The 56,088-nt window shown below is 35.9% G+C and overlaps 1 protein-coding gene across 1 annotated transcript; it reads left to right on the top strand.

Moving 5' to 3' along the window:
* The first annotated feature begins 17,108 nt into the window (after positions 1-17,108).
* On the top strand, positions 17,109-50,098 carry LOC141558612 (cytochrome P450 2C23-like). Its single transcript, XM_074296061.1, has 9 exons — positions 17,109-17,387; positions 23,129-23,291; positions 28,785-28,934; positions 30,286-30,446; positions 31,150-31,326; positions 35,287-35,428; positions 46,368-46,555; positions 47,756-47,897; positions 49,539-50,098. Exons 1-9 carry the CDS (start codon positions 17,220-17,222, stop codon positions 49,718-49,720), a joined length of 1,473 nt encoding a protein of 490 aa, XP_074152162.1. The 5' UTR covers positions 17,109-17,219; the 3' UTR covers positions 49,721-50,098.
* Positions 50,099-56,088: the final 5,990 nt, after the last annotated feature.

The raw sequence follows: 56,088 nt of genomic DNA, 5'->3' as shown, positions 1-56,088 counted from the left end.
GATACACATATGTATGTACACAGTATATAGATGCACATATATACACAGCATAAAGATATACATGTATGTATATATACAGTATAAAGATATACATAAATGTATATGTATAGTATATAGATACATAGAAACACACAGATATGCATATTCTATAGATACATACATGTACACACAAATAGTATATAGGTACACTCATATGTATGTGTGCACAGTATATAACACGTGTGTTTATACAGCATATAGATGCACATGTGTGCATATATACACTGTATAAAGGTGCACATATGTGTATATATGCACAATATTGTATAAATGTAACTTTCCTATGCACAGGGAAACCAAAAAACTTATATCAATATTTGCTCTATTATAGTGGTTTGAACTGAATCTGCAGTATCTCTGACATATGCCTGTATTTCATTGCTGTAGAGATTTGTGCTATATATGTGCTATTATTGTTGTAATAATTATTATCATCATTTGTCAATGGTAACTTCAGCTCCAAATCACACACACAATATACTGAAAGCATACTGAACACAATTATAATCAATTAGCAAATATTTATTAAGTACCTCCTATGTGTCAAGCATTGTGCTGGGTGATAGAAAAATAACTTCATCCCTAAGTATGGATTGATAAAATTAGAGCTGAAACGGAGGAACCTAAAACCCAAAGAGAGAAAATTTGAAGAACTTAAAGTCTTTGTGCAATTAAATTTTATATAATCAAAGGTGTCCATTTTATCTTCTATGATTTTCTTTTTCTCTTGTTTAATCATGAGCTCTTCACTATTCACAGGTCCAAAAGGTAATTTTTTTTTCCCTTTGTTCCTCTAATTTGTTTTGACGTGACCATTTTTATCTAGATATGTGTCCATTAGGAGCTTATCTTGGTATGTGATGTAAAGTTTGGTCTATACAAATGGTGAGCCCTTATCCCAGTAGCTGGAGTCTTTTAAATCTATTTAATAGTAACAAAACACAGAATTCATTCATCACCTAAAGGCAATCATAGAAAGATTTGTACTTCCTAGTTTAAAAAAAAAAAAAGGTGGTTTGATTAGCATTCTTAAAGCAAATGATAAACAGAGTTAAAATTTACAAGAATACTTTTGATATAGATATCACTTCATAAAGCAATAGTTATGGCTGACAACAGATACAAGCCACTGGATTTGTCACATGTAACCAAAAATGGTTTAGATTTAGGTAGAGCCTATGAAATCACTGTGATTCAAAAATGAAATCAAAAGACTCTTGAGGAACTATATCCTCATGAATTCAACCATATGGGTTGTTGAAACATTGAGTCCTGTGGAGTTGTTTATAGAAACAAAATACCCATAGATATGGTGGGGGAATATCTCCTACTTCATGACAAATTGTAGTGTTCTGACCTTGGATGTCTCAGGTTGGGGGTAGAGTGGGATATATTCAAGTTATATTCAAGGATAAGCAAAAACCTATGTAATAGTGGATTGCAGTCTCCTTTAGGCTGAATCCTCAATCTTTGACCAGCGTGGTCGTCTTGATGATAATGGTCTTATGCCAAGAAACAGATTAGGATATGGTCATTTATCAGGATACACAGAGAAGGCAAAGACATAGGTGAAGGAAGGGATAGATTCAGTAAGCAAGCTAATAAGTATCTATAACAAATTAAAACTGTTTATACAGTTGAATGTCACTTATAGAAGATTTGGTTTTAATGGGCTAATAATTGACTAATAATAGTTTCCCCTCAAAACACTATCATGTGCACTTGTTTTTAGTTGAAACTGAATGTTCTAGTCCACATTTAGTTAATTAACATTAACTGTACTGCCTGTTTCCTTAGATTATCCATAAAAAGGCTCCTTTGGAGTTGGACACTACTACTTTTGGGATAAGGGATCTATTTTTTACTTTTAAATGTAAGTCTGAGTCTTTGTAATTATTGAACAGTGAGAACATTTTTAAACAATTTGGTTGTCAATAAAGTAGAAGAAGGAAGTTTTAAAGTTGAAAAAACAACTATATCACAAATTAGAGTTACCAAATGGACCTAGGAACAGGCTAATAAACATTTAAGGATCATAGAGAAAGCAGTACATATTTCCACTACCCCTGCATATATCTTTTTGTACGTAGTTGTTTGCATCTTATCTCCCTCATTATACTGTGAGTTTCTTGGGAGCAGAGACTACTTTTTCCCCTTTCTTTGTGTCCTCAAAGCTTGGCACAGTGCCTGACCTAATTGGTGCTTAGTGAATGCTAGTTGACCAACTAAGTGATTGAATTACTATGCCCAGAAAGGGTGTTGTATAGGGCTGATAGCAAAAGGCAAATTCTTTCTGCCTCCTAGGAAACCTTTCCCTATCTAATCCCATGCCATACATCCACTCAAAGAATACCAGGTATACTAATAATTTGATACCATTGTCTAGGAAGCTTCAAAAGATTTCTGAGGCATTTGAGATGTTCTCAAGTAATATAGCCAATCAGAGATATCCTATCCAAACATCTGGCTGTGATCAATGGTTCCCTTGGAGAATGATGGTTCCTCCTGTGAACCACTATCTGCCTCCAGTGATTCCTAGTTGATTGAGGATTGTTGATCTGTTGGCTTTCAGTTGACTAATTATCTACTAATCATACTAATCATAAAGAAAGTTGGTTCTCTTTGAGACTAGGATTTCTGGCCTGAGTTCCATGGATAGATTTCAGGACGTCCATGACCTTGGATGGAAAAAAAAAAGTTACATCCTTTTTTCCCACTAATCTCCATCTGAAAACTAAGAGGATATCCAATAATTGAGGAATGATTGGGTAAGTTAGGATATATATATGTGATGAAATACTATTAAGCTATAAGAAATGAGAAAGACATGGAAAGGCATATATACTGATGCAGAGTAAACTGAGCAGAATCATAAAAACAATTTATAATATATTACAAAAGTGATTGATCTTGAGGAGGATCTGAATTCAAATTTGACCTCAGGCACTTACTAGGCTACAAGCTTGAGCAAGACATTTAACTTGTTTTCCTTCGTTTCCTTAACTGTAAAACGGGGATAATAATGCCTACCTCCCAAGGTTGTTTTGAGAATGAAGTGAAATAATAATTGTAAAACTACTTAGACTAGAAAAAGAACTAGTGTATTTTGTATATATAATGTATGCCTGGTACATAGTAGGTATAGCATATAAATGATTATTCCCTTCCCTTCTGTTCCTTAAATAAAAATGAAATGAGTACAACCAGCAAAATAATTTCTATAATAACATTATATAAACACATATTTATTTAAAATATAAATATAATTTTATAATAATCCTATGTAAATATAAATAAATATAACATTATATAAGTATATAACTTGAGAAGATATAAACAATGATCAATGCAATCAGCGTCCCAGGGAACTGATAATGAAATAGGTTATCCATTACAAAGATGTGATAGATTTCTGGTGCAGAATGAGACATACATATTTTTTGCACATAGCCATTAAAGGGATTTGTTTTTTCTCTTTGCTTTTTTCTTTCTTTCTTTCTTTTTTTCTTATGAGGCAAGGCTGTTTACTGACTCATTTCATCCTTACAATACATTAGATAGGTACCATTTTACAAAGAGGTACAATGAGTTTCAGAGAGATAACTATGGTTATAGAATTCATTTATCACCTCTCTACTGTGACTCCAATGCAAGTGCTCTTTGCAATACCTTATCTCATCTCAGATTAGCCTAAATTTCCAGAATCATTTTCAGCCCTGAGAGTTAAGGCTCCTTTGGCAGGAATCCTGCTCAGCCTGTTGTTATTGCCTAGTCCCTTCCTATTGCCCTAAAGACACTGGGCACTGGGTAAATAGGTGTAGTTTTTCTTCCTGTTATTCCTCCAAGTTTCAGAGCATAGTGACCCTGTGCCTAGTTTCTCAGATGAGGTTGGGGCAAATTGTTCTATAGGCTTCTGATCTTTTGATGCTATTTTCTCAGAGTGAGATGAAATTTCCAAATAAGTGAACAAAACTAAACCTGAAACTACCCTCTTTCTTTCCAGTTGTTGCCACACATTTTCTCCTCCAATTGCTCACTTCAACATCCCTGGGGGCAAACAGTCATGTTTTTGCTATGATCATTCAAATGAAAAAAGAAAAGGAAGGAAGCAAATCTGTCAAAAGCTGATTTAAAAGTTTAAGGAAGTGAGAATGTATATGTCAGACCAGATAACACAATTTGATTTGTGTTTTGTTTTGTTTTGTTTTGTTTTTTCAGGAAGAAAGGGTAGTGAGAGTTGTCATTCTGGCATGACCCAGGAAAAGGAAGGATCTGATGCAAAATGTGAACTCTTTGCTGCAAAAAGAACTCATTGGATTCTGGGTTGGCTTCCATTATTGCTTTCCCAAGACAGTAAAGACAGCATAGCTTTGAGTGGGGTCCAGTAAATTGTTCTTTTTCCTTCCAATCCTAGCTCTGTTGCCTTAGAAAACAGCCAAGAGGCACCTATAAGTTTCACCAGGACTGAAACTATAAGAAAGATTGTTTTGTATTTCTGCCCAATGAGACTGTTGAAATCTATTCCATTAACCTTTAATTACAGAGCCTGCATATGATTCCTTGGAACTTTGTTCTCTAAATTAACTTCTACCTTAATTTCTAGGTCTCTTGGATTCATGGATCAAAGCATGTTAGAAGTACCCTCTGATATGCTTTTCCATCAAAGAAATTTCTAAATTGCTGCTCTGTTAAGTATTAGTCATTGGCAAGGGACACAGATATGTCAGTACTTTATTTCTGCAAAAACGACACCCTCCTTGGCTCAAAATCACTGCCTGCTACAAAGTAGCAAAGGTATTTCTGGTTTCCCTGACTTCCTTCAAATCTAAAAATTTTCCTAAAAATCTCACCTTCTGCAAGAAGCCTTTGCTGGTCTTCCTCAGTGCTAATGACTTCTTTCTGAGATAATCTTTAATATATTCCATATGTATTTGGTTTGTATGTAGTTATTTGTATGTTGTTCCTCCACTGTAAGCTCTCTGAGGATAGAAACTGATTTTACTTTTTATCCTCTGAATTTAGTACACTATGTAGCAGATGTCAAGTGATAAGAAGTGCTTAGTTTGCCTTAACTTGAATAGCAGTGCCTGTGGGTCCTGACATCCACAATTTAGAAATGCTATGAAATAACCACACTGGGATGAGAACAACAGTCTTCTGACTGCTAGGCCAATGCCCTTTCCTTTTAAGATTCCAAGAGTTCTTAATCTTTTTTTGCAATTATCAAAATATTTTTTTAAAGAAAACAAGTTCACAACTTACCCAGCCATTCTGAAGAATAATTTGGAACTATGCCCAAATTATGCCACAAACTGTGCAAACCCTTTAATCAAGCAATATTACTACTAGGTCTGTATCTCAAAGAGATCATAAAATTGGGAAAAATATGTACAAAAATGTAGCCACTCTCTATGTGGTAGCAAAGAATTGGAAATTGAGGAGATGATCATTAGTTGGCAAATGGCTGAACAAAATGCAGGCACATGAATGTAACAGAATGTTAGTGTTCTAAAGAAATGAGGAGACAAGAGTTCAGAAAAACCTGGGAAGACTTACATGAACTGATGTTGAATAAAGAGCAGAACCAGGAGAACATTGTACACAGTAATAGCAACATTGTGCCGTGATCAATTTTGATAGACTTTGCTCTTCTCAGCAATGCTATAATCTAAGACAATTCTAAAAGACACCTGATGGAAAATGCTATCCATATCCAGAGAAAGAACTATGGAGTCTGAATGCTATTTCCACTTTTTTTGGTTGTTTTTTTTCTTTCTCATGATTTTTTCCTTTTGTTCTGATTCTTCTTTCACAGCATGACTAATTTAGAAATGTTTAATACATTTAATACATTAATACAAAAAACATTTAATACATTGTACATGCATAGCCTACATCTGATTGCTTGCTGTCTTGGGGAGTGAGGAGAGAAGGGAAGGATGAAAAAAAATGGAAATCAAAATATTACAAAAGTAAGTGTTAAAAACTAATAAAAATATTTTAAAGTAAATTCACAGAGCAAAGGTGAAGTCCCTCTACAGATGGATGGTACAGAAAGAACATGGAGTCAACAGCACCTGAGTTCAAATTCATCCTCAGACATTTACTAGTTCTATGACGCTGAGCAAGTCATTTAATCTCTGCCTCCATTTCCTCAGCTATGAAATGGACATAAAATCAATGCCTATCTCACAGAGTTATTGTGAGAATCTAAATTTAGCTAAACTTTTAGTAAAAATCTTCCTAACTTAAGTATTTTCTTAATATACAGTGCTACCCTACAGTCTTTTATTCTTTACCATTTCTTTACATAGCTATAGCTTAGCCATGAGAGGTAACATACCAAATCTCATTTATATCAATGAATTTTAATCTTAATTTTCCTCTTGCAATAAACATGATAATTCTTCCTATTTATAAGCCAAAGTAAGTATATTTGTAAGTAGAAATCTGAGGCCAAGGATTTTGTTGGTAGGTTTCTTCTTGGATATGATGTCCTGTGGATAGCAGTTATCTTTTTGAATATTTTTTCTTGAATTAATGCTATTCTGTGACATATAATGAACACAAAAATACTCATCCCTCTCTGGATTGCTGCACAGTCCTCATTTCACTTGTCAGCTGTCTTGTTGGTGGCTCTTTGAGCTACATCCTTACTCCTGAAAATTGCCATGTTGTGTGCAGCACTGACAGCTCGTTTCCTGAAGTTTAATGTATTTGTGGTCAGCTTCCTCCTTCCTCCCTCTCCCCGCTTTTTTTCTGATATGACACTATTTGCTCAACTTCCTGTAACTGACAACTGTATGATTCCTACAAAGTCCTACCAATGAAGCCGCTCCTCAAATATTAATGCAATTATTGGCAAGGTCTATCTAATTAATCCTAATTATTCTCTTATTTTCTCCATTCTCTGTTGACTTCTAAATAATACTTTATACTTCCCTGGTCTCATTCTCATCTTTCACAGTTAGTAGGTGAGGATTAATTTATATATGGCCAACTCCCCTCCTTTTCTGAAAATAAGATGAGATTTATTTATTCAGCTACCTTAATTTTATTTTTATTTATAACTTTTGTTTCTGTACCTTTTTAATATTTAAATTTCTTCTTCCTCCTCTTCCCTTATGCAGAGTGCCATCCTTGTAACAAAGAATAAAAATAAAGATAGCTTAGCAAAAACAATGGAGTACATCAATCATGTCTGACAACATATATAATATATCTCTGTTGAGAAGGAAGAAAAATATACTTTTTCAATAATTATAAAGTATAATTCTATTATGTATAAATTACATAAACATAATATAACATATTATACAATATGTAATAGAAAAATAATATTATACTGTATTGTTTCATAATTATATAATGTCCTTTCCTCCCTTTTTTTTTTATTTCCATGCATTGTAGGAGTTTAGATTTTTTGATGGACTAGGTAAAAGAGGAAATTATTTGCATCAATTGCTACCTACCATTAATCACTGAATGGGTGTGGTCTCATCAAACAGAAACTTGAAGGATTTAGCTTTAAAAGACCAAGGTCTCCCATGGCATCCAAGGTCATCTCCCGTTGTCTTGATCTATATCTTGCTAAATGTCTCTGGTGGGGAAAGTGAGCCAGGTGACCTTGTACAGCCCTCCCTCACTTAAATCCAATTTACTTGCATGTCATAGAATCACCTCCCTGATGTCATAGTCCTCTTCAAGAATGAAGATCAAACAATAACAATTCAATTTTTCATGTTCAATGCTATTTTAGTATAGCAATAATGACAATGATAATTAACATTTATATAGAACTTCAAAGTTCTATATACAGGAAGAATTGGATTCAGAAGGTAAAAATAACCTGGGAAGAAAAACAAAAATGCAAGTAATCGACATTCATTTCCCAGTGTTCCTTCTCTGTCCATCATTGATCAAGTGAAACTGAGTTAGATCTTCTCTTTGTTAAAGATATCCACTTCCATTAGAATACATCCTCATACAGTATTGTTGTTGAAGTGTATAGTGATCTCCTGGTTCTGCTCATTTCACTTAGCATCAGTTCATGTAAGTCTCTTCAAGCCTCTCTGTATTCATCATTTCTTACAGAACAATAATATTCCATAGCACTCACATAAATAATATATTCATTTAGCCATTCTCCAATTGATGGGCATCTGTTCATTTTCCAGTTTTTAGTCACTACAAAAAGGGCTGCCACAAACATTTTGGCACATACCGGTCCTTTTCCCTTCTTTAATATCTCTTTGGGATATAAGCCCAATTGTAACACTGCTGGATCAAAAGGTATGCACAGTTTGATAACTTTTTGGACATAATTCCAGATTGCTCTCCAGAAAGGTTTGATTTGAAGAACAGAAGATTTTATAAGCGTGAATGCTGAAATCTATGCATGTTTTGAAAATAAAAAGCTTTTTAAAAAAGAAAACCATCTTTACATATATTTGAAAAAAATAAAATACTATTGAGAAGAAAAAATCAAAGAATTGTGAATAAGATGAGAAAACTGGTACTTCAAAGAAATATTTCTCTTGTCCCTTCTCCCAAGTGAATTATACCTTCTTGACATGGTTCTTAAGTATTCAGTGGGGTTGATAGGTATCATAATTGGGAGTCATAATTCCTATAATAAACCACTTTGGTCTGTAGATGGAGTTTGATCATAATTTAGCACAGTTTCTATATAGCATCAGTCCCACTAAGTTCAGGTCCAAAAACAGTATAACTGTCATATAAGTTCTTTCATTGGATTGATGTCCTGAAAGTCACTCCTGATGTCCCTTTCTCCTTGCTCCTTGGGTTTATGATGCTGTTCTGGCTGCAAAATCTGGCCTGGATTCTGACTCTCAGAGGGCTTGTTCTCTCAGGCCTTTACAACTCCCATAATTCATTACTTTATTCCCTAAACCTCGAAAAAAATGTCAAAAAGACCTCATATGGCTTCAGAGAGGGAAGGAACAAAGGTGCTTCCTTTTTAAGTATAGCCAAATATTGTGAGTAAAGCAATCACCTTGTTGCAAATGCAACAACAACATGGCCATGGCTGACTCAGGCTATTTTTAAAGATGCTGACAATTGTAGCTACTCAACCAATGGAAAAAGACTTTTTGAAATCAAGGAGAGATAGTCACAGAATGTCCATCCCTGCTGCAAGCTTTCCAAAACACTTTCCTCATATGTCATCATGACTCTATCAGAAACACCTCCCTATAATCCTTCACAGTAAAGCATTATCTTAACTAGTTGTTGAGGATCTTTAAAGATATTAGACATTCTCCTATTAAATTAACATATATGTCCTTAGGAAAAAGAATGGCATTGAACTAAGTCACATTCATTTGGGTTGGTAAGAAGGGCCGTGATTTGAACAGTCAAGTGAGGTTATCTGATGTCTCCATCATTGAGTTATATTGGAAGGGACATAAACATAAAGGGACAAGCAGAGGACCAAGACCTTAGATAATTCAGCTGGTTTAGTCAACTAATTAGCACAGATAGTTCTTTTGGGAAGACATAATGTTTATCATTATTTAAAAGGACATAGAGACAAAAAAAATTTTTAATTTTAAAATTTTTTTAAAAGTTTAAAAAAAGGTTAAAAAAAAAAAGGACATTGAGTAGAATATTTTAGAAAGTAACCCTAGATTTTGTGTAGGTCGCTTGAGAGCCAAGAGGCAGACCACAGCCAAGCAAAGAAGATGTTGGATCAAGGCATATCTTTTAGCTGTGTGAGTCATAACATAAGCCATTTCCAGTCATATGAAAAAAATACAATAGATCACTATTGATCAGAGAAATGCAAATTAAGACAACTCTGAGGTACCACTACACACCTGTCAGATTGGCTAAGATGACAGGAACAAATAATGATGAATGTTGGAGGGGATGTGGGAAAACTAGGACACTTGTTTGGTGGAGTTGTGAAAGAATCCAACCATTCTGGAGAGCAATCTGGAATTATGCCCAAAGGGTTATCAAACTGTGGGTACCCTTTGATCCAACAGTGTCTCTATTGGGCCTGTATTCCAAAGGGATTATAAAAAAAGGGGAAAGGACCCACATGAAGGAAAAAAATGTTTGTAGCCTTATTATGGTGACAAGGAATTGGAAACTGAGTGAATGCTCATTAGTTGAAGAATGGCTGAATAAGTTATAGTATATGTATATTATGGTATATCATTGTTCTATAAGAAACAATCCAATAAGTCTGGAGAGATTTACATGAACTGATGCTGAGTGAAGCAAGTACAACTAAGAAAGCATTGTACACAGCAACAGCAAGATTATGCAACAATCAATTCTGATGGACATGGTCCTTTTCAGCAATGAGATGATTCAGGTCATTTCCAATGGTCTTATGGTATAGAGAGCCATCTGCATTTAGAGAGGACTGGGGAGACTAAGTGTGAATCATGACATAATATTTTCACTTTTTAATTGTTGTTTGCTTGCATCTTTTTTTCTTTTTCAGCTTTTTCCTTTTTGATCCGATTTTTCTTGTGTAGCATGATGATTGTGGAAATATGTATAGAAGAATTTCACATGTTTAAATATATTGGATTACTTGCTGTGTAGGGGAGAGGGTGAGGGGAAGAGAGGGAGAACAAAATTGGAACACAAGGTTTTGCAAGGGTGAATGTTGAAAATTATTTATGTATATATTTTGAAAATAAAAAGCTTCATTAAGAAAAATTTCTTCCCTTCTTTAGGCATCAGTTTCTTTACCTCTTAAAATGAGCAGATTGAATCAAATGACTTCTCAAGTACTTTCACATCACTAGCTACACTATTGATAACCATTGATTACCAATATATGATTATAGTATTGATATACTATTGATAAGCTCTTAATTCTAGTCCCCAAAACATTCCCAATGCTGTCCTCCACCTTTCATGACATTAAAGAAATTTATTAACCTAGTTTGGTTTGACCTGGGGTGGGTACTTCCTGGATATGAGTAACTGCTAGATAAGAGATAACATTATGCTTTTATGCCCTAGAAATTTATGTAAGTATGTATTCATATCATCAAGATTTGCTTGTACTAAAGGTTGACCTTTACTAAATCAGGGGCCAAGTATAGCCAAATACTCAAAATTCTGAGAAGGGGAAACTCAGATGTCCTTCAGGTTTCTCTGGTTACCTGTCAGAAATCAGCATCTTGGAAGAAACAGGCAAAGAAATGCTAGTGGAATGACTGAATAAGTTATAGTATATGAAAGTAATGGAATAATATTGCTATATAAAAAATGATGAATAAACTGATTTTAGAAAGCCGGGAAAGATTTAATGAACTGATGCTAAGTGGAACAAGCAGAACCAAGAATACATTGTATACAGCAACAGGAAGATTGTGGAATGATCAACTATCACAGACTTGTTTCTTCTCAACAGTTCATTTATCCAAGGCAATCCCAATAAACTTTGAATGGAAAACATAATCCGCATCCAGAGAGAGAATGATAGAGAATGAATGTAAATCAATACTTTGTTTACTTTTTTTCCTTTTTTCTTCTGTTTATTTTTCCCTTATGGTTTTTCCCTTTTGTTTAGATTTTTCTTTTCCAATGTGATTCATAATGAAATGTATATATTTTTAAAAATGAATGTACATGTATAACTAATAAATAAATGGATAAGTTAATGAATGACTAAATAAATAAATAAATAAATGAGGAGAAATGTTTGTGTCAGGGAAGATACCTATGGATCCCAATATAGCTTTGTATGGTTTTCAGATGTCTTAGTGTTCCATCGTAGCAGTCATTCTATTAACTACCAGAAATGAACTGGTTTTTCTCTCTCTGCCCATCATCCTGATCCTGTAGCTCAGTAATAACAAAGTAATAACTCATCTGTTAGTAACTCAACACTCTCCTAGGTTCTAGGGTCAACCCGATCTGTTTTGATCCTCCTCCAGCCATAGTGATGACAATATCCCACTCTATATTCATTTCCTCTGATGAACTTGTTCTGAATTTCTCTGAATTCCTCTGATGAACTTTTGTACCCAGAGAGCTGCCAAGAATATCTTCATCTATAAGAGGTTCTTTGGACTTTCCACTTGGTCAAAAGTCCTCAACTTCTTTCAGTAATTCAAAATCTCACATACTTTATATTTGTTTTGCTAGCAGAGTAAAGTTGTGAGTTCAAATCTTGCATCAGACACTTATTAGTGATGTAACCTTAGGCAAATTAGATAACCCTTGTCTGTTTTAGTTTCCTTCTCCTTAAAATGATGATCTTTCTGCCAGGGTTAATATGAGAATGAAATAAAAAATTATATGTGCAGTTCTTTGTAAATCTTATGGTACAATACAAATGAAAGCTATTATTATTGTTATGCTATAGCAGCTAGATGGTACAGTGGATAGAGGGTCAGACCTGGAGCCAGAATCATCTTCCTGAGTTCAAATCTGGCCTCAGACACTAACTGTGTGACTCTGGGCAAGTCACTTAACCTTGTTTGGCTGAGCTTTCTCATTTATGAAATGAACTGGAGAAAGAAATGATAAAATTCAAGGATCTCTGCCAAGAAAACCCCCAACGGGGCCATGAGGAGTTAGACATGACAAAAAAACAACAATGTCTCACCTTGAGAAAACTTTATTTCCCAATGCACAGAGCTATAAACACATACATACTCTATTCAGAAACAGGGGGGTACATGGGATAATAAAATGAGTAGGAAAAGATCTGAAATGTCATCTGGTATAATACAACTTCAAGACCTGTGCAACTGATAAATTTTGCAGTGGGCATGAGAAAGAATACTAAGGTAAGGTATGAAATATTAAAGAATAGGTGAATTTTAGAGTATCAGTAGTCCTGTCTCATAAGCTACTCATGAACATTTATTAGCTAACATCTGTCAAGGCATACAGAGGTGCTGGTCAACTTGTATATTATCCAAGCACAATGTTTTGTTTTTTTGCTGTTAATGTATTTTAAATTATCAGTCATTGCATCTATAACTATCTTATTTCTGTATATTACCTTTTGCAATTAAATTCACATAAATCTTCTAATCTTTCTTTCTATTCTTTATGTTTATTGTGTCTTATAGTATCATAATAGTAGATTACTACTACTACTTCTTTGGCCATTCCCCAATTGATGGATATCTACTTTGCTGTCAGTTCTTCACTGAAACTCTGATTTGTGCTTCAGATCTCTACATCTGGACTGAAGTATGCTTAATATATGCATACCAGGTACAATTTGAAGGGATTGCAATTTATTTCTAACGGAGGAATGATGTAACAGGGAAGACTACAGAGTAAACACATATCCACCATCTTCAGGAAAACTATCTCTCCTTCTTACTAGCCCCACAAAAGACATCTGTTAGCAAGGTGTTATAGGTGGAATCTGATCAGGCTAATCAGGTACCTTTGCTTCAGAATTCATACGAAACAAGATACTTATAGCCCATATAACAGTTAACAAAATGAGTTTTCCTTAGCTATAAAAGGCAAAGACATTCAGAAAAAGGATACAATGGATCCAAATGAGTGCAACTTTCCTATATATCTGTTGATCATGCAGCTAGTCTGTGGTCTGAAGTTTAAGGGAAGAGCTCTGGCCCCTCATGTCTTGGCTAGGTTGTGCTCAGGTGACCAGAAAGCTCTGTCAGCATCCTGACCTTTAAACTCCTTTATTGTTGTTTCAGTTGTTTTTTCAGAAATGTCCAATTCTTCATGATTCTATTTGGGAGTCTCTTGGCAAAGATATTGGAGTGGCTTGCCATTTACTTCTCCAGCTCATTTTATAGATGAGAAAATTGAGACTAGCAGGGTTAAGTGACTTGCCCAGGAAAACACAGCTAATAAGTGTCTGAGATCAGATTTGAACTCAGGAAGATGAGTTTCTTTAACTCCAGCATCCTATTCATTGCTCCACCTAGCTGCTCTTTAAACCCCTAAACCAATTAAATTACAATAGTTTCAATACCTTTTAAGGATAAATCTAGTCTAAACTGGAATGGAGACTAAGATATTGCTTTTACCACACCACATCCCTTGGGTGATGAAGTCCTTTTGAAAGGATCTTCTGTAATGTTCTCTTCTCTAAAGTATAATTGTTCTCTGGGAGCAGGTTTCTTGGGGAGCTTCTGGAGGCAACCTTAGTTTCAGTTCAGTTCAATCATCCCAAATGCAGCCAGGAGTTAAAGTCCAAATTCTATCAGTCTATTCCAAAATCTTATTTCCTTCACTTGGGGCTCGGCTAGTTTTCTGGAGGCCTTCCGGTTCTTGCCTCTAGTCCTTTGTCTCTTCCAGCTTCAGCCTCTAGCTCCCTCTGAATCCAAAGCCTCCAGCCAGCACAAAGGTGGAAAATGGAATGAATCTGACCCCGCCTCCAAGAGAGTGGGCTCGTGGGCTTCTGACTTGTGAATCTCCGGAAGTCAATCCTAGTTGTGAATCTCCCGGAAATCCAAGAGTGGGCTTGTTCTTTAGTGGGCTTGTGAATTCCTCCTTATATATGCTCTCTAAAAGTGTGAATGTGTGAACTCCTTTAAAGGTGTGAACTAAGTGCATAAGCATTAGCGCCTTGTTTCAAGTTCTGGACCATAACAATCTTTTACTAATTAAATGATTTCAGAATTGTTACTAGATGCTCTTGATCCTAGGGATACAAGAAATCTGATAGGCAGAATAGGAGGAAAGAAAAATTAAAAATCAAAAAAACAAAACGAACAAAGCTAAATGAAGCAACAACAAAAACAAAACACACTAAAAGGATATGAACAGAAAATTTTCAGATAATGAAATAAAAGCCATCTATAGTCATATGAAAAGATCTTCTAAATCACTATTGATTAAAAAATGCAAATTAAAACAATTCTGTGGAATTGTCTCAGACTGACTAAAATAACAGGAAAAGATAATAACGAATGTTGGAGGAGATGTGAGAAAACTGAGACACTAATACATTGTTGGTGGAATTGTGAAATGATCTGATCATTCTGGAGAGCAATTTCTAACTATGCCCAAAGGGCCATCAAACTGTGCATACTTTTTGATCCAGCAGTGCCACTTGGATCCTAAAGAGGTCAGAAAGGAGGGAAAAGGACCCACATGTGCAAAAATGTTTGTGGCAGCCCTTTTTGTAGTGGCAAGGATTTAGAAAGTAAGTAGATGCCCATCAATTGGGAAATGGCTAAATAAGTTATGGTATATGAAAATAATGGAATATAATTATTCCATAAGAAATATGAGCAAGCTGATTTTAGAAAGGCCTGAAAGTTTTAAATGAAATGATGCTGAGTAAAACAGATAGAAACAGGAATACAGTCACACTAAGAATGTGTAATGATTAATTATGAAAGACTTGGTTCTCCTCAGCAATTCAGTGATCTAAGGCAATCTCAATAAAATTTGAATAGAAAATGCCATCTTTATGCAGAGAGGGAACTATAGAAAATGAATGTAAATCAACACATGCTATGTTTACTTTTTTTCTCTTTTTCTTTTCTTTTTTTTTTCTCTCTTAGGGGTTTTCCCCTGTTGTTCTAATTTTTCTCTCCCAACATAATTCATAAAGAAATGAATATTTGGGGGCAGCTAGATGATGCAGTGAATAGAGCATCAGCCCTGAAGTCAGGAGACCTGAGTTCAAATTTGGCCTCACACACTTAACACTTCCTAGCTGTGTGACCCTGGACAAGCCACTTAACCCCAATCACCCCAACCCAAAACTAACAAACTAATGTATGTGTATAACCAGAAAAAAAAAACAAACAATAAAAAATGAGAAAAATAACCAAAAGCGCACACACACACACAGAGGCCAAAAAATAGTGCAATAATTCCTTGAAGTGGAGAACAGTCGTGAAAGGACAAAGACCAGAAATCCCAAGCTTCTCTTAACCTCTTTGGGCTGAATCTTGGATTTGAGCATCTGGTCCATTTGGTGGGTGATACCAAATCTTTGTAAGTTATAATAGTTCTTCTAGTACAAAGTGGTGATGATGAATAGGAACAGCACCAGAAAACATTGGGGATTCAGATCAGATAAAGACATTCTCTACAAAAAAAAAAAAAGACAATAGCCACAAGGGCAAAGTTGGTAAGATCCATGTTAGCCAGAAGATTTAAAGAAATGCCAGACCACGACTGTAAAAATAGCAATGACTGATGACAAGTAAGAGATGGGACTAACCAACCAATGATCCTAAAATGAAATGGAATTTGGGCTTTGTTACTTTTGATTGCATCATGTGTGTACACAAAGAATAAATGCTGCTTCAGCGAGCTCCTTTGCTACTGTGGTCATTCTTTAATGAGAATAGTTAGCTTCAGAGTATGATTATTTATTAGGCACAACTGAGCCTCTTTCCCTTCTCTGACCTGTAGGTAAATGACTACATTTCTGCAAACTTCACAGTATACCTTTTAAGTCTATGAGGTTAGGAACTTTCTAGTAAGATGGCTAAGAGATCATTCTCTCCCTGGGTGCATTGTGCTACAAACTCAGGGTTAATACCAAGAATCTCCCTGTACCTTCTGCCAGCATGTGTTTCTTCCTTAAAGATACACTGAAGGAATACCCAATGTTTATCCTATTAGGACTCTTCTGAGGGACTGTCTCACTTCTCCTGTAGAAGAAGGGTAGACAATTTCACCCCTTCCATTTTATCAGAAATCAAGTCACTTCCCAACAACGCCTCCCCTTGCTAAAGGGGAAGTTTTGTCTTCCACCAGTAGGAATTGTACAATGACAGATTCCAGTAAGTAAAAGGCTGTACTGGATCTATCTTTGTCACTTTCCTTAGCAGTGAAATAGTCATTCCCCAAAACAAGAGAATAAATAAACTCTTAATTTGTTGCTCTTGTCTTGGGAAAAAGCAAATCTCTTCTCCTCATAGACTTAAAAGGTATGCTGTGAAGTTTGCATAAATGTAGTCATTTACCTACAGGTCAGAGAAGGGAAAGAGGCTCAGTTGTGCCTAATAAATAACCATACTCTGAAGCTAACTATTCTCATTAAAGAATGACCACAGTAGCAAAGGAACTTGCTCTTTGTGTACACACATGATGCAATCAAAAGTAACAAAGCCCAAATTCCATTTCATTTTAGGATCATTGGTTGGTCAGTCCCATCTCTTACTTGTCATCAGTCATTGATATTTTTACTGTTGTGGTCTGGCATTTCTTTAAATCTTCTGGCTAACATGGATCTTACCAACTTTGCTCTTGTGGCTATTGTCTTATTTTTGTTTTTCCAGTTAGTATGGAGCAAAGGATCTAAAACAAGTTTCCCTCCTGGCCCAACTCCTCTTCCCATCCTTGGGAACATACTACAGTTGGGGTCCAAGAATATTCTCCCATCTTTAGACAAGGTAAGAGGGCTTTATCCAATGTAATAGCAGGAGGGCCATCTTTGGGTAATTCCCATGAGGATTAAATGTCATATTAACAGGCTCAGATTTAAAGATTTTAATTCAATTGTATTTCAACAGGGATTCAAGTACTTTCTATATACCAGACACTACTCCTACTCTGGAAATACTAAGATAAAAAGAAGAATTTCTATCCTTAGAAATCTTATATTCTATTAAAGAAACACAGCACAGAAAAGCAATTATAAGTTATATGCATTTGGGATGGAAGTTGAACTCTAGCAATTAGGAGAAAGAAAAAAGGTTCTTTACTAGCTAAAAAATAGAGTAGTAGAATAGGTTAGATATACAAGAAACAATAAACAGTCAATGAGTATAGTAATCTAGTATTTGATAAAGTTTTGATAAAGAATGAAGTAACAGGACCTGAAAAATGATATGAAAAATTCTAGTAATAGAATAAAAAGGCCACTGAAGTGAAGTCCAGTGATATGTAATTTATTATAAGGACTAATTTGGATTCTGAGATCTGAGGAACTCTACTCACTCTTTTACTTGGACAAGTGTGGGGGCATAGACTTGAAACACACACTATCAGTCATGTTCAATGTGTTAGAGGGATTTGTTTTATTACAAAAAAGCCTCATTGGGTGGGAGTTCTATATTTGGAACTGAAAACAATGTCAAAACAAAAGGCACCAATACATATTAATGAATTAATGAGTGAACTGGGCTAAAAATGTAAATGGGAAATCAACCAGCTCCTCCCTAGACTATATAAAAACAGAACTAGAATCCCATTGGTGTGGGATATAGAAGAAAAGTAGATAATTTCACCTCTGTATAATTGATATAATTCCTAAATTCTGGAGCTGGTTTATTTACCCAAAGAAAATAGGTTAAAACTTGCATGTTATCATTTTTTAAAACTATCTGGGGGAATAAAGAAAACCAACTGAAACCTTCTAAATGACTTGAATTCAGAAAGACCTAAAGCCTGGTTGATATTAATTTGTTTGGAAAATCCTTTTGTTAATGATGAAATAAAAGACCAACTTCAAACTTCCAAAAAGGGCATTAGGGAAGGTGAATGAGAGAGGCTCTATTGAACTTTCCAATAAGCAACAATGTAGTGGAAAGAGAAAGGAAATTATCTAATAATTAATGGGGCTCCTTATAGATTGTTGATTCATTTGCTAATAGAGTTCAAACTCTATTAACAGGGAGATATGTAAACTATAATTTCCATTAAATATAAAATCAGACCATTTAGGATTATTCATCTTAAACAACAGGAAAACATTCACAGGACAAAATAGTCAATAACTATAGCAATCCAGTGTTTGACAAACCTCAAAATCCCAGATTTTGGGTAAGAATTCACTATTTGACAAAAACTGCTGGGAAAATTGGAAACTAGTATAACAGAAACGAGGCATTGACCCATACCTGAAATGTATTCATGAGTTAGATATAAAGAGTGATATTATAAGCAAATTAGAAGAACATAGGATAGTTCACTTCTCAAATCTGTGAAGGAAGAAATTTGTGGCCAAAGAATTGGAGTTCATTATTGAACACAAAATAAATAATTTTTATTATAGTAAGTTAAAAAGTTTTTGTACAAACAAAACTAAAGCAGACAAGATTAGAAGGGAAGTAATAAACTGGAAAAACATTTTTACATTCAAGGTTTCTGATAAAAGCCTCATTTTTTAAATATATAAAGAATTGACTCAAATTTATAAGAATTCATAAGATTCATTCATTCATTCATTATAAGATATAGGAATATCTCCTATTGATAAGTGGTCAAAGGATATGAACAGACAACTTTCAGATGAAGAAATTGAAACTATTTCTAGTCATATGAAAAGATGCTTCAAATCATTATTGATTAGAGAAATACAAATTAAGACAACTTTGAGATACCACTACATACCTCTCAGATTGGCTAAGATTATAGAAAAAGATAATAACAAATGTTGGAGGGGATGTGGAAAAACAGGGACACTGATACATTCTTGGTGGAGTTGTGAACAAATCCAACCATTCTGGAGAGTGATTTGGAACTATCAAAAGGTTATCAAACTGTGCATACTCTTTGATCCAGCAATGTTTCTACTTGACTTATATCCCAAAGAGATCTCAAAGAAGGGAAAGGGATCCACCTCTGCAAAAACATTTGTAGCAGCTCTTTTTGTAGTGGCCAGAAACTGGAAACTGAGTGGATGCCCATCAGTGGGGAATGGCTGAATAAATTGTGGCATATGAAAGTTATGGAATATTTTTGTTCTGTAAGAAATGACTAGCAGGATGATTTCAGAGAGGTTTGGAGAAACTTACATGGACTGATGCTAAGTGAAATGAGAAGAACCAGGAGATCATTATACACTTCAACAACAATAATATATGCTGATCAATTCTGGTGGACATGGTTCTCTTCAACCATGAGATAATTCAGGGCAGTTCCAATGATCTTGTGATAAAGAGATCTATCTACATCCAGAGTGAGGACTGTGGGAAGTGAGGAAGAGCATTTTCACTCTTTTTGCTGTTGTTAGCTTACATTTTATTTTCTTTCTCATTTTTTCCCTTTTTGAAATGATTTTTTCCTGTGCAGCAAGATAATTGTATAAATATATATGCATATATTGGATTTAACATATATTTTTAAAATGTTTAATATATATTGGATTACTTACTATCTGGGGGAGGGAGTGAGGGAAAGGGAGGAAAATTTGAAACACAAGGTTTTGCAAGGGTGAATGTTGAAAAATTATCTATGCATATGTTTTGAAAATAAAAAGGTTTAATTAAAAAAAAAAAACAGGAACCCAATCTGTTCCAGAAAAAATAGCTTAGACAAAGAAAAACAGCTTCACAAAGGTAATTAAATAAGTGAGTAACTTTCTAGGCCATATTTTGTAAATCAGAATGTCTAGAACTGCAAACCTCACACTTCTCCCCCCATCCCCAATTGAATTTTATTTTTTCCATATACATGTTAAGATAGTTTTCAATATTCATTTTTGTAATATTTTGCATTCCAAATTTTTCTCCCTCACTCACTTACCTCCCTTTTCCCCAAGACAGCAAGCAATCTGATATAGGTTAAACATGTATAATTCTTTAAAAGATATGTCCATATTTGTCATGTTGTGCAAGAAAAATCAGACCAAAAGGGGGAAAAAACCATAAGAAAGAAAAAGATGAACAAATAAGACTTTATTTTAAAAGGTGAAAATACTACGCTTCAATGCACATTTAGTCTCAAAAGTTTTCTCTCTGGATGCAGATGGCATTTTCTATCTCAAGTCTATTGTTATTATCTTGGTTAATGTTTTGCTGAGAAGAGCCAAGTCCCACCATAGTTGAACATTACATAATATTGTTGTTATTCCATATGTACAATGTTTTCTTGGTTCTGCTCTTTCACTCAGCATCAGTTCATGTAAGTCTTTACAAGACTTCACATTATGAAGGAGAAATGAAAAATTATGAAACAAAGTCAAAGTCCCCAGACAAATGTCTAGACAACTTGATGGAGTCTTCATCTAAATTAATGCTATTGGAAAATGAGAACCTATTTTCTTCTAAATCTATTTTCTAAACCAGAGGTGTTCACTTTCTTCATCACAGAAAGCAGAAAGTCTCAAATCTGCCCTTCTCCCTTCCTTCTAATTCTGGAATAAACCTGGTTCTAGAAAAGAAACACTGAGCCCCAAGCCAAATATGGCTTTTTGATTGGACATTGTAGTCTTTCCAGGATACTTAGACATGTCTGAGATACAATGATAATGATAAGGAGAAGCAGCAACAGCAGCTAGCATTTATATAGTGCTTACTATGTGCCAGGTAGTATGCTGTACACTTTTTATAAATTATCTCACTTGGATATAACAACAAACTTGGAAGTTAAGTACTACTATTATGCCCACTTTACAACTGAAGAAATTGAGGCACAGAGAAGTTAAGTGATTTGCCTGAAATCACAGATTTAATAAGTTTCTACTGTCAGATTTGAACTCAGGCTTTCAGACTCCAAACTCAGTATTCTATGTATTGTGACACCTAGCTTCTCCGGAGCTGAAGATGCATCATATGTTTATTTTTTTTTTACTTGCATCTGACAGGAGACTTGACTCTATTAGACATCTTCTCCCATCTCAGGTCAAAAATATTGGTCTTACTTCAGTCCATATTTTTTAAAGATATGTAGTGCTAATCAAGTCTGTCACTGAGGTCTCCACTCTTACAAAACATATGCTTCTTTCTTAGGGACTCCCCTAATCTCTTACTTCTGATCAGCCCATCCAATGGATGGTGAAACAAATCTAAGGTTGAATCTTATAGTATCAAGAAAGATCCTTATGGTTAAGTCTCAGGAATACCAGGCTGAGACAAAAGAGTCCCTAATCTTCTAACACAATTAGATTCATAGGACAACCTTCTGGCCTCCTTAATGGAAAATCCCCCCACCTTTATAAAATCAATAAATCCTTTTTCTACCATACACCATCTCTAAAACTTGAAAATATTGCCCTGTTCTCCTGTGGAACACATTTCAGTATTAGTATGTAGAAGGAAGGAAGTATGTAGAGGAAAGGAAGAGGGAGGGAGTGGTAAGCTGGGAAAATCGGAAAGAAAAGTTATCAATGTTGTAGCTCCCCCCAAGCCACTCAAAGTGATGATAGTGGTTACTAAGACTGCTTGATATTATAGGATAATCTGAGAATGACATCCAGACTGATTTTTATTCATCAACTAGCTGCAGCCCCTTATCTAAAAAGGAGTATGTTCCTTTTTTTAAAAAATTAATTCTATAATTAAAATTTTTTTGAAAGTACATATGCATGGGTAATTTTTTTTACAACATTATCCCTTGTATTCACTTTTCCAAAATTTTCCCTCCCTCTCTCTACTCCCTCCCCTAGATGACAGGCAATCCCATACATATTAAATGTGTTACAGTATATCCTAGATACAATATATGTGTGTAAAATAAAATTTCTTGTTGCACAGTAAAAATTGGATTCCGAAGGTATAACTAACCTGGGTAGAAAGACAATAGTGCAAACATTTTACACTCATTTCCCAGTGTTCCTTCTCTGAGTGTAGCTGTTTCTGTCTATCATTGACCAACTGGAACTGAATTGGATCTTCTTTATGTTGAAGATATCCACTTTAATCAGAATATATCTTCATACAATATCATTGTTGAAGTGTATAGTGATCTCCTGGTTCTGCTCATTTCACTCAGCATCAGATGATGAAAGTCTCTCCAAGCCTCTCTATATTCATCCTGCTGGTCATTTCTTACAGAGCAATAATTTTCCATAGCATTCATATACCATAATTTACCCAACCATTCTCCAACTGATGGGCATCTGTTCATTTTCCACTTTGTAGCCACTACAAAAAGAGCTGCCACAAACATTTTTGGCACATACAGGTCCCTTTCCCTTCTTTAGTATTTCCTTGGGATATAAGCCCAGTAGTAGCACTGCTGAATCAAAGGGTATGCACAGTTTGATAACTTTTTGGGCATAGTTCCAAATTGCTCTCCAGAATGGCTAGATTCTTTCACAACTCCACTAAGAAGGCATTAGTGAAGGCGTGTGTTCCTAAAATGGGTGGTAGTGATTTTTAATAAATATTTTATGAATTTTGGTCCACACTGTCTCTTCAGGGGCTTAATTATGACTTAATTAATTAATTAATTTTGGATCTCTTTTCAGCTGGCTGAAAAGTATGGCCCTGTGTACACAATATACCTGGGGCTACAGAGAGTCATTGTTTTTCATGGATATGAAGCAGTAAAAGAAGCTCTAATTGACCAAGGAGATAAGTTTGTACACAGAAAATCATTACCAATATTTAAGGAAGCCTTCAACGAGTACGGTAGGTTTCAATACTTAAAGGTTACCTAAAGTTAGCTATTGTCTTCTCTTCCTTCTCCCCTTCTCTCCCTCCTCCCCTTCTTCCTCTTCTCTTCTCCTTTTTTTCCTCCTCCTCCTTCTCTTACTCTTTTTCCTCCTTTTGCTTCTCTTTCTCCTCGTCCTCTTCCTTCTTCTTCTTCCTTTTTTTCCTCTTCTTTTCTCTTCTCATTCATCTTCTACTTCTCCTGCTTCTTTCATCACTATTACTATTACTCTACCACACATTCACCTCCCCCACCCAACTGAAAGCAAAAAAATTCCTTTCTTGTAAGAAACAGGTGGTCAAGAAAAACAAGTCTATCTAGTATTAATCATACATGCAGAGTTATATCTCATTCTTTATCTACAGACTTTCAAGTCTTTGACAAGAAAATAAATATTTTCCAAGATAATAAATAAATCAATGAAATGATCATATTTCTTTAATCTTCAAAATTACTACATTCCATAACAATTTTCAATTTCCTTCTTTTTCACTTTTTTGCCAAAGTAGTGAGTATGGGTAGACTTATGAAATTATTTTAATTTCAATTTTTCTTATAATTGGTGATTTGGATAATTTCCCCCATATGCTTATTAATAACTTGCATTTTTTGAAAAGTGTCTATTCATATTCTTTGTTCATTTGTCAAAAAGGGATTATTCATCCAGTTTTAAAATCCTATCTATGACAATAGTAATTAAAGAAGCAAAAGTAAGTAAAAGAACAGAAATGAATATAACAATAACAATTAAATTATACAATGATTCAAAAAGTAAAGTAATAATAGCTAGCATTTACAAAGTGCTTGAAGATTATTAACAAAGTGCCTAAATGTGTAGCATGGTAACTGTGGAAAGATGTATAGAAGAATTGCACAGGTTTAACCTACATTGGATTGCTTGCTGACTAGGGGATGGGGAAGGGGAAAGGGAGGGAGAAAAACTTGTATGGAACACAAGGTTTTGCAAGGGTGAATGTTGAAAATTATCTTTGCATATTTTTTGAAATTAAAGCCTATCATTAAATAGGAAAAAAATCAAGTTAAAAAAAAAAGTTATTTAATTTAATCTTCTCAACAATTCTGTGAAATGAGTATTATTATTATCCTTGTTTTACAGATAAGGGAATTGAATCAGACAGAAATTAATTGGCTTGTGCAGAGTTACACAGCTAGTAAGCATGTGAGGCCAGATTTGAACTTATGATGTTGAAGGCAAAAGATGAACTCAGAACTTCCTGCCTCAAATACAACATCCCAAGTACTGGACTATCTAGCTGAGGATATCAGGAAAAAGAAAGTAGTGAAACTTCATTTATGATAATGAGAGAATGTCACATTTTTAGGAGTTAATTAACCAAGATACTCATAGGATTTTTATAAATACAATTATGAAATAATTTAGCAGAAGTGAAGAAATAATGACATAATTGGACAGATATAATAACTATATGATCTAACTTTTTTGTGCAGCATAATAATTGTAGAAGTACATATAGAAGAATTGCACATGTTTAACATATATTGGATTACTTGCCTTCTAGGGGAGGGAGTAGAGGGCAAAGTTTTGCAAGGGTGAATGTTGAAAATTACTTATGCATATGTTTTAAAAATAAAAAGCTTTAATTAAAAAAAAACTATATGATCTAAGGATGATAACAATATTGTTCAGTCACTCTAGTCATTCTGGACTCTTCATGAGCCCATTTGGAGTTTTCTTAGCAAATATGCGAGAGTGATTTGCCATTTTTTTCTCTAGCTCATTTGACAGATAAGAAACAGACAAACAGTATTAAGTAACTTGCTCAGGGTCACACAGATAGTGAATTTCTGGGTCGAGTTATAGGGATTTTTCCCCAAGACAATTGTATTTAAGTGACTAGCCCAGGGGATCACATAGCTAGAAGTGTTAAATATCTGAGACTGGATTAGAACTCAGATCCTCCTGACTCCAAAGCCAGTGCTCTATCCACAGGGTTATATAGTTGCCTTTATGAGGATGGCTTTGAACTCTAGGCCTGATGTTCTCTCTACTGGACCACACGCTGCATTTATTTGTACATCTGATGCAATAGCATTTAAAATACATGGGCAAAATTATAGAATTGGATAAAGCAATATGTTTTATATGTAAGAACAAATGGTCAAAAATGTTAAGAGGAATCATGGGGAATTAGGGAGCAAAGGCAATTATGTACAGTCAGATTTGAAAGTTAGCCACCACTTCTCAAAACTCTTTGCTGCTGGATAAAAACTGAACAATGGAGCAGGATAGGATGCATGGAAGCAGCCCAGAAGTGCTCCGCCCATCAGAGAAGAAAATTCTCATCTCTCTACCTCTAGTCTCCATCTCCATCTCAAGAACACTTGCTGTGGTCTCTGGGAGAAGAACTTAGGTGTAATCTGGGCTCAGAACCTTTGGTGACCAGCCTAATGAAGAAAGATATACTCTTTCATTGGACTGGCCATGAGAGTTTCTAGTTCACATTCAACCTCAGCCAAAGAATTTTAAGGCCCTTGAAGTGCAATATCTATTCTAGTCACCAGAGAGCAGACTAAGATCTGAATAACCATCTTATTACCCACAAAGAATGAGCAGAACTAGGGTCTGAAGCCCTTTCTAGTCCATTTGCACATAGGACAAAGCCTCTTCCTTCCAGTGTCTTTGCTTGGGCTTCTTTCTTTCTTTCTTTTGTAAAAGTTTTTTTTTATTTTCAAAATATATGCTTAGGTAGTTTTCAACATTGTAAAACCTTATGTTCCAAATTTTTTTTCTCCCTTCCTCCCCCCTTTCAGTAGATGGCAGATAATCCAATATATGTTAAACATGAGCAATTCTTCTGTACATACTGCCACAATTATCATGCTGCACAAGAAAAATCAGATCAAAAAGGAAAAAAATGAAAAAGAAAACAAAATGCGAGTAAACAACAACAAAAAGTAAAAATACTATGTTGTGATCCACACTCATTCACTCAGTTCTATCTCTGGATGCAGATGACTCTTTCCATCACAAGACCATTGCAACTGGCTTGAATGGCTGTTGAAAAGAGTCACAGCTGACAGAATTGATTATCGTGTAATCTTGTTCTTTCTGTGTACAAAGTTCTCTTAGTTCTACTCATTGATTGGGTTTCTTTCGAATATAAGGGTGCAATTTAATCCTGCAAAAATTCATGATTTATTTGGGTCATGCTCCCACACCCATAGAATTTCTCTCTTCTTCTATCACATGACACTTGTAAGTTCTCTGGCATTTAAGTTACTATAATCCTCTGGGGCTAATCCCTTTCTCTTTGGTGCTCAAAGGCTATACACAGCAAAAGTTGAACAAGGGTCCCTGTGGCTTATGAGAGACTTGACAGAAGGTAATATAAATGGCTGGCAGTGGCTTACCTAACTAGTCTGGGAGAAATGTTGTCAGAGTCTATTAGTCCAATTAGAATTGTGGCTCCAGGCCACAACAGGAAAATTCTACAATGCTCCTTGGTTTGCTATATTTTAATGAATCATGTAGACTTGACATAATGAAGTTTATCCCAAACATGGGTTAAATATATAGTTTGGTTTTTTTTTGTTTGTTTGTTTTTTGTTTTTCACTGACTGGGGTTAAGTGACTTGCCCAGGGTCACACAGCTAGGAAGTGTTAAATGTCTGAGACCACATTTGAACTAGGGTCCTCCTGAATTCAAGGCTAGTGCTCTATCCACTGCACCATCTAGCTGCCCCCAAATATATAGTTTTTATAAATGACCAAAGAAAGTAGAAAGATTAGAATCAAAATTCATTTTTTTAAATAATAGGTTTTTTTCATTTTTAAAATACATGCAAAGATAGTTTTCAATATTCACCTCTGCAAAGTCTTGTGTTCTAAAATTTTCTCCCTCCCTTTCCTACACCCTCTCCCCTAGACAGCAAGTATCCAATATATGTTCAACATGTACAATTCTTCTCTATATATTTCCACATTTATCATGCTGCACAAGAAAATTCAAATCAAAAAGGAAAAAAAAAAAAAGAGAGAGAAAGCAAAAAGCAAGCAACCAAACAACAAAAAAGATGAAAATACCATATTGTGATTCACATTCAATCCCACCAATCCTCTTTCTGGATGCAGATCCCATCACAAGTCTATTGGATTTGGCCTGAATCACTTCAAAATATGGTTTGTTTGTTTTTTTTTAATTACCCTCACATTTACAGCTTCTCCCAGAATCACTCTGTTTACAATCTATAGACATGTCCTCAAATTGGTTATTATCAGACACAGTTCAGATGCCTAGATCTACCAAGGAAAGTTGTAATTCCCAAGTTGAATTTGATGGATATCCTCAGCACTTTTCCATTCACAGTCTGTTATCTCCCTGGGTATTCCTTCTCTTGGCAAATTAAGTTATCCATTTGGATTGATTGCTGTCAGTAATGTCTGGTTCAAAGCTGCTAATTATTAAGGCTATAAATTACTTTTTATGCATGTGTTTTTTTTTTAAATCACTAGTGGAGTGGGTTAGTATACTCAAGATCAAGCCAACTATGGAGAAAAACCCCTGTAACCTTCTTTTTCTTCCCTTTGAGATGCTACCCTTCAAAAGTTCCTAATAAATTACATCTCTCATTATTTCCATTTCTGATTCCTCTAACCTTGAGCTTTTGTCTTCTTATCTCAGATTTATGGGTAGGACTGGCCTGTAGCATAGGGGCCAAAGGTGAAACCTTATCAAATGGGAGAAGAGTAGATATTACTCCACTAAATTCCCTCCAAACCTAGTTTACCATCAGGAAGGAAGTAAACAGATGTTAGCCTACTGTCATATATCTGCTAAGAGATAGAAACATGATTTATATCTAATTCTTTCCTTACTCTAGATCTAGCACTCTTCATTTCACTGTATTGCCTCTTGAAGTCCATATCCCAAATGAACATGGCTCCAAATGGGCATTTTATTGATAAAACAATTCTGATGGCTCTCTGATTCTAGGTTTATATTGGTCTTGAATTAAGGGAGCTAACCATGAGAGCAGCCGATTGGTGACTTAGTTCCTACATCCCTTTTCCTGGCATTGTCATAAATGACAACAGGGATTTTTTTACATAGCTCTTCAAAAAGCTCTATGTGCATTATTTCATTTGAGTTCCATGTCAGCACTGAGGAGTCAGTATATGGGCATTATTATCTCCCTTTTGTGAGTGAGGAAACTTAGGGTTTTAGAGGTAAAATAATTTGTCCAACATCATATAGTTAGGAAGTATCTGAAGCAAGACTTGAATTCAGGTCTCTGAATTCCAGCATCTTACCTACTTTACTTACTGCCTAATGAGATGATTAAGTACCTCTTTCCCTGTCTCATCCCCTACTCTCTCCCATCCACAAAAACTTTCCAAACACATGGACTTTGTCCTTCCTTAAGCTACTCATCCTCTCAGATGTCACACCTTGGAATTACTTCCTGTCTTCTGCTGATTCTTTCCCCAGGTATCCTTTCAAGCAATGGTGAAAGATGGAAGCAGATCCGACGCTTCTCACTCATGACCATGAAGAATTTTGGGATGGGGAAGAGAACTATTGAGGAGAGAGTCCAGGAGGAAGCCCAGGGTCTGGTGAAAGAGCTGCAAAACACAAAAGGTTAGTTTATACTGTTCATCTCCTGAGAATGTGGTGCCTTCCCTGGGCACCCCAATTTCAAACTCCTGTGTCTAGCTGACCCCACTGACTGGTAATATTCATTCATGCAGTTATTCAATTTAGCAATCATTTAATAATGCAATGCAAATAATGCAAGATAAATGTTGATGGAACATTGTATAAAAGATAACAGCTTAAAAGGAGCTAGAAACTATAAGAGACAGAAGAAAAGAGAAAGAGAATTCCAGACACCGTAGTCAATCTGTACTAAGGCACAGAGAGGTTAGAGATATTGGTGATGAAATGTTGTATATCAGGAATAGCAATTATTATCAAATACTTATGTCATATTTAGGACTAAAAGAAAAAGTCCAGGGAAAATATTAAGCCAATCTTTTTTTTTATTATATATATATATATTTTATAATATTATCCCTTGTATTCATTTTTCCAAATTACCCCCCCTCCCTCTATTCCCTCCCCCCGACGACAGGCAATCCCATACATTTTACATGTGTTACAATATAGTCTAGGTACAATACATGTGTGTGAATATCATTTTCTTGTTGCACAATAAACATTAGAATCCGAAGGTACATGCAACCTGGGCAGACAGATATTAGTGCTAACAATTTACATTCACCTCCCAGTGTTTCTTCTCTGGGTGTAGCTACCTCTGTCCATCATTGATCAACTGGAAGTGAGTTGGATCTTCTTTATGTTGAAGATTTCCACTTCCATCAGAATACATCCTCATACAGTATTGTTGTTGAAGTGTACAGTGATCTTCTGGTTCTGCTCATTTCACTCAGCATCAGTTGATTTAAGTCTCTCCAGGCCTCTCTGTATTCCTCCTGCTGGTCATTTCTTACCGAGCAATAATATTCCATAACCTTCATATACCACAATTTACCCAACCATTCTCCAACTGATGGACATCCATTCATCTTCCAGTTTCTAGCTACAACAAAAAGAGCTGCCACAAACATTTTGGCACATATATGTTTCTTTCCGCTCTTTAGTATTTCTTTGGGATATAATCCCAGTAGTAGCGTTAAGCCAATCTTTTTTTCCACCTAAGGCAATTGGAATTAAGTGACCTGCTCAGGTCACGGCTAGGTAGTATTAAGTGTCTGAGGTCAAATTTGAACTCAAGTCCTCCTGACTTCAGGGCTGGTGCTCTATCCACTACATCAACTAGCCACTCCATATTAGGCCAATTTTAAGAAATCTATAATCAATATGTATAACTGAGGTAGAGAGAAATCGAATCACTGCCCTCTTAATGACAAATGACTGAGAACCATGACAGTAAAGCTGTTTTTCCTTTGCTGGCTTCCTGGTGCATTAGCTCAGGCCTTGGACCCCACCTTCATCCTCAGTTGTGCTCCCTGCAATGTGATCTGCTCTATCCTCTTTAACCATCGTTTCAACTATGATGATGAGAACTTTCTGCACTTGATGAAAATGTTAAATGAAAATTTTAGGCTCTTAAACACACCATGGATCAAGGTAAGATGTGATTGGTCACTGTATTATTGAAACTATTTGAATTGTGGGCCAGGGGAGATATCAGCTCTGAGAAGTGCAGTCACAGCCAAATCTCCAACGGGTCATACCATTATGGAATAAGAGTGGAAAAGTAACTGTATGAATTTACTTCGCCCCATAGAACAGTGTTCTCTGTTTCCTTTTAATTTATATGAGGAGCTGACAAGGGGATTATGTGAAAGAAATTGAATTTGGGATTATTGACACAGCCTCAGTTTCCAAAAGCCTCTGAGGTCCCACTCTATTTCTATAGTCCTATGAATTTAGTACCATTCCAAATGGAAGCAATCCCAAAATCTCCAGAGGGAATGAGGATCAAATTATGTAGTTGAGGAGAGAGCCACAGAACTCCAGGATCTCAAAGCTCTAAGAGATTAGACAATCCATCCACCAAGCCCCTCTTGGAAGTGCTCACTAGCTTCCCTCTCTTGGCATGGAGTACCCTGTAGGACACTTTTAGAATGCCCAGGAGAGCCATTTCCTTACATGGTGCCAGAGGATATATATTCAGCTATAAGATAGATCCTCCACCTCTAATATGAAACAAAGAAATGAGCTGGAGACAATTTCTGCCATAATGGGAAACAACTAGTCATAAAAATTTTTTCTTTATTAAATATTTTTCTGGGGGCATGGGCTGAGTTTATGTTTTCTGTCCTTTTAGCTCTACAATATTTATCCTTTGCTCATAAAGCACTTTCCTGGAAATCATAGAACCATCTATAAAAATATTATTGAAATTAGAGATTTCATAATGAATCAGGTAAAGAAGCATGAAGAATTCCTGGATCCAAACAACCCTCAGGACTATATCGACTGTTTCCTCATCAAAATGCAACAGGTACAGTAGAAGCAAGAGTGCTACCTTTTGGCTGGAGCTGGAATTGGCAATTCTGGGGCTTGGATAAACTTTTATGTAGAATAATCTTGAGTTGTGAAACCATAATTTTTTCTTTTTTAATTATTAAAGCTTTTTATTTTCAAAACATATACAAGGTTAATTTTTCAACATTGATCCTTGCATAGTCTTGTATTCCAAATTGAAACCATAATTTTCATTGAAGTCCTTTTAGAAGGAAGAGATGCTTGGAAACCACAATCTAGGCAAGAAGCAGAGTCCCTGATGCTCCCAGAGGACCTCACCTGCTAGTGAGATTAGGATGATCCAAAAAGAGGGCATTATTGGACCAGGTCATTTCAAAAGAACAAGGCAATTAGTTGTTATAGTAGAGTGCTTGAGTGGGGATTACAAAAATCTTAGTTTAAATACCATCTCATATAAATAAAAGTATATGTGTGTACATACATATGTGTGTATATACATTATATATATACATGTACATATATATGTGCATATATACATTATATATATTCATTCTATATTTATATATACACACATACTCACACACATACAAATACATATGCTAGTTAGGTGACCCTGGGCAACCTAATATCTCTGAGTCTTAGTTCCTTCTATTATGAAATGATGTTTTTAAAAAAATGAAATGAAATTAATACCTAATTAAGAGAATTGTTATGGAAATCAAGTGAAATGATACAGATAAAATAATTTGTCAACCTTAAAAGAATTCTATAGATATTAAGTTTTATTATCAGAGAAAATAATAATTCTAAGTACTCCATTTCAATAAAGGAAATAGATGCAGATGAAATTCTGCTGATAATCCTAAAAATTTATCTTCCCTAATAATTTTGGCCTTTTCTTCCCTTAGATAGAAACTAATTATCTACATATTGATTTGATACAGTTATAAATATACAATTGCACACATTAAAAAAAATTTTTAATACATGAGGTTATACTATTTATATACACAGATGCACTTATATATACACACATATTCTAATTTTGTTTGTTTTGTTACCTAATTTTGTTATCTTGCAAAGTCCCTTCATGAGGTATATCATTATAACTTAGATTCATTCCCCAATCCCCACCCGGGAACAATGTTGTAGCTGGAAATTGTCTCCCTGTCAAATAAATATTCAGGATTACATAAATCAAAATCATTTTCTCAAAAAGTTATATTTAAAGTCCTTTAAAAGGGGAAGTAATGCATTGTATATATTGATTATACAAAGAACCCCAGTTTATATCCAAAGAAAAAAAATCAGGTCACAATAAAAAAATGAGATTTAAAACTCTCATACATTAATTACAATTAATAAAGACTACTTCATTAACAATAATTTGTCATTTTAGACATCAGAAGAATTTTTGACAAATAATCTAGATGTTCCAAGTCCTTGGATAGACTTTCTTTTCTCCATATGTATGTATGTATGTGTGTGTGTGTGTATTTATAGATAGATAGAGGTAAATGTATGTATGGATAGAGATAGATGGGTAGAGATGGATATAGACAGATGGATAGATGGAAAGATAGCTATAGAGAAACACACATGTAAAAATATGTGTGTGTGTGTGTGTGTATATATATATATATATATATATATATATATATATATATATATATATATATATATATATACAATATTAAACATATACATAGAGAAAAAGTATCCAAGAAGATGTAATATCTTCACAGATGTCAAGCACAATGACTAAAAAGAAGCCTTTGGATTTAACTATCTCCTCAGAGAGAGTAGATTCACCTGTCATAACATATAGCAGAATAGATCACAGTTAATGCCTATCTGGGGCTCAGTGGGACCTAACCAGTCATGAACACATTAAATTTCTCAACTTCTAGAGGGAAAAGTCAGGTTCCACTACTCAGTCTGCTTCAGACCATAACCAAGACAACAAAGTCAGGGCTCTGCTCCCTCATGGCCACCTAAGAGTACATGAGGACAAAGCAACCTGCTCTGGACCCTTAGAAAGGAAAAAAAGGGCAGAAGTAGGTCTTAGAGGCAATTATTCCTGTCTACAGGCAGAAAGAAGAGACAGTAAGCAAAATCAAAAGCAAGACTTCAGAAATCTGATCTGATATTCGTTCTTAAGTTAGGTCACCTACTTGCAACCAAATTGACTCCTCAGATCTTTTCCCGAATGATGAAACATTGCCTATTGACATTGGAAACTGATTGGAAAAATTGGAAAAAAGGGAATTTGGGAACAAGGGGAAGTCTCATATCCTTAAATGAACACACATTCACCTCTTCTAATCATTGTAGCTCCTACTGAATCAAGAGTCTATTCCTCTGTTTTATAAGGGAAAATAGTCCCCTCAATCTTTGCAATCCATTTGGGAATCACTCATTCATCTGCTGGTCTGGCAGATGAGAAACTTAAGGGACTGAGAATAGGACAAAATCTTCCAGACCTTTACTCAAAAGTCAGAGGATGACTATTGGCTCTGACATTGCTAAAGACTAAAGGGATGTTAAATATTTTTCTATTTAGTGGATATGCTGCCTTACATGTAAAATCCCATTCCTACTGTCTTTTCAATTATCTTTAGGGTTTGCACTTTAGATCTTCTGCAAATTAAATGAAAAGAAATAACTTCATACTCAACAGACTAACACTGAAAGACAAATGCTATAGTCACTAAAAAAATATAGATAGATAGAAATATACATACACAGATATATACAGGATATGTTTAATCTCAGAATCTCTAGATGTGACCACAGGACTAGCTAATTTTAGTTAATCTAATTAATCAGAATGGCTAGATGGGACCAAAATCTAAGAAAAGGAAGCCTCTTGTTTTTTTTTTTTAATTAAAGCTTTTTATTTTCAAAACATATGGATGGATAATTTTCAACATTAACCCTTGGATAGCCTTGTGTTCCAAATTTTCTCCTCCTTTCCTTCACTCCCTCCCCTAGATATCAAGCAATCCAATATATGTTATACATGTTAAAAATATATCTTAAATCCAATATATGTAAACATATTTATACAATTATCTTGCTGCATGAGAAAAATATGATCAAAAAGGAGAGAAAATGAGTAAGAAAACAAAATGCAAGCAACAACAACAAAAAGAATGAAAATGTTAGGTTGGGATCCACACTAAATTCCCACCATCCTCTTACTGGGTGTAGATGGCTCTCTTCATCACTAGATCATTGGAATTGATCTCAATCATCTCACTGTTGGAAAGACCACATCCATCAGAGTTAATCATCATATAATATTGCTGTTGCTGTGAACAATGATCAAAGAAGCTTCTTTTTGAGATAGGATCAGAATAGAATATGTTATTGTTGAGTCATTTTTTTCAGTCACATCTAACTTCATTTGGGGTTTTCTTAGCAAAAATACTGGAGTGGTTTGCTATTTCCTTCTTCTGCTTATTTTACAGATGAGGAAACTGAGGCAAACAGTGACTTGCCCAGGGTCACATAGCTTGTAAGTGTTTGAAGTCACATTTGAACTTATGAAGATAAGTCTTCCTGACTCCAAGACTGACATTCTATACACTGCATCACCTAGCTGGCCAAGATAGGGTTAAGTTCTAAGATAATGAAGGTTTCCTTTTGAGATACAATCAGAATAAGATATAGACTGAGAATATGTCTTTATTTTCACAACCTTAAACTCTCCATTTCTTTGTCCTCCAAGCTTACTTTTAAATATTAGAAAGGGAGAGAACCTCATAGCATAAAGGTTCAATCTATTTCCTCCCCACAATCATCAAGTCTTCTCTACTTGAAATCATTATATCTATATAACCCATTATTTAAATATGTTCATAAAGGTCTTGTTTAATCATATTACATGTAAAGGGGCCCCAAATTGGGAGATCTTTGGAACTTTACGTGTCTGTTTCTTCTTTGATTCATCTAATAATGCTATTGTTTTCAGGAAAAAATGAATCCACAGTCAGAGTTCAGCTATCAGGAATTGCTGTCTACTGCATCTAATTTATTTGCTGCTGGCACAGAAACAACAACCAGCACTCTAAGATATGGGCTTTTACTGCTCATGAAATACCCAGAAATACAAGGTAAGAGAAACAATTAGCTGTGATCTACACAATTGAAAAGACATCAAGAAGGGAGGCCTCATGTTAAGCCCTGGCCTTGGTCCTGACTCCTTACTGGAGCAGCAATATTACATATGGTAGAATGCTTTAAATAGAAGTAGCTTAAGTACATGCTTGTTGTTGTCACAGGGGAAATTTAACCAATAAATAAAATGAGACCATTTCTCTTAGTATAATATCACTTATTAATAAAGACATGTAATCTACTAAGAAAGGACACATCAATGATATGCTTCCATTTGTGCCAAAGACCCTGAATGAGAGTAATGGGGCCTTTTATACCTGGTTCTTTCTTTGTTCTGATTAGCCTGACAGTACGTCACTGGGACTTCCCCCTGGCAATCCTAATTGGTGGACATTTTAATAGGGAGGTTGGACAACAGTTCTCTTTATCGTTGTTTAATTTTTTTTTTTTCAATTCTGTCTGACTCTTCTTCACCCCATATAGGATTTTTTTTAAAAAAAAATTTTTGAGAAAGATACTGTGTTGGTTTGGCATCTCCTTCTCCACTCATTTTAAAGATGAAGGAAACTGGGGCAAATGGGTAAATGATTTCCCCAGGGTTCACACTGCTAAGAACTATCTAAAGTCAGATTTTAACTCAGGAAAATAAGTCTTCTTGACTCTAGATCCAGTACTCTTACCCACTGCATGATGTAGATGTCCTGAGAGTTTTTAGTAACTCCCTATTTTTGGAAGGGGAAAGGCTGTGGCTTGGCCCTCACATGTGGCTGATAACACCCACTTCTAACTCCTAAGGAATTTGAATTATCAGTTGATTGTTAATTGGTCATTGTTCTTCATTCTTGAAGAGGACCAAATTGTCATCACCGTGTTAGAGTCAACTTACAGTGTGTTCAACTGTGACTGATCAAATGATCTCTGAATGCTCTGTCAGAGATCAGGCTCGAATAGTCTGTGAAGACTGAGTTAGCACCCTGGATACCTTAGAATTAGCCGGAGTCAGGATAAGCACAATTCTTTGGTCTTTATTCTTGGTTTTTATGGGTAGAGTGAATTGGATGGACTCGGGATCTCCACCACATCTCCTCTGCTTCTCCACCACCAAAGCCCCTCTGGCTTGTCTTACTCCACCCCCTAGTCCCTCCTACAATTCTCTGTATACACCAAACCATTGAGCCAACACAGAATAGTGGGAAGGGCCATTTTCCAAGCATATTCTAATAGAGTATTGTCCACTAAGTATTTAGCCTTAAGTGCTCGGTTGTCCAAGTACATCTACTCAGAATTTCAGCCCTTTACATCTCCTGCTTTCTTCTGTTTTAGAACACAGGTGGTCATGCCATCCCTGACTTCTCAGGGAGGTGAAAACCCCAAAAAGGAGGTGATCACACCTTCCCTGACTTCTCAGGAAAGGAGGTGAAAACACCAAAAGGAGGTGATCACACCCCCCCTGACTTCTCAGGAAGGGAGGTGAAAGCATTAAAAAGGAGATGATCACGCTCTCCCTGACATCTCAGGAAGGGAGATGAAAAGCACCAAAGGGAAGTGGGGATTGCTAGTGGGTTTCTGAGCTGAAGGGTCTTATTATAAACAAATATGCACAAACCCATCAGCATGGGAGGTATTACACAAGCACATAGCAATAATGCACAGGCTATTAGTGATGATTCTCCCCACAGCTAGTGCAGGCTCATTGTGGTATAACAAACATGAATTGTACATGCAAGTAGTGATATAACAAAAAATATAAATCAACATGGTCTTGTAAAAGATTTCCAGAAGTCCTAGAAGGAGGGTATGTAAACAACAGTCACACATACAACTTCTTCAGCAGCAAAGAGATAGTCCAAAACCAATCTATTGTCTATTGCTTCATGTGTCAGGGAATCCAATGATCCCTGCAAGTTTTTGACGTCTGGCAACAGTCTTTCTATGTGTTGGGGAATCCGATGATTCCTGCAGATTTTGAAGTCCTGCAACAGTCTTATCATTTCTCAAAAAATTCGATGATTCTTGAGGGTTTTCAAGTCCCTCAACAGTCTTATCACATCTCAGAGAATTCAATGATTCCTGAGGGTTTTGAAGTCCTACAACAATCTTATCAAGTCTCAGAGAATCCAGTAATTCCTGAGGGTTTTGAAGTCCAACAATTTTTGATGTCCGTGAGTGAAAGGCCATAACTGCCATGCTCTTTCAATGGTGAGCACAGTCACCAATGGAACTACCCAATGTTTCTTGGCTCTTCTCCTTTGTTTCAAGGGTCTGCTCCATCTCTCTCTGATGGACAAGGCGAATATGGCTCTTTGGCACCCATCTGATTCCTTCTCCATCTGTAAAGATACAAGCAAATTCTCTCCCCCAAGCAGTTAACCTATCTGGTCCCTTCCATTCACCACTTTCTGGGTCTCTCCACATGACCTGATGATTACCTAAAGATAGTGGAGCTGCTCATACTGGATACTGCCCTTCTGGTGGGTTATAAAACCTGTCTGCTGGAGCCAGTGCATTTTTGTCAAAAATCAAGAAATTAATAGTATAAAGAGCTAGATTTAGAAGTTCTCTACATTACCTGTGGCTCCCACTTTCTTTTGTTTTTGGAGGAGCATCTTAATGTCTCTGTTTCTCCTCTCTACTATTGCCTGTCCTTGAGAATCAAAAGGTATGCCAGTGGTGTGTAAAATCTTATGCTGTGCACAAAAGTGTGCAAAATGTTTAGAAGTATATGCAGGTCCATTGTCTGTTTTTATTGCTTGTGGCACATCCATAATTGCAAATGCTTGTATAAGGAATTCAGTGATCACTTGGGCTGTCTCTTTTGCTGCTGGTATTGCAAAAGTAAATCCAGAAAAAGTATCTACCACAACATGGATAAAAGACAGACGACGAAAAGATTTATAATGATTCACATCCATTTGCCAAATGTCATTGAATCTCAAACCACAAGGGTTCTTCCCTGAAGGGAGTATAGGAGCATGGAAAGGAATGCAAGCTGTACAGGCTTTTACTATGCTCCTAGCTTCCTCTCTTGTTATTCCAATTTGTAAACATAAAGCTCGAGCAACCAGATAATATTTAAAATGAGATTCTTGGGCTTCCTGAAATAAAGGAGTATTGACCAACATGGTTAGAAGGCTATCTACCTTTGAATTACCATCAAAAATAGGACCTGAAAGTCCACTATGAGTGTGGACATGCAAGATATAAATCTTACCTGATGCTTTCTCACTTGCTCTTGAAGTTCCTTAAAGAGCTGAGATATATTAGAGGCTACAAATTTTATTTGTGCTGTGGCAATTCTTTGTACCACACTTACTGAATAAGCCGAATCAAATATTATATTTATATCTCCTGGATAATAAGTAAGAGCTAGAATGATTGTATACAATTCATTCTGCTAAGTGGACTGAAAAGGAGTTAAGTCATGAGAGTATACAGCGTAAATATTATGTTTGGATGCATCTGTAAAGATAGTTGGTCCTTTAAGAGGAATTTTAGAAACCTTTTCTTCAAGAATCCATCACCAATTATGCAATAGTCTGGTTATCTTTAATGGAGATCCCTGTGTAAAATTTGGAACCATGGCTAATAAAATTTGCCACTCTGAGATGGTTTCCAGCACACATTAATTTGTGCATTAATATAAAAGGTGTATATCTTGTCAGGTCTTATCCCAGATAATTGTACTGCTTGCTTAATGGCCTTTAATAAAATTCTAGCCACAAGCACTGGGTAAGGAGTAAGGCTTTGTTCTGGTTGTGTTGGGAGGTTCACCCATGCTATCATACTGTCTCCTTGATGAAGGACTGTTGTGGATGCCTCTTGTGTAGCAAAAACTGTTATTTCCAAAGATTTTTGAGTAACTCTTTCAACCACATTGGATAAAGCCAGTTCAACTTCTCTCAAAGCCTCTTGAGCTTCTTTTGTAAGCTGGTGTGGTGAGTTCAAAGCACTATCTCCCCTTAAAATGTCATATAATGCTTGCAATTGATAGATAGTCAAGTCTAACACTAGATGCATCCATTGAATATCTCCTATCAATTTCTGAAAGTCATTTAAGCTGTTTAGCTTCTCTGTTCTTAAGGAAAATTTTTGTACTGTAAGCACCTTAGTGTATACTTCATATCCTAAATATTGAAAAGGAGCATGTCTTTGAATTTTTTCTGGAGCTATGTGAAATTTGTAGTTCCTTAGTGTTTCCATGGTCCTTTGTAGACATGCTTCTAACATTTGTTCCTCAGGAACACATCCCAATATATCATCCATGTAATGTAATAACATTACATTTGGAAATGCTTTTCTTACTGAAGTAAGAGCAGCAGCAACATAGATTTGACACATAGTAGGGCTGTTTTTCATTCCCTGTTACAAAACTGTCCATTCATATCTTTTATAAGGCTCAGCTAAGTTAATGCTGGGCACTGAAAAGGCAAATCTACACATTCTCCAGTTTCCCACATCAGTGTATGGATGAACACTATTTTGTAAGTACTCCCAGGAGGTGAAATGGTCAAGCCTACTCTGCCTGAAGGCAAGGGATCCATAGGCTGGAGAGGAACAGATTTCACCTCTCCAGGGAGTATCTCAGTTGTCCTAGCTGCATACAACTCTATTCTCCCCAATTGCAATCCCTTTCTCTCATCAGGTTGCTTCCTGGCTGATTGGTCATGTCTGGGTACTGTACTGAACTTCTAGGCACTCTCTGGGTGTAGCATTGGCTGCCATCATGCCCCTAGTATTTTTTGCCTTGGGCCCTGGAGCTGGGCCCCTCATCCCGTTTCCCTGAATCAGTCTACATTCTGATGCCCAATGGAAGCCTCTGTTGCATTTTGGACATGGAGTATTGGGTCTTGTTCTCCTACCCTGTTTTCTCATTCTGTCTCTATGCCAACATTGAGCTTTCAGATGGCCTAATTTACCACATTAAAAGCATTGACGAGTCTCTCTAGAAGTCCCTTGCCAAAAGGGATCCAGTGCCTTATGATCTCCTCTAAAGGAGCATCCTTGTGTAGTCCTAGCAAAATTCTTCTACAAACCTCATTAGCATTTTCTTTAGCAAGTTGCCTTATCATAATGTCTGTTACTGCATTTTTACCATTAGTTCATATAACAGCTTTCTGCAAATGTCCCACTAAATCAGCTAAGTGTTCATTTGGCCCTTGTGAAATTTTTGTGAAGGCCTCACCCTTGTTGTTTTTACTGGGGAGAAAAGCCCATGGTTTGATAGCAGCAGCAGCAATTTGCTCATATGCTGCTATGGGGTAATTAATCTGTACTGAAATTTCTGCATAAAAACCTACATCTGTTAGTTGGTCACAGGTAATTGAAGTATTAACTCCACTTTGACTATTTTGTTGGGCTTGTATCCTACAGAGCTCACTATATTCAGAAAGCCACAACAAGTTTTGTCCAGGTTCTAAGCATGTCCTTGCTATAGATTTCCAATCAGTAGGGGTTAAAACTTCATAAGCCAAATTCTGTAATAACATCTTAACATAAGCTGATGTGGCCCCATGAAGTGTACAAGCCCTTTTCAGGTCTTTGAGGATTTCTATATTAAAAGGAGTGTATCTTCTACTTTCTTGACCTGAAGAGTTGTATCACAGGATACATATTGATTTTCAAATTGCCTAAATTCTGCCCTTCTTCTATGGCTTTAAGTACTGCCTTTTGTAATTTAGTCATAGGAGGGGGTGATTGCTGGGAGGGAAGTGCTGGCAGTATCACCACCCCTCCCACTCCTCCTCCTCCCCCCATCCTGGAAAATGGAGTTGATGGGGGGGTGTCAAGAACCAATTCCCGTTTAGGCAGGGTTGAAGCTGCCTTGTGAGAGCAAGAATCACCACACTTGAACCTCACTTAAGTTCTCATGTCCTCTGGTGATATAGCCATTAATCTGTTCTTTGTCTTCCTCTTTTTCCTCACACTTTCTCATCTGGCTGTTCTGAAAACTTTTCTTTTTTTTTATAACTTGCAGGATTCTTTAAGGCCAATTGTATTACATTGTATATATAAAATGTTTCTTTAGAAATTGAATCAGGACCATTATCATTATAATATTCACATAATTGATCTCCTACTAGTTTCCAATTATCTGCCTCTATTTCTTCATCCTTGAAGAACCAAGGGGACATACATTTTAATGTATCCAGGAGTCCATCAATCTGCTCCCAAGTCATAATTAAATCCTGTCTCTTTATCAGTCTGAGTATACTTCCTGTAGATCTCCTTTGAGGTGGGGATAGGGGTGGGGATAGGGGTGGGAGTGGGGGGTGGGAGAGAATCTTTTCCTAATATCTGCCCCATTTCAGCTAGAAAATAAGAGTTACTAATTTAGCCCTTAACAAAGTAAGTTCCCTGTTTCTCTATTAAGATACTCACCCTATTTCCTGGTCACCAGGGACTTCAGTGAAATTAGGGTCCTTTGTCCACACATTGAGCACCAAATGTGAAGACAGAGTTAGCACCCTAGATACCTTAGAATCAGCCAGAGTAAGGATAAGCACTTGGTCTTTATTCTTGGTCTTTAGGGGTAGAAGTGAATTGGATGGACTCAGGATCTCCACCACTTCTCCTCTCTTCCACCAACAAAGCCCCTCTGGCTCATCTTACTCTACTGCCTAGTCCCTCCTACAATTCTATGTAAACACCAAATGATTGGGCCAACACAGAATAGTGGGAAGGGCCATTTTCCAAGCAAATTCTAATAGAGTATTGTCCAATAAGTAATTAGTCTTAAATGCTCTGTTGTCCAAGTACACCTACTCAGAGTTTCAGCCCTTTACAATAGTTCATATGAATATTTGAAGTTCATTCTCTAACTTTGTGCATGTTGTGTTGTTGTTTTTTTTTTTTTTAGATACTTCAATTCTGTTTTTCTCATAGAGCACAGCATCTTCTCTGGTGATAGCACACCATGGTGGGCAGTTCTATGCCAGAGTCTCCCATGTCATGCAATAAATTTTAAAACTGTTAAGGGAGACTTTGAGAGTGTCCTTGTAAAATTTTTTTTCTCCTGATCACCATGTAAACACTTACCCTATGTGAGATCTCCATAAAATTGTCTTTTTGTCAAGCATACATTTGGCATTCAAACAATGTGCCCACCCCAACAGAGTTGAGTTCTCTGTATTAGATCTTGACTGCTTGGCAGTTTAATTCAAGAAAGGACTTGGTATCTTGTCTTGCCAGGTGATCTTCAGAATCTCCCTAAGACAATTCAAATGGAAGAGATTCAGTTTCCTAATATGATGCTGTTTAGTTTCATAGGCACACAACAGTGAGGTCAACATAATAGCTTCAGCTGCCTTCATGGTTATTTTGAAACTAAATCCATCTATTTCTCTGGGGGAAATCTTCACATGCTTGGGTCAGACACTACTCTAGTTCATTGGAGAGTTTGAAACCCATTGGTTACCCTTAACCTGGTTTACTTACCTGAGCTGTGACTGCTGTGCATACTATGACTTCTTGGTGAAAGTTAGGTGGATCAGGTAGACACCAAAGATGGAAAACAGCCCTCAAAAGGACTTAGCAGGAAGTACTAACTTCCCCGAACATATCCTATACCCCAAATTGCTAGTAATCTTACCTAGAAAAACATAAGCCATCTCAATCAGATTTTCACTGACTTGTTCTTGCCTTTGGAGACCAAGTCACCTCAAACTTTAATGAAGCAAGGACAAAGTTCATACTTGTAGAGGACAGGAAACCAGGTCCTATTTAGAGAGAAAACAGAAGGCAGAGTCCTCTTTGATTGGGGCCCAGACCAAACTAGTTAATCATGTCATTCAGTCATGCCTTTCAGAGACTGCCAGCCTTGTCAGGAGTGAGATCTTGACAAAAATAAGAGGAAAAAAGATAGATCATAAATTAATAATTCATTACTAATATAATAGTTGAATATTAATTCCCTTCATTTTTGAACTACATGCAACTCATAATGAAGGATTTGTCACCATTATTTTTTAATGTTGATCATGATAATGATGAGAGTGAAGATTTCAGTTAACCTATCAGAATTGAAAGTAACTGAGTCCCAAAGTCAGTTAACAACCACTTTAGAGTCACTGGAGAATGGATAGAGTAGAATAGATGGTAGAGTGGATAAAGCCTATCTAGGAAATGTTAAGTGTCTGTGATCAGATTTGAACTTAGGAACTGCTGACTTCAGAGCTGGTGCTCTATCCACTGCGCCACCTAGCGCCCCCTTCATATAAGTCTTTTCAGGTTTTTCTGATATCCTGTTTCGAAATTTCTTATAGCACAATAATATTCCAATGCAGTCAATATACCACAGTTCATCAAATCAATTGTTCCTAAACACATTATAACAAAAGGTGATCGAGACTGAGAACCATGAGATCCCAGTTATAATTTTTGCTCTGATAATAAAGAGTTGTACTCTCTTGGCAATAAAGCTTAACTTTTCTTAGTCTCACTATTCTCATCTATAAAATAAGCTAAATGCTGAGGATTTTCCAAGATTTAATTTCCTAAAAATTAATATTATGAAAATTGAAGAACTGAGTTTTTATTAGTCATTTTCAGCAAGAAAGCTTAAGGAAAACTTACTCTAAAGGAGGAATTCTTAACTTTCTTGGGTCTTGAACCTCTTGGAAGACTGTTGAATTCTGGAGACTCTTCCTCCCCATAATGTTTTAAAATGCATAAAAATCAAATATAGAGAATTGCAAAGGAAGCAAATTGATATTTTTTAAATTGTTGAAAATGTTTTTAAAAAATAATTTAGGAGGGCAGCTAGGTGGCGCAGTGGATAGAGCACCAGCCCTGAATTCAGGAGGACCCGAGTTCAAACCTGGTCTCAGACACTTAACACTTCCTAGCTGTGTGACCCTGCGCAAGTCACTTAACCCTAGCCTCAGGGAAAAAAATAATAATAATTTAGGAGCAGCTAGGTGGCACAATGGACAGAGAATGGTCCTCATGTCAAGGGCATCTGAATTCAAATCTGTCTTTAAATACTTAACACAATAGCTGTGTGACTTGGGACAAGTCACTTAATCCCAATTGCCTAGCAAAAAAAAAAAAAATTAATTAAAAAATATATTTTAAAACAAGTTTATGCACCTTAGGTTAAGATGCTACACTAGAAGAATAAATCATGCACAGAAGTATGAATAAGAATGGGTAATAATTTCATCTCTTTGTAATGAGTATTGATCATCTACATTGGACATTGATACTTTGCAAACAATTTCATAAAAGTTAGGAAAAACAACAATGAGATGATTCAAAGAAATTCCAATAAACTTGTGATAGAAAAAACCATCTTCATTTAGAGAGAGGGATATGGAAATTATGTGAATCACAGCATGGTATTTTCACTTTTGTTATTGTTTGCTTGCTTGCTTTTTTTTTTTTTCTTTCTCATTTTTTTTCCCCTTTTGATCTGATTTTTCTTGTACAGCATGATAAATGTGGAAATTTTTTTTTTTAAATTGGACATGTTTAATCTATATTGCTTGCTGTCTGGGAGAGGGGAAAGATGAGGAGGTAGGGAGAAAAATTTTGAACATAAGGTTTTGCAAAGGTGAATGTTGAGAACTCTTTTTGCACTAATATCTGCATTGTACTTTGCATGTATTGCATATGATATCATAAATAACATAATAATATAATAAAAAGCTATTATAAACTTGAAAAAAGAAATTAGAAAAAAGATCCAGTCCTTGATAAATACATATATACATACCTATATACATATAGATAGATAAATATGCACACATATATATCTTTTGAGATGGCATTTATAAAAATACAAATCCAATAAAAACATAACAACCTATACTTTGGAGATTTATAAAACACCATTATTATCAGTTAATCAAGAGGTTAGTGTATGTAGGCTACAGTGTTGTTCCAGGCCTGAGGGAGATTCTAAATTTGAGTAAGACATAGTATCTTTTTTCTGAGAAGATTAAACACTACTATCTTTTGACAACATCAGCTGGTTGTTAAGTAAATACAGTGCCAGTCTGCAATCAGGAATTTAGGAGTTTAAATCTGGCCTTGAGTAGTTACTAGCTATATTATTTCATGCAGATCACTTAAATTCTGTGGTTTCAATTTCCTCATCTGCAAAATGAGCATAATATTAACGGGTACTTTGCAGTTATCAAATGAGATAATAATTATAAAGCATTTAGTACAGTCCTGGCACATAGTAAGCACTCCATATATGTTAGTTGTTGTTACTCTTTATTAACAACAGTTTTGTTGCTGTGAAGCTCACTCCTAAAATCTCTAGCGTCTCATCCCTTCTCTCCTCCAACATGGCTATTACTTCAAAATAGGTCTGCATCCCCTCATTTCCAGGATATCATAACAGGTTGCCATTAGCATCCCTACTTCAAATCTCTTCTCATTCAAGCCCATTCTCCAATCAGCTATCAAATTAGTCTTCCTAAAGCATAGATCTCACCCCCGCCCAACTCAGTACATATGAGTGGCTTCCATTTTACCTTCAAATCAAACATAAAATCTTCTGCATGGTTTTTAAAGCCTAAGATTGCACTAAGACTTCTGAAATGTGCTGTATCTTATTTGAACAATTGTATTGTAAAATTGTAAGATTTGTATTTTGTCTACTTCTTTAGACTGAGCTCCATCAGAGTGCAAATTATCTTCTTTCTTTCTATGTATTCTCACCATCTAAAGCAATGCCTTTGATATTTAATAAATAAATATGTATAATATATTAAAATATTTTAAAATACAAAATAAATATATATAACATATAATAGTGTAATATATGATACATATAATAAATATATGATAATATATGACATATAAATATATAATATAAAATATAAATAAGTGGACACTTAATAAATACTGTTGATTGACTAACCAATAAACATGCTCATTAGACTTTGCAACCATCTAAGTTATTCACTGTCATTCATCTCAATACAGCCAAAGTTCACGAAGAAATTGACCGAGTGATTGGCTCAAGCAGGATACCCTCCATGCAGGACAGAGTCAAGATGCCCTATGTGGAAGCTGTTGTGCATGAGATACAAAGATATATTAGTCTTCTCCCTTTCAGCATTCCACGAGCATCAGCTGAGGACATCCACTTCAGAAACCATGTGATTCCCAAGGTCAGATACGTTTATTCTCATGATTTTCACAAGGCACAAAAACACCTTGTTTGCAGTGGGCATAGAAGGTCAGTTCTATTTGCTTATTATGTCACTTAGAGAAGCATGAAAAAGAGAGCTGGCTTCTCGAAGCAAGGGGAGCTGTGTTCAGGTCCTGCTTTTAACCACCCTGGCTGTGATAACAAATCTTGGGCAACCACCTTACCTCTGAGAGTATCTAAAGATATGCTCTAAAACTCTAAATTGTAGAGTAGATATATACATGGGCAGAAGGAATTTCTTTAACAATCTCAGCTCTGATTCCCTGTAGTGATAAGATGATAGGTCCACTTCCTTGCCAAATGAGGATAGAAAAAAAGCAGTATGTTATATTGGCTCTGCCCCAAATCTAAGAGTTAGGGATCTAGGATGTAATTCTGGCTTTATCACTCAATAGAAGTATAACTAAGGATGTCACATCATCCTTCTGGGTCTTGATTTCATTTACACGAAGAATGGGTTGTATAGGTGGTCTCTAGTTTCCAATACTGAATGGTATTCATAATTTGGATGGACTTCAGTCTCATTAAGTAGAGTTAAAGCAAATCATTTTTGGCAAGAATGATATAGGAGCTGAGATCTGTTGTTTTCTTGTGGTAAGAGGAGAAAAGGAGACTAGAAATTCCTATGGGTAAGGAGTAATGAGGTGAGCTATAGAGTGACCAAGACAAGATCATAACAGCTTCATCACAAAAAAACTGACAGAAAGGGTCTATTGTATGATGACTATTTCATGCTGGAAGAATATGACACATTAATTAGCATTTAATTAACTTTAATATGTTAACATATTTTATATTAAAAAAATAATCTTTGGGATAAGCCAGTATCCTAATATTGAAAGCAGTCTTAAAAAAAATCAAAAGTATGTACAAAACTCTCCATCTTCCATGAATTTCATAGGCCGATATTGTATTTAAACTATCAGCCTCTGCATGTTCTATCAAAACCACCTTTTGAAGAATGATGATATCACCAGATAGAATGCTGGCAAATGAAAAGTCTTTACTTAAGCCATTTACTCTCCAAAACATGTTGGGAAGTTATTCATATTTCATCTACCTTAAATGCATGTGGCTTAAACAGTTCATATTAGACAATTTATGATACATGTATATACATCATAGTATCCCAGCTACAACCTTAATTTTTTGATTCCAGGGCTCGATGATATTCCCGGTGCTTCACTCGATCCTGTATGATAAAAAAGTATTTCCCAACCCATACCAGTTTGACCCAGAGAACTTCTTGACCAAATCTGGTGAATTTCAGAAGAATGATCACTTCACACCTTTCTCTTTGGGTAAAAATAATGCATGCTTCTGTCCATTTGTCAGTTTCGTTGATTGCACCATAATAATTGATAATCAAATTCCAAAGGGGATTGATGTAGATGCTAGAAACATGGAAGTATTCAGACAGATTGAATACAATGCGGGTTACTGTTTAGTACATTTAGACTCAAAAGATCATGGTTTAAATCTCAACTTTGATTCTTCTAATGATATGACTATGGTCAAATAACTCTCAGTCTCAGTTTCTTCACATGTAAACATAAAGATGCTCATAACTAAATCTTATAGTTGTAATGGGAAAAGTGTTTGGGAAACATTAGAGCCTTACATAAAGTGAATTATTATTATTATTATTATTATCATTAGTTTATACCATTCATTAAGGAAATTGGATCAGATGAACTAACTATTCAGGAATTAAGATATTGTTTAGTGATACAATTGTACTCATTTAAAGGTAAGTACAGGAGTTTAGTGCTTACTGATTGATTGATAGTTCAGAATGCTGAATTTGAAATCAGGAGAAACTGGAATTTTAATCCTATTTCATACATATATTAATTATGTATCCAGTGTAAGTCATTTAATCTGAACCTTAGTTTTCTATTCTAAAGAATGGGAATAATTATTCCATTGGTACTTGCTTTGCAAGGTTATTGTGAGGATAATATTGTCAACTATTCTGGAACTTTAATTTTGTTTTTTAAATGACTCAGCTATTCTCAACACCCATATTCAAAGAGAAGCCACATATGAGGCATAACAAACAGAAGACTGGCCTTGGTGTCCTGGGATAAAGTTATGCTTTAGAAACAGTCATTTTGTAGTTCTTTGCTTGTATATGGAGGTCATTTAACTTTTCAAGTCTGTAGGAAAATTTTTTAAACTCTTATTTATCGAGGATTTGTCCACCTGTATCTGTGAAGGGAATCATGAAGTCATGGGTCCAGTCACACATCTCCCCAACCCTGTACATGACCTGTATCTCTAGGTTACAAAGGTTTTTACTCATCTACCTCCTTTTCCCTCAAATGCTGCTTTCTAACTACTGTTTATTCTAATTATCTTGAATTATTCAATTATCTTGAAAATACTATATATGAAAGTCATTTATGACTTGAAACACATGTCAGAAGCACCTCAGCCACCTGGATTAGCACCTACTTCCTTCCCTGCTTATTTGACAATAGGATCATTAGTTATACTTGGCCTCTCTAGAATAAGATGGTTCACTGTGATCTCCACTGATTATCAGTGAGAACGTAACTTAACATAACTTACCATATCTCTCCTATCATTCTTTAATTGAAATGTTTAAGTCTCTCTCTTTTTAAAATTTTTATTATTATAGCTTTTTATTTACAAAACATATACATGGGTAATTTTTCAAATTTTTCCCTCCTTCCCCTCCCCTAGATGGAAGATATTCCAATACATGTTAAAATATATGTTAAATCCAATATATGTATACATATCCATAGTTATCTTGTTGCACAAGAAAAATCGGATCTAGAAAGAAAAAAAAACCTGAGAAGGAAAAAACAAAAATGCAAGCAAACAATAACAGAAAGAGTGAAAAGGTTAGGTCTCTCTTAATGATACCATTGAATTAAACGGCTATTATGAAGCAGATTCTTTGGTTCTTTTAGGAAAACGCAACTGTCTTGGAGAGAGTCTGGCTCGGATGGAGGTGTTTCTGTTCCTGACCACTATTCTACAGAACTTCACCTTGAAGCCTTTGGTGGATCCAAAAGAACTCAACATCACCCCATTCATGAGTGGAATTCTCAATCTCCCACCAATTTATAAATTATCTTTTCTTCATAGATAATTGATATCTTTTTGGCCGCAACTTCATTATTTTGTTCCCATAGCACAGTCCATTTCTGTTTCATATGATATTCTTGATATATGATCTTAGAAAGGTGCTGCTATCCTCTTCAATTTAAGAACAGTGTCTGGAGAGGTCCTGCAAGAGAGATATACAGACAAAAGAACAATGGAGTCACCACAGCCTAATATTTAGCCATTTTTCTTTGGCAGCAGCAAAGAACAGTATCAAAGGGAAGTCATATGCTCAGTTTAAGATTTCATCTCCAATCTTAAATTCTGGAAAATTTGCAAATTGTCCTTCATGACCTGGTCATTGTTTCTAAATTTTGTTATAGTACTATTTACAGAGAAATAAAGGAATCACATCTTAGAATTATTTTTATCCCCAAAGCTTTTTATTTCCACAAAACTGTAAATATGTGTCTATGTATATGTATGTGTGAGTATGTCTACACCTATAAATATTGATATATACATGTATATATAATACATATAAAAATATACATGTCTGTCTATCTTATCTATATATACATGTCTGTCTATCTTATCTATATATCATAGAATACCATCTCAGAATCAGGCTCCTATATCTGCTTATCAGCATTCTAGATTACTCAGTGATTTGTGATGGAATCTCTATTACCTTTATCTCAAGTCCAGACATATTGGATTCTCTCCCTTCCCATTACTTTTAGTAGTATTAAGCTATAATCCCTGGCACAAAATAAGCACTTAATCAATGTTTTTAGATTACTTGTTTTGTACTAGTGAGTAGCCCCAATTATATTTAATCACATTAATAAATTAATTTTCTAGAAAGGGAATTAGCTTCAAAGATATAGCAAGATTAAAATATAAACTTTCCCCCAATACACCAGGACATAGACTTTTTCCTATACTATCTTGGTCCTTAAGTAAAATAGGCTTATTCTTAGCACAGTTTTTGTATTTGTGTACTTTTTATTTTGTATTTGTGTATATATCTCAATGTACATACATATTTTCATGTGTGAATATAAGTATATATATTCACATATATGTATATACAAACATGTGTGTATCAATGTCCATGTATATGTGTATTGTGTGTATGAATTCACTATCTATAAATTCACACTTTAGGATGAATCTCGTGAAAAGATGGAGAGATGTGTGATACAAAACAACATATTTAGGTGGATTCAAAACTAGTTGAATGGCGGGAACCAAAGCATAGAAGTTAGTTTTTCTATTTCACTTTAGAAAAAAAGCAATTAGGGGCAGCTAGATCGTGCAGTGGATAGAGCACTAGCCCTGAAGTCAGGAGGATCTGAGTTCAAATGTGATCTCAAACACTCAACACTTTGTAGCTGTGTGATCCCAGGCAAGTTACTTAACCCCAATTTTTAAAAAAGTTAATAGTAAAGAGCCTCACATTACCATTTCCTTGACAATGTATCATTAACACTTTTGTCAATAACTTACATAATATCCAAGAAGGCATACTTACAAGTTTTATACAAGATAGGAATTGGAGAGGGATACTTAGTGAACACTAAGATTCAAAACAATCTTGCTACTTTATGACAACTTTAATCAAAATTCAGTTTAAGAAAGAGTTAGGAAGTATCCATGGGGTTTATTCTTCTTTAGGCAGACATGTATATATGGGAGGACAGTTGGAACTGAGCTTGGAGCACAGTGGTCTTACCGAGTTATCTCTGAGCTGGCTGGTCTTTTGGAAGGCATATCTTGGCCTGTATCTGGTTGGCCACTGGGCTGGGTTCCTCATGAGCCAGTCCGAGTTGATTCTGTGGCATAGCATGGGGAGTTCCAGGTTCAGCAAGAGAATACTGCAAGGAATTTCTGATGTGCCCAATTTAAGGGATGTTCAGTTTCTTTCCTGCTTCTGATTTCCAGATCATTCTGGCTTCCTTTGCAAGAGTAGGAAGCTTGAGCTAATCAAGATGATTAGTAAACCAGAACTCTGACAAGAAAATCTCCAATGAGGTCATGAAGAGTCAGATGTGACTGCACATACAACTGCTTCAGTTTCACAGCTAGAACACTGGGTAGTGTCTCATAAGATGCAGTGTATTAGAAATTAATACAAAATCTTATAACTGAATTTAAAAGAATCCAACTCCCCAAGGATAATTTGCAGAGCATATAACTGGACAACAGTTTGTCTGGAAAAGGTTTTAAAGCAATATCAGTTCCATGAGAATCAATAGTATATTTAAAAAAAAACATCTAATTCAACTTTAGGCTTCATTAGAAAAAGCCTAGTGTCCAAGACTGAGATAATAGCCCAGTTGTATTCATCACACCAGGACAGAACTGGTAAGTCCTAGGCTCCTTCCCACTTGAGGAAAAACGTTGATAAGAAGGAGTAGTAGAGAGGACCTCCAGTGAAAGCTCTTCGGATCACACAAGGGGAGGGCTCTATTGAAGGCTCTGGGGATGTTTAGCCTAGAAAAAGATAACGATGTAGAGAGGGCTATGCTGGCCATCTTCCAGCATCTGAGAGGTTTTGCCAGGAATGAACGAAAGGATTGATTTGTTCTGTGTGGCTCCACACAGAATTGGAGGCAAGCCCCAGACTCGTTCCTAAGAGTTAGAGGTGTCCCAAAGCAGAAGGGGCTCTCTCTGCAGAGAGTAGGCTCCCCTCAATAGAGGCCTTTAAGCCACAGGCTAGGAATCCACTTGGCAGCTTCTTTAAGGGGATTCTTTCCCAGCAAAGTATTGGTCTAAATGAACACTGAGAGTTTGTTAAAAAGAATGGATATTGAGGGGTAGCTAGGTAGGGCAGTGGATAGAGCACCAGCCTTGAATTCAGGAGGACCCGAGTTCAAATGTGGTCTCAGACACTTACCACTTCCTAGCTGTGTGACCCTGGGCAAGTCACTTAACCCCAGCCTCAAAAAAAAAAAAAAAAAAAAAAAAAAAAAAAAGAATGGATTTTGGAATCTTGGTATGTACTTAGAATTGCCTGGGTTTTTTGATCAATCCCTTTTTGTCCTCCCAATGAGAGGAGTAAGAAAGAGTTAGATCTAGCCAAATGAACCCCTAGGAATATCCTCCCCTTCCTCCTTATCACATGATGACAAATAGCATCTAGGTGGCACAGTGGATAGAGTTCTGGAATTCAGGAAGCTGAATCTTCCTGAATTCAAATTTGGCTTCAGACACTGACTTGCTGTGTGACTCTGGGTAAGTCACTTAAGCCTGCTTACCTCAATTTCCTCATCTGTAAAATGAGCTCGAGAAGGAAATGGTATATAAACCACTGTCATATCTCTGACAAGACAATCTCCAATGAGGTCATGAAGAGTCAGACATGATTGAATAACTACTGAACAATAACAAATATAGTACTTTTGATGTATCTTGGTTTTGCACCAAAATAATGTGGGATGATGTAGACACCAGATGATGGTAGGCACCAAAGTTGGGGTTTGGTCACTTGAAGAATTCACAATGACCATTCTCCTTGGTAAAAGGTAGTTTTATTTAGGGAAGGATTTACAGACAAAATGAAGGGATACACTAGATACCAGAAATGATAAATATGAAGTAGAGTGAGAGAGCATCTAAAAGTCAAGTTCTTTACAATTAGAACTCACAATTATCCAGTAGAAAAGGTGCCTCAGGAATTAATTTCTTAGTCTTCCTGTCCAACACAGCATTCACAACTTCATCACTTTAATGTTTTCAAGGCTTTTTCTGTAGTTTCTCTCACTGGATCTTCATAACAACCCTGGAGGTAGGACCTATTATTAACCCCATTTTCCAGATGATGCAACTGAAGCTGAAAGTGGTTAAGTGACATACCCAGGATAATACAGCTACTAAGTAAGAGTCAGAGGCAGAATTGAAACTCAATTTTTCCTGCCATTAGGTGTAAACTAATAAAAACCATTAAGATATACAAAGTGTTTTGTATATGTTAGATCATTTCATTTAATCCATAAGCCTTCCACATTTGGATGAATATACTATTCAGAAATTTCCCTATCAACCAGCCACAGTGATTAATTCTGGTATCACTAAAACAAATTGTTCATTTGCCTCACCTTGAACATAGTCTACTTCCACCTCTGTGATGGAGTCTCCAAATTTAGGTGTGATTAGCAGAGGAAGAGATAAAAATTAATCCCTGGCTAGGATAAGGTAGAGATCTGTTTAAATCCAAGGTCCCACCCTTTGGGGAGATGGTCCAGTCTGAAATTCAAGTTTTGTCAAATTCCTGAGACTCACCCTCTATAGAGGTCTCTACTCTCACCTTGCCATGTCCAGTCAGAAATCTTAGTCTTTTCTCTGATTCTAAATTTTCCCTATAAAATCTACTCAGACCCTCCCAGGGCTGCTGCCTTCCTTTGGGTCAATCCACCATGGTACTCTGCCTAGTGATATCTTTCCCCTTATCTTTTTCCCATGCCATATGGTATCTCTCTTAATTCCACTATGCTTCCCAACTCCTTTTCTTCTTACAGCTAACTAACTCTTTTAAAGTGCTAAGTCTCTTTCAGGATTTAGCCTGCCAGCTAAGGAAATGCTCCAACCTCATGGGGTGCTCCTTTTCTACTGGGTAATTTTGGGTTCCATTGAGGAATTTGTCTTTCACATGCTCTGTCACTCCTTTCATATTTATCATTCCCAGTATCTATTGTATCCCTTCATCTTGTCTGTTAATCTCTTCTCTAAATAAATCTACCTTTTGCCAAAGAGAATTACCACTGTAGATTCATCACATGAAGGTGCCTACTATCATCTGGTATCTATATAATCATAATATCTGCCCTAGTAAGAAGTCAGTAAAGACAGGGCTAACTGATTATATAAAGTCATGAATCCTGGTTGACACTAGAACTATATAAATCCCCTTGAGGAATAAACACTAAATACCCAGAGACCCTGGGCAGTTAGGTGGCAAAGTGGCTTGAGTATCAGGCTTGGAGACAGGAAAACCTAAATTCAAATCTAACCTCAGGCAGTAGTAGTATAACCCAGTGATAGGAATTCAAACTGGCTAGTCCTCTCCAGAATGATGTAGCAATAACCCTAAGGCTACCTGGCCTTCATTCTAAAGCCACTTTACCTTGGGAATGTGGTAATTCCACAAACTGGCTGTCAGATAACAATCTTTAGGTCAGTAATAACAAAGTTTTGGACACAACCTAAGCCAATCTAAGTTAATAATAGGGTGCAACTCACCTCTAAGCCATAGAATTCAACAATGGAAACTCAATTCTACCTCTAAACCACAAAATTGGTCCATTGGTAACATGAAGCACCTGGTCTTTTTATCTTTCCCCCATAAATTTATCTTCTTGCTCTTCGTTCTTTGCTAAATTTTTTTAAATTTATCCCCCTTTAATTGTAATTACAATTATAATAAACATTGTCTCTTGACTTGGATCAGAATCTGCAAATTCTTTTGAGACACTTCACCACACCTCAGACCAAATATCCTTAATCGACTCTGTGTGGTACGGAAATGGTGAGGGGTCACCATTTAATAAAAAAGCTGGAGAGATCTCTAGAATAAAGCAAAGTTTATTGTACATTCTCGAGAGAAGGGCATCCCACCCCATGAACAGACAATTAAAGAGAGGAAGCGCCTCCTGTGGTCAGGACAGCACCTTTAATCCCTAACACTAAACACCCCCTCCCACCACTGACCCTCATCCTCACTGGCTGAGAATCTTACATTCTAACCGAGAGATCTACCCACGAAATTGAACTTGACCAATAAGTACATAGTTGCCCATATTTGACTGAAATAGAGAGGAAATTGTATCATGGGAGGATAGCAGGAAGGGAACTCAATTATGTCCTTGACTCAATCCTCAAAGTCCTTCAGGCCTCCTCCAACTCTGAAGTAGATGAAGCCTTACTCGATTTTTACAACTATCCTGAGAGATCTCACCTCATCTCATTCAGTCCCTCCTCTTATTTGTACACTGAGATCTCTTCAAATTTTTTGTAACATAATTTCACATTCCCTATCGAATTCCTCATCCCCTTCTAGTTTTTGTTGGCCTTGAGCCACTGGCTCCACCCTTGTCCTTTTAACAACATCCATATAACAGACCCTTCAGCTTTCTCTTCCAACCTGATCATTCTAGATAATGAGTTTTGGACCTCATCTCATTCAACTCTGAGACCATGTCCTCTGACTTTGGCTTCCAAATATTCTTCCAGCTCTCCTCTGACTTTGGCCTCCCAGTATTCTTCCAGCTGTCCCCTGAATTTGTCCTCATCCAAGAACCATCTCTCCAATTCGTCCCTGATTTTATCCTTCAAGCATTCTCCTCCACTCCTCCCTAATTTTATCCTTCAAGCATCTCCCTTATTCCTTCAAAACATCTCTTTTCTCCCCAA

The sequence above is a fragment of the Sminthopsis crassicaudata genome, chromosome 2 (assembly GCF_048593235.1).
Source record: "Sminthopsis crassicaudata isolate SCR6 chromosome 2, ASM4859323v1, whole genome shotgun sequence".
NCBI lineage: Eukaryota > Metazoa > Chordata > Mammalia > Dasyuromorphia > Dasyuridae > Sminthopsis > Sminthopsis crassicaudata.
Note: the sequence above shows the minus strand (reverse complement) of the source record. Positions and strands in the feature narration are given on the sequence as shown.

Coding starts and splice junctions, on each gene's coding strand:
- LOC141558612 (XM_074296061.1), top strand. CDS start 17,220: ATGGATCTTACCAACTTTGCTCTTGTGGCTATTGTCTTATTTTTGTTT. Junction 30,447..31,149: donor TAAACACACCATGGATCAAG/GTAAGATGTGAT, acceptor CTGTCCTTTTAG/CTCTACAATATTTATCCTTT. Junction 47,898..49,538: donor CTTCACACCTTTCTCTTTGG/GTAAAAATAATG, acceptor TGGTTCTTTTAG/GAAAACGCAACTGTCTTGGA.